This window comes from Budorcas taxicolor, chromosome 12 (genome assembly GCF_023091745.1).
Source record: "Budorcas taxicolor isolate Tak-1 chromosome 12, Takin1.1, whole genome shotgun sequence".
NCBI lineage: Eukaryota > Metazoa > Chordata > Mammalia > Artiodactyla > Bovidae > Budorcas > Budorcas taxicolor.
The window spans coordinates 11,136,435-11,208,264 of NC_068921.1; the positions used below are offsets into that span (position 1 = coordinate 11,136,435).

Below are 71,830 nucleotides of genomic sequence, written 5' to 3' on the forward strand. Positions count from 1 at the left end.
CATGTGTAATTGGAGTCCCATAAAGAGAAGAAGGGCTTCCCAGGTGGCACCAGTAATAAGGAACCCACCTGCCAGTGCCAGAGATGCAAAAGACGCAGGTTCGATCTCTGGGTCAGGAAGATCCCCTGGAGTAGGAAACGGCAACCCACTCCAGTCTTTTTGCCTGGAAAATCCCATGGACCAAGGAGACTGGTGGGCTACAGTTCATGGGGTTGCAAAGAGTCGGACACGACTGAGCAACTAAACACGAAGGTGATGGTGGAACTGGAAGGTCGTCTGAGGAACTGTCAGAGTGCGGCTGAACTGGGAGAGAGAGAGCTGGGTTGTCAGGTGTCGGAGAAGCAGATTAAAGCAATGAGCCCGAAAATGAGAGAGTTAAGCCTTTAATCACTTACTATGATGGTATAAGCAGGAAGTGAAATCTGGAGCAAGGAGAAACTCTCCTTTATTTTTCTCCATGAAATGGTATAGCAGTCAGGGGTCAGGTGGGTCAGAGCAGACACGGAGATCGTCTCACTGTGGAGAGAGGCTCCAACACAAGCCTGCAATTTTCTGGGCCTTGGGGTCACGTGGGAGGGAGACGGGGAAAAGCGAGGACTAGAAAAATACTGGGCAGCGGGTCAGAATGGGAAAAATGTCTCCAAGGTGTTTTTTTGTTTTTTTTTAAATCTTGGCTTCACGTGGAGAGTTCAGCAGGCGCAAGGCCTCAGATAAACAGATCCAAGAGTGAGGGTAGGGCGGGGGCACAAATATTGAAAGAGCATGACTGGCCAGGGAGCGTGGGTCCTGGGGTGCAACGCCCTCTAGGTTCCAGAATGCACTGCCCGCGCACCACGCACGTCTGGGCAGAGAAGGCAGCCTCTGCAGAAAAGCATTTATGATGGTCCAGGGTCAGCTCTGAAAAATCACACCCAGGTTTTTAACCATAAGTTGGACTCCTCAGAAATAATAGCTGAAATTTTTCCACGTTTGCTTAAAAGTGTCAGCTTGAGGATCCAGGAAACTCAACCAGCCACAGCAAGATTAAAGACCGAGAATACCACGCCTAGACACAGGCGTACTTTGTTTTATTTCAGTTCGTTTTACTGAGCTTTGCACGTATTGCGTTTGGTCACAAATTGGACGTATGTGGCAGCCCTGTGTCTAGCCCATCAGTCAGCACCACCTTTCCAACAGCATTGGCTCATTTCATGTCTCTGTGCCACAACTTGGTAATTCTTGAAATAGTTCAAACTCTGCATTATTAGCTTTGTTGTGGTGATCTGTCATCAGCAATCTTTGCTGTCACCGTCGTAACTGTTTGGGTGTGCGACAAACAACACCCATACCAGTTGGTGACCTTAAGTGTGTGTGTTCTGACTGCTTCATCGTTCTTCCCCCATCTCTCTCCTTCTCCTTCGGCCTCCCTAGTCCCTGGACCACAGCAATATTGAAATTAGGTCAATTAGTAACTCTACAATGGCCTCTTCCTTTTAGAAGAGTCACACTTCTCTCACTTTAAATCAAAAGCTAAAAATGATTAAGCTTAGTGAGGAAGCCATGTCAAAAGCCAGGAGAGAGGAAAATTAGGCCTCTTCTGCTAAAGAGCCAACTTGTGAAAACAAAGGAAAACATTGTTTGAAGGAAATGAAAAGTGCCACCCCAGTGAACACACAAGGGATATGAAAGCAAAACAGACTTATCGCTGATATGGTGAAAGTTCGAATGGTCTAGAGAAAAAATCCAATCAGCCACAACACTCCCTTAAGCCCAGTCCTAAACCAGAGCAAGGCCCTAACTCTCTTCAATTTTAGGACTGCTGCAGGAGGCAAGGAAGCCACAGAAAAGTTTGAGATTTGCAGGGGTTGGTTCCTGAGGTCAAAGAGAAGAAGCCATGTCCTTAACTAAGGTAAAGCAGCAAGTGCTAACGCAGAAGCAGCAGCGAGTTATCCAGAGGGACTAGTAAAATAACGAAGGTGATTGTACTAAACAATAGAGTTTCTATGGAGACGAAGCAGCCTTCTCATAGAAGAAGATGCCATGTACCCAGGGCTTTTATAGTTAGAAAGGAAAAGCCGATGCCCATCTTCAAAGGATAAGCTAACTCACTGGAGGCCAACGCAGCAGTTGAGATTAAGTTGAAACCAGTACTCATTTACCATATTGAAAATCCTAGGGTCTTTTTTAAGAATTATGCTAAATCTACTCTGCCAGTGCTCTTCAAGTGGAACAACAAAGCCTGGAGGATGGTGCATTGATTGACAACGTGATAGACATTTTAAGCCCATTGCCACTCAGAGAAAAAGATTCCTCTGAAAATAATGAATATTACTGCTGACTGACAATGCATCTGGTCATTGAAGAACTTTGATAGAAAAGTACAATGAAATTAATGTTTTCAGTCCCGCTAACGCAATATCCATTCTGCAGCCAAGGAGTCATTTGGACTTTCAAGTCTTACTATTTAAGAAATACATTTTATAAAACTATTGTTCAGTCGCCAAGTTATGTCTGACCGTTCATGACCCCATGGACTGCAGCACGCCAGGCGCCTCTGTCCACGGGATTCTCCGGACAAGAATACTGGAGTGGGTTGCCATTTCGTTCTCCAGGGGATCTTCCTGACCCAGGGATCAAACCTGGGTCTCCTGCATTGCAGGTGGATTCTTACTGTCTCAGCCACCAGGAAAACCCTTATAGGACTATAGCTGCCAGAGATGGTGGTTCTTCTGACGAATCTGGAAAAAGTAAATTGAAAATCTTCTGGAAAGGATTCACCACCCTAAATGCCACTGAGAACATTTGTGATTCATGGGAAGAGATCAAAATAGCAACATTTACAGGAGTTTGGAAGAAGGTGATCCTAACTCCCATGGATGACTTTGAGGGGTTTGAGATTTCAGTGGAGGAATAACTACAGATGTGGTGAAAGGAATAGGAGGTCTAGAATCAAAGTGAATCCTGAAGATGTCAGTGATCTTGCTGCAATCTCATGATAAAACTTCAGTGGCTGAGGAGTGGGTTATTATGGATGAACAAAGAAAGCGGTTTCTTAAGATGGAAACTATTCCTGGTGACAATGCTGCGAAGATTATTGAAACGACAGCACAGGATTTATCTTAGTTCATAAAAATAGCTGATGAAGTAGCAGCAAGTTCTGAGAGGACTGACTCCAATTTTGAGAGAATTTCTACTATGGGTAAAATGGTATCAAAAGGCATTGCATGCTACAGAGAAACCATTTATGAAAGGAAGAGTCAACTGATGCAGCCAACTTCACTATTGTCTTAGTTTTTTAAATTGCCACAGCCACCCCAGCCTCCAGCAACCACCACCCTGGTTACTCAGCAGCCAGCTGAGGCAAGACCTTCCATCAGCAAAAAGATCATGACTCACTGAAGGTTCAGGTGATGGTTAGCAATTTTTAGCAACAAAGTATTTTTAATTTAGGCATGTACATTGCACACTTAATAGACTATAATACACCATAAACATAGCTATTGTATGCACTGGGAAACCAAAAAACTCAAGTGACTGTCTTTATTGTGATATTCAGTTTACTGCAATGTACTGACTGCAGAGCTCAAGAGAAGAGTAAGGAGAGATAAGAAGGCCTTCTTAAATGAACAGTGCAAAGAAATAGAAGAAAACAATAGAGGGGGAAAGACTAGAAATCTCTTCAAGAAAATTGGAGATATCCCGGGAATATCTAATGCAAGGATGGACACAATAAAGGACAGAAATGGAAAGGACCTAACAGAGGCAGAAGAGATTAAGAAGAGGTGGCAAGAATGCACAGAAGAACTGTACTAGAAAGGTATTAATGACCCCGATGAGCACCATGGTGTCGTCATTCAGCTAGAGCTGGACATCCTAGAATGTGAAGTCAGCAGGCCTTAGAAAGCATTACTGCAAACAAAGCTAGTACAGGTGATGGAATTCCAGCTGCGCTACTTAAAATCCTAAAAGACAGTGTTGTTAAAAGGCTGCACTCGGTATGTTTTCCCTGCCAGCTCAGTCAGTAAAGAATCTGTCAGCAATGTGAGAGACCTGGGTTCAGTTCTTGGGTCGGGAAGATCCTCTGGAGAAGGGAATACTTGTATACTCCAGTATAACTTGCCTGGATAATTCCATGGACAGAGGAGCCTGGCAGGCTACAGTCCATGGAATCACAAAGAGTCAGACACGACTGAGCAACTAACACACACACACACACACTCAGTATGTCAGAAAATTTGGAAAACTCAGCAGTGCTCACAGGACTGGAAAAGATCAGCTTTTATTATAATTCTGAAGAATGGCAATACCAAAGAATGTTCAAACTATTGTAATTTCGCATGCTAGCAAGGTAATGCTCAAAATCCTTCAAGCTAGGCTTCAGCAGTATGTGAATCAAGAACTTCCAGATGGACAAGCTGGGTTTCTAAGAGGCAGAAGAACCAGAGGTCAAATTGCCAAAATTCACTGGATCATGGAGAAAGCAGGGGAATTCTGAAAAACATCTACTTCTGCTTCATTAACCATTCTAAAGGCTTTGATGGTGTGGATCACAACAAACTGTGGAAGATTCTTAAAGACATAAGGGGTCCCAGACCACATTACCTGTCTCCTGAGAAACCTGTGTATGAGTCAGTAACCAATGGTTAGAACCTTACATGGAACAGTTGACCAGCTCCAAATTGTGAAAGGAGTACAAGGCTGTATACTGTTGCCCTGCTTATTTAACTTCAACACAGAGCACATCATATGACATGCCGGGCTGGATGCATCACAAGCTGGAATCAAGATTGCCAAGTGAAATAACAACAACCTCAGATATGCAGATGACACCACCCTTATGGCAGCAAGTGAAGAGGAACTGAGAGCCTCGTGATAACAGTGAAAGAAGAGAGTGAAAAAGCTGGCTTGAAACTCAACATTAAAAAACTTAATCATAGAAAACTTAAACATAGAAAGAGAAAAAGTGGAAGTAGTGACAGATTTTATTTTCCTGGGCTCCAAAATCACTGCAGGCTGTGACTACAGCCATGAAATTAAAAGACATTTGGAAGAAAAGCTATGACAAACCTAGACAGCATATTAAAAAACAAAGATATCACTTTGCTGACAAAGGTCCACATAGTCAAAGCAATGGTTTTTCCAGTAGTCATTTACTGATGTGAGAGTTGGTCCTTAAAGAAGGCTGAACACTGAAGAATTAATGCTTTCAAATTGTGGTGCTGGAGAAGACTCTTGAGAGTCCCTTGGACTGCAAGGAGATCAAACCAGTCCATCCTAAAGGAAATCAGTCCTGAATACTCTTAGGAAGGACTGATGATGAAGCTGAAGCTTCAATACTTTGGCCACCTGATGTGAAGAGCCAACTTACTAGAAAAGACCCTGATGCTGGGAAAGAATGAAGGCAGGAGGAGAAGGTGACGACAGAGGATGAGATGGTTGGATGGCATCACTGACTCAATGGACATGAGTTTGAGCAAGCTCCAGGAGATGGTGAAGGACAGGGAAGCCTGGCATGCTGCAATCCATGGGGTTGCAAAGAGCCAGACACGACTGAGTGGCTGAACAACAATGTATAATACATAAGTATAAATATTTCTTTTATGTTTTGTTAAAATGTGTTATTATAATGCACACGGTATGATATGTTACCTTCTAATCTACTGTATGGTGCTTCCTTGATAACTCAGTGGTAAAGAATCCACCTGCCAATTGCCAATGCAAGAGACGAAGGTTTGATCCCTGGGTCAGGAAAATCCCAGGAAGAAGGAAATTGCAACCTACTCCAGTATTCTTGCCTGAGAAATCCCATGGACAGAGGAGTCTGGCAGGCTACAGTCCATGGGGGTGCAGAGTCGAACATGACTTAGCAACTAACGAACAGTAACAATTTGCTGTATATTATTGATCAACTATCGTAAATCACAGAATTTCTACCATGGGCTTGGGGAAAAACAGGCTTGTGACAGACAGTGAGAATTCCCAGCAGTCAACGCAGCAGAAAAGGACACAGAGGCTCTTCACCAGTTCTTAGACGCTAAGCCCTGGAACTGGTTAGTGTAACCTGGGAGGAATAACGGGATCATGATGACTAAACATTAACTCAAAACTTGAAGCAAAAACAAAGAACTTGCTGGTCAAACACACAGAAGCAGAGAGTAGAAAGGCGGTTTCCAGGGTCTGGGGGAGGAAGTAAAGAGAGATGTTGGCCTAAGGGTACCGATTTCAGTTGTCCAGTATGAATAAGTTCTGGAAATCTGCTGTACAGCACAAGGCCTGTGACCAACAACACTTAAAAATTCGCTGAAGGGATAAATCTTATGATACTACAAAAGGGAAACAGCAAAAATCCTACAACAACAAATAGATGAGGGGAAACTACAGGAGGTGACAGAAATTTACGGTCCAGATCCTGGTGATGGTCTCACAGGAGCGTGGTGGTGGTGTAGGCGCTCAGTCGTGTCCGACTCTTGTGACCCCATGGACTCTAGCCAGCCAGGCTCCTCTGTCCAAGGGATTCTCCAGGCAAGAATACTGGAGTGGGTTGCCATTTCCTTCCCCAGGGGATCTTCCCAATCCAGGCCTCAAACCCTGGTCTCCTGTACTGCAGGAGGATTCTTTACCAATTGAAGTACTAGAGAAGCCTCACAGGTGTATGCTTCCCCACAGACACATGAAGTTGTACACATTACACATGTACAGCTTTTGTATGTCAATCATTCCCCAAAAATAGGGCTGTGACTGTGCTGGCGAGAAGTTGCTGTGGAGCACAGGGAGCCCGCTCTGGCAGTCTGTGATGACCTAGAGGGATGGGGCGGGGGAGGGAAGGGAGGCTACCGAGGGAGGGGATGTATGTAGAACTACAGCTGATTTGCGTCGCTGTATGGCAGAAACAACACAATATTGTAAACATCTTTTTAATGTATTTAAATTTAAAAATAGGAGAAAAGAAGTAATAGTAGGCAAGGAGAACTGAAGGAATAAGTGAAGGAAAGAAATAAAATACGATGTACAATGGCCAGTACCCATCGGTCAAGCGTATCCCGATGTACAATGGCCAGTACCCATCAGTCAAGCGTATCCCTTTTGTCTACCTGCTTCCTTCCCACCATCAACTTCACTAGTCTTCCCACACCCTTCTTCACTCTGTTCTCCACCTACTCACCAGTCTCTTTCTTGTCCATTTCGTGGTTTCCCCAGATCTCTGCTCTGAGCTCTCTATAAACCTTAACTCCATCCTCCCCTGGGGCCAGCCATTATTTCTCAGAGCCTTTCAGATCCAAGTTCATAATGTGACCCCTTCCCAAGAGACCATCCCATTCCACAAATATAAATCTGCCACCATGAAAGAAAGATTTAGGTTTTAATCTTTCCCTTTCACTCTCTGTTCCTGATGACTTTGTAATTGGAGGCTGGCGAATTCTCTTAACAGTGTGTCTGTGCCTTGATGTGTCTGTTGTTTTGATGACGGAGAGAACTCCAAACATTTTATGAATAGCCCACTTCATTTGGCCGGCTTTTGAATTCCCTAGATGTCAGGAAGCCAGTTAAAATAATTTCTGATGGCCTGAGCCTGTTATCACTTCAGGCCTCGAGCCCAGACCTTTGCAAATCAGTCAGCAGAGCAGGCAGCTTGCCGTTTCCACTTTCTAAGGTTTCTTCGGCTGATACAGTCTGACCGAATTTTCTTTTGCTAGAGAGGCGTGAGATCAGTGTTGAGACATCTGACAACGGCTTTTCTTCATCGTCCCCAGGTGTCTGGGGAATTGATGGGTGAACTCCGCCTGCACGTCTTCCCACTTCCTGGCTTTCTCTTGCTGCGTCTGCCTGCAGTCATTTCCAGGGCCAGAAAAGGGAGGGATGCGGAGGAGGGCGGGCATCATGTCCTTTCTAATCTCTACCTATTTTTATTTCTCTCCTGTGAAGTGTGCATCCACCCACTTCTAACTCATTTTTAGCTTTTGGTCAATAATTTCCTCAAATATTTACGGAGCATCTTCCAGGCACAGGCATTGGGCAGCAGCAAATCAGAGCATGCATCACACGAGGAGGAAGGGTGTTAAACAATGAGCGATTCCATTAACAACCGTGATTACAGTGGTGAGAAGGGTTAGATGGGAAAGATTCGATGAGTTCAGGTGAGCCCTGTCGGGAATTTCAGGGAGGGCTGCCATGAGGAAGTCACTCTGAGCAGAAATTAAGGAGCAGAGATGCTACTGGAGGAGACAGAGGGAATCAGAGGGGCAGGGCAAGAGGTGGGAAGGAATGCGGCCCTTGGAGGCCATGGAAGCAGGGTGGTAAGGGTGCAGAGAACAAGGGGAGGCTCACAGGACAATGGGGTGAAGCAGGCAAGGGGCCGGTTCTGCAGCATCCAGCCAGGTAGGCTAAATATCTGGGACTCTGTCTGAAGTAATGAAATTTGAAAGATTCCCAGTCATCCATGTCATCAATTTCAAAGTCAGCTCAGTAACCAAAGAAAACAAACCCACGGATGCTGAGACATTGCCCAGTTCCTAATGCCACTGACAGTTCATAGGGAACTCTAAATTCTGAAGCAGCTGCAGCTCCGAGACTCTGCTACCCTGCTCAGAATGTTCGAGGTTATCTCGTGCTAACTGAAACAGTGCAGTCGACTGCAGCCTGGCTGAGGAGGCTGAGTCTGGTCCCACCGTGGCTGGGAATAAGATCTGCCATCGAGCCAGCATCACCTCTCAGTAAGCCTCGCTCTCTAGTGCACAGCTGGACAAGTATAGTTAATGACACATTGTTCAATACTGGAAATTTGCTAAGAGAGGAATTTCCATTGCTTTTGCCAAAAAAAAAAAAAAGATAACTATATGGGATGATATGCAAATTGGCTTGACTGCAGTAATCATTTCTCCTCATATATGCTTATCAAATCATCATATTGGGACTTCCCTGGTGGTCCAGGGGTTAAGACTCCCGTGCTTCCACTGTAGGGAACATGAGTGTGATCCCTGGTTGGGGAACTGTGACCCCACATGCCCCGGGGTGATTTTTTTTTTTTAATCTGTCACTGTTTCTATGTTTTCCCCATCTTTTTGCCACAAAGTGGTTGGACCGGATGTCATGATCTTCGTTTTTTGAATGTTGAGCTTTAAGCCAACTTTTTCACTCTTTCACTTTCATCAAGAGACTCTAGTTCTTCTTCACTTTCTGTCAAAAGGATGGTGTCATCTGCACATCTGAGGTTATTGATATTTCTCCTGGCAATCTTGATTCCAGCTTGTGCTTCATCCAGCCCTGCGTTTCGGATGATGTAACTCTTCGTATATGTAACTCTTCACATACATTAAATAAGCAGGGTGGCAATATACAGCCTTCTATTAGAAGGCTTGACTATTCTATTACAGCCTTGACGTACTCCTTTACTGACGTACTCCTTTACCAATTTTGAACCCATCGGTTGTCCCATGTCCATTTCTAGCTGTTGCTTTCTTGTCCTGCATGCGGGCTTCTCCGGAGCCACCTTAGATATATGCAATGTGTACACCTTAGACATACACATTTCTTTTTTTAAGTTAATTTAAATTTTGAAAGGAGGTAAAAGTCATCCACCTCCCACCGTGGGCACAAATAGCTGCTCTGGTTGTCGTTTAACACCTGGTCGCTGGACAGCCCCGCTCCACAGCCGAGCATCACTCGGAAGGGAGCTGACTGCTGGCCGCGGGCGATCCTCCCTGGAGAGCAGCGGGAGCACCTCCGGCAGCCTGGCTTCTGAGCAGGCCACCTTGCTTCAGCTAAGAGCCCGTGGTCTCTCCGGCTTCTTTCCACGCCGGCCCACGTCCCCGGTGCCCTCCAGCCCTCGGTGTGTGTATCAGACGTCTTCCGTCCACTCCTCTGGATCCACTGTGCCCCCCTCAGCCCGTCTCTGCGGTGGGGAGCCCTTTCCCATGGAGACGAGACCGGCGAGACCCCTCGCCCTCTAGTTTCCAGCTGAAGTCAGCCCTCGGGAAGCCGCAGCAGGAAAGAAGAGAATGAGGCTGAGCATGCCCTTCCGCCCTGAGATGTGTGTCGCCCGGACTGACCGCACCCTCGGTCGAAACGGACTCTCCATACAGCTCCCACCCCTGCTCCGCGGGGACTGGGGACGGTGATGTTTCTGATGCCGCTAACCCCTTGAACACGGCACTGCCCTTCTTGCTCTCCCGACGCTCTACCCTCCTCATTTTTTTTAATATGACTTTATTTCTTTATTTGTTTGGGCCTTGTTGGCCTTTGTTGCTGCGTGGGCTTTCCTCTAGAGGCGGTGAGCGGCGGCTCCTCTCTGGTTGCAGTGCGCAGGCTTCTCATTGCGGTGGTTTCTCTCTTGCAGGGCACATGGCCTCAGGGGTTGGGGCTCCCGGGTTCTAGGGAACCACTTCAGCGGTTGTGGCGCCGGACTTTTTATTGCTCCCCGGTATGTGGGATTTTACTGGGCCGGGGATCAAACCCGCGTCTCCTGAACTGGCAGGTGGATTCCCCTTCATTGAGCCACCAGGGAAGCTCTACCCTCCTCTTTGTAAATAGTCCTGGGTGCTTGTGTGCTAAGTCGCTCCAGTCGTGTCCAGCTCTTTGCGGCCCTATGGACTGTAGCCCATAGACTCCTCTGTCTAACAGATTCTCCAGGCAAGAACACTGGAGAGGGTTGCCATGCCCTCCCCCAGGGGGAGCTTCCTGACCCGGGGAGCCAACCTGCGTCTCTTATGTCTCCTGCATTGGCAGACAGGTTTTTAAGGCTAGCGCCACCTGGGAAGCCCCTTTTGTAAATGGTACCTTTATGTAACTCCCCAGGCACCTAAGTGAAGGTGCCCTGCTTCCTTCTCTACCCTGACCCATTCAGCAACTGACCCAGAGCGCAGAAGTCTAAGAATTCCATCCCCATCTTCCGCCAGTGACTGCCTTTCTTTTCTTTTGGGGCAGAATTTGACTCAGATTCTCTGGTGACTGACCTGCGCAGACCCTCCAGCGGGCTGAAGGGATTTAGCAAATGTGGAATACAGAAAGACACGTGGATGACGCTCTGCCCCAGCCCTTCGTTCAGAGACCCCACCAAATCTCTGCGTGCCCCCTGCCCCTGCGGCCACACCGGTCCCAAACAGCAGGCACAACCCACCTTAGGCTTCACCATTCTTGTTCCCTCTGTCTGGAATATTCTTTCTCCAGAAATCCTTGTATCTAATTCCCTCATCGGCTTCTGATCTTTTCCTCCAATGTGACCTTTTCCACTAGACTTCCCCGCCATCCCTCCTGAAAGGAGTCCCCACCCCCAGCCTCTTCATCTCCTTCTCTGCTTTATGCATTCCATTTGTCACTTTCCAATACACTCTTTCAGTGTTTATTTTATTGATCGCATGTATACACCCTTGAACAAACCCTCTATGAAATGTTCCACGAAGGCACAAATTTTTGTCTGCTTTGCACAGTTATATCCCCAATTACCAGAACATAATCTCCTATGCTATTTTTTTGAACAAGTAAGATCCTGTTTCCAGAGGGAGATATAGATTCCAGAGGGAGATAGAGGGTAGAAGGGATTCCACCCCAGTGACCATTTTTGTCTCCAAACTTCTGATCAGTCTCCACAGGAAGCCGCTTCCTGCTAACTGCCATCTGCAGCTGAGTCCGCGCCTCACCTGCAACTTTCCACAGAACAGAGAATGAGAGCTGTGCTGAGCGGCATGTCCAGTCACATCCAGTTTGGCTGCACCCACGAGGAGCTGATGAGTCGCTCTTTCTTGTCTCCATTTCAGAAGCAGACGATGTGCCGGAACAATAAAGCCTCTCTTCATCTGGGACTATGACCCCACTGAGACTGGCGTGAAACATACGCTTTGAGCAGATAGAACCGTTCACACTCTAGTCATTTTGAAAGCTCCTACTACAGTCACGGCTTTGCGCCCGAAACTGAGGAAGCAAAGATGAATAAAATATGGTCCTTTCCCTCTGGGGGTTCTGACATACCATGCCAGACTTCTATGAGGTGAAAATATCAAAGCCTTTCTCTTCTGTAATGCAGAATCCACACACTCAGCTTAGCCACTAACAGGTGATGCAACATTACTAAATGCATGGAGAAATGTTCCATACCCAGAAGAGCCAAGCCTTGACCCTGACTCTCCAGGCTCTGAGAAATCAGAGATGAGGTCCATTCCAACATCAGAGACCCAGGGAGAGAAAGCCTGAAGTCGAGTGGGTTGTCACCACATTCTGGAATGCGCAAAGACTACAAATTCCTAGAGTTAGAACCAAAATCATTCCTTTGGCCCAGAAGGGGCAAAGTCACTGTCAAAGAGATATTTGTCAAGTGAGTGAATGAGTGAATAAATGAATGAATGAGAAAAAATAAAAGAGCTAAAGTTAGTGGCAGGGTAAACTCTCTGGTAAATCCAATAGTTTGTACGTTGTCCACCCTTTCTAAACTCTAACATCTGGGGTTGCCCATGTGACCAATGAAATTGGTGGACTGAAAGGCTGAGCCAAAGATGGGTTCAATATTAGGAGAGTAAGCTCAATGGTAAAGATGAGCAACAGAGAACAAATCAGTGAATTTAGTTCAGGATTAGTGTTTGGCCCCTCAGGTGTCAGCTGAACATGGATTATTCATTAGATAATACAATTGCTCTCAATAAAAGGCACAGCAGGAACGCTGGATGGCTTTCAATATCCTCGTTTGGCTATTTGGACCCTTTGGGCATGTGTGCTCTGTGAGAAACTAAATGTAATTTCTCAGAAAGTTTGCCCAGATACAGCTTTTTAGCATAGCTATCAAATTGGCCCAAATATATCAATCTTTTCGCATGCTTTCCATTCAGTTTCAGTAACTGTCTCCAAGAAGTTAGATTCCAAAAACCAGAATCAAGGATGCAGGCTCCTCAATGGCCAAGGAATGAGAGGCGGGTCACCAGGAGGCCTTGTGCAGTGAATTCATTCTCCAAATGCTGGGCCCAGCCCGCCGGAAGCCTGGGTCCCACTTCAGAACCTGCACAAGCCACTTCCCTACTGTTGTTGACTTGTCTCTGCTGTTTAGATGGGTCGATGAAGACTCTTAGTCCTCTGCATCTCAAAGTGGCACCAGGAGGACTTCCCTGGCGGTCACTGGATGGGAACCCACCTGCTGGTGCAGGGGGCACGGGCTCAATCCCTAGTCCAGGTAGATTCCACATATCGCAAAGCAACTAAGTGCGCCAAAACTACTGAGCCTGCTCTCTAGGGCCCGAGAGCCACGGATATGCAATCCAAGCACCACAACTACTGAACCCCTCAAGCCCTGGAGCCCGCAAGCTGCAACTCCTCGGCCCAGGTGCTGCAGCTTCTGACACCTAGGCACCTAGCACCCGTGCTCTGCAACAAGAGAAGCCACCGCAATAAGTCCATGCCCCACAACTGGAGAGTAGCCCCCAGCTGCCGCAACTAGAGAAAGCCTGCATGCAGCAACGAAGACCCAGCGCAACCAAAAAAAAAATTTTTTTTTTTTTAAGTAGCACCAAGAGGACTTCCCCAGGGGTCCAGTGGTTAAGACTCCATGCTTCCACTGCAGGGGGCACAAGTTCAATCCCTGGTCAGAGAACTAAGATACCAGCAGGGCCAAAAAAAAAAAAAAAACAGTAGCACTAGGAACCTGGTTATAAGGTAACTTATAAGGAAATGATCATTTCATGTGCAAGGCAGATGTGTGTGCTTCTGCCATGCCTTAGGCATATGCAAAATTTACAGAGTATCAACACCGCAAAGCCACTCTTTAAAACACAGTACCTGCTCTAATTCTGTTCAAATGTCCGAAATGATGGTTGGCACAGTCCTCCTGTAATTGATTCCAGAAAGCTCCTATCAACTCCTTTGCAGATGCTTTCAGTCCTGAGTATTTCCAGAAAGAATGGGACTTTTCTCTGAACAGCCTGCCAGCTGGTCTGAGCAGAGCAGCTGCAGATTTTTAAATGCCATATGTACTCGAGTACCCTCCCAGCTTCCCCGCCTCCCCTGCCACAATTTTGAGAAGGGAGTTGTTTTATATTTTCTTCTACACCAGTTTCGCCAAGACCGGTCTGGTCAAAAGCAAGTTACAAAAACAATGAAAAGTGTTAATGCTTTTAGTGATTTGAACATCAAAGTGGATTTTCACCATTTTCTGCCTGAACTGCTGTCTGTGTTCGAGGATCCATCTAACCCACGAAGACTCACCAAGGCTGTTTTGGTGAAGGTAAGAGGAAAGGTAATGTCTATTTCATGGGACAAGTAGCCTAAGAGGCTTGCCCGATGAATCAGCGGTAAAAAAAAAAATCTGCCTGCAGTGCAGGAGATGCAGGAGACTTGGATTCCGTGCCTGAATCAGGGAGATCCCCTGGAGGAGGACATGGCGACCCACTCCAGTATTCTTGCCTGGAGAGTCCCACAGACAGAGGAGCCTGGCAGGCTACAGTCCATGGAGACACCAAGAGTCGGACATGACTGAGCAACTGAACACAAACGGTAGGCTGAGAATGACCTTGTGTGTAATTGTCTGTGCCCTCCATTCTCCTCGGAATAACTGAGGCAGGGAGCTGGGTGGAATATTGCTTTGTGGTCTTGGCATCACCGCCTCCTACCAGCACATGAGATTTTTCCACTTTGTGCAAGAATGAAAATAAAATAGTGAGGTCCCAGCTATCTCTGATACAAGTCTAGAATAGCAACTAGAGGAATAAACAGCTCCAACGACTCATGCTTTGCTCTTTCAGGTAGAATCCTATTACATTTAAAAGTATCCTTTGAAATTCTGATTAGTTGGAAGCCGTTGAAAGTAGACACTTATGCAGCAGCTGAGCTAAAGCAGAATTCTTTTGCCATCCGACAGCTCCCCAGCCTTTTGACCCTATACTCTCTGGAAGCTTCTGGTCAGCCTCCTGTCTCCAGGACCAGGCATCTTGGAGCTCACTGAGGTCCAAGGCCCCTCCTGATGGACATAAGACCCTGAGGGCAAAGGGCAGAACTAGTCATGTTAGGAAAATCGTTATACAAATAGATCTGAGAGAACAGATAGTTCCAATCTAAACACAACCAAAGGGACCTTCACTTATTCATTCATCCTACAAATGTTCACTGAGCATCTACTACTCACCAAGTACCGAAAGGATATGATGTTGAGGAAACCAGATATGGCCCCTGCCCTCTAGAAACTTACAGTCTGGCGGGGGAGACAGGTATTAAGCAGGGGATCCCATAAACCATGAATAACAGCTGCCGAGGCTAGAGTGACAAAGCGGGGTCCATGGGGTCCTAAAGGAAATCAGTCCTGAATATTCACTGGAAGGACTGATGCTGAAGCTGAAACTCCAATATTTTGGCCACCTCATTTGAAAAGACCCTGATGCTGGGAAAGATTGAAGGCAGGAGGAGAAGGGGATGACAGAGGATGAGATGGTGGATGGTATCACCGACTCGATGGACATGAGTTTGAGCAAAATGCAGGAGTTGGTGATGGACAGAGAGGCCTGGCGTGCTGCAGTCCATGGGGTAGCAGAGAGTTGGACACCACTGAGCAACTGAACTGAACTGATGAGGTCCTGAGTGTACATGCTGAGGGTTTTAACTGAGCCAGGGAAGCCAGGGAAGGCTTCCAGAGAAGGCTCTGACCTGAGATCCAGAAGACGAAGACAGGAAGGAAGGAAACGAGAAGGGGGAAGGCTTTCACAGTGGAAGATGTCAAGGTCCTGGGCACCATCCAGCCTGCACAGACGCCAGATGCTGACAAAGCTTCCTCCCTTAGGCTGACAGTCTGAACTGCCTGGGGCTGACGGCATCTCAGCTGTTTTTCCTCATATTTTATAAGTATCTGCTCTGGGTAAGACACTTTATGCACATTATTACATCCATTCCTTACAGCATCCCTGGCATCTCAGCAGTATTCACATATGCCAGCCAAAACAGGTGGAGGATTGGATTTGGCTTGTAGGTCATAGTTTGCAGGATCGTGGCATGGGATACATGTGTAGTGGCTGGAGTGAGAGCAGCCATCTCCGACCATGAGGTAAAAGTATCTACCAAGGGTGTTAGAGAAATAAGCTAGAAGGAACCCGATTCCCTGGTTCTTACAGGGCTACCCTGTGAGCCAGGGAATGAAGGTGTAGAGAGGTTGAACAGCATACCTGAAGCCAACCAGCAAGTGAGAGGCTGAGCCAGGACGTGCATCTGGGCCTATGTGACTTTGTAGTCTGTGCTAAAATATGGGCAACAGTTTATCCACAACTGTCTTATTAAGTACTACACACACACACATGTATACACACACACACACACACACACACACACACCCTTGAATCCTAGAAGACTGTATGGCCACATCAACACTCCACCTTCTCCTCTCCAGGAATAACAGCCCCACGCCTCCAAGAAAGCACCCCAGCCTGCACCCTGGAACAGCCACACCATTGCCTGAAGCACAAGAGTGGGCGAAGCTCCTAGCAAGGGACCAGCTGCAACTGCCGGGCAGGAAGCATTCTTGAAACCACAGTCAAGTTGCAGGGTTTTCTCACAGCTCTTTAATTTTCAATTACTGTGTTTCTTCCAATTTGACTCCCAAATTTTACAAGCTGGGCTTACGGATTTACCCAAGGAATTCAGCAGTCAGTCCCTCGGACAGAAGACATGGAGTCCTGGGAAGAGTTATTAATACTAAAGGGCGGGAGAGGCTCACCCAATACGACTGATTTCAGGGACAACGTCTGATTGAGACCTAAACCCTACCCCATTCCCCCAAAAAAGTGCTAAAACTCAGAGCACCTGCATTCACACTTTGTAAAACTCATTAGCGTCTGTCTGTGCTGAGTTCCTGTGTGTCTAGCTGGCAGAGAGGTGGGACACTGCGTCCTGCCATGCCCAGAGCTTGTCAGTGACACTGACTTTCACTACAAGCCCCTCACCGCCTGGTGGGTCACACAAAGGTCAACCAAACTTTTAGTTGTGCCCTCAATTGATCGAGATGGGTAGAAAATTTAGAGGTATATAGAGTATACTCACGGAAAATGCATGCTTCATTCCTAGTTAGATCTCTGATCTTATATTCTTCAATAGTCTCCTGAGCTGGTGAGTTGGACTTAACCACAAGTGAACAGTGTATTCGTCAGGATTAAACTTATTTGCAACTGACATTGACTTAAGCAACATAGAACTTTATTTCCCTCACATAAATGGAAACAAGAGGGCTCACAGGGTGGCTCTGTGAAAACCAGGCACTCAGGCTCCTTCAAGCTTATTTCTCTGCCATCCTCAGCACATGGCTTCTACCTCATGGCCCAATATGGCAGCTCTCCCTCCAGCCACCAGATATGCATCCCAGACCAGGGATGGGCAACCAATCACCCCCAAGTTAAATCCAACCCCCCTCAACCTTTTTTAGTAAATAAGATCTTCCTGGAACTCAGCCATACCCATTTGTTGACATATAGTCTGTAGCTATTTTCAAAGTTCAACACCAAAATTAGGTGTTTGCAACAGAGGTCATAAGGCCCACAGAACTGGAAATACAATCTGCTCTTTTACAGAAAAAGTTTTCTAACTCCTAGTCTAGACAGAAAAAGAAAGAAAGACAAACCAGTTCATAAAAGCTATCCAGGTCATTTCCACAAAATCACACAGGACACTTATTCTCATATGCCAATGCCAGAACTTAGTCTTATAGCCATATCTAGCTACAGGAACAGCTGAGAAATTCTAGATGGCCGTGCACCCAGCTAAGACTTAATGTTAGTTGCTCAGTCCTGTCAAACTTTTTGCAACCCCATGGACTGTGGCCCACTAGGCTCCTCTGTCCACAGAGTTCTCCAGGCAAGAATATTGGAGTGGGTTGCCATTCCCTTCTCCAGGGGATCTTCCTGATCCAGGGATCAAACTCGGGGCTCCTGCATTGCAGACGGATTCTTTACCATCTGAGCTATCAGGGAAGCCCAGCTAAGGTTTAAGGGTTGTGTTACTGAGGCAGAAGGGGTGAAGGGATGTGAGACTTTGATTTGCCAACTCACCCTTCAGGGATATTGTTTGTGCCTCAACTCAGGATCTGAACAAAGAGAGGCTGATCAGCCTTCTTGGCCCCCATCCCTGGTCCACGGACTGATTCTGGCCCCAAGGTGTTTGCTCTGAGACAGGGCAGAAGGCATGGGAAGAGGTCTGCATGAAGTCAAGCCCCTGCCAGAGCTGCCCAGCTGGCTTCTGAGCCACTGCTGGTTTCGTCTGGACTTTACAGAGAGGGTCCCCTCTTGTGGCAGGTGACCAGGATCCAGACTCTCACATCAGTCACATGGGAGGAACAACTTTAAAAAGGAGAGGATCTGGGAGGTGCAGGCAGAGATAGCTAGAGATGCAAGAGAGAGGCCTGGAGACAGCTTTAAGGTGGGTGTAAAACTCTGTACACAAATACAGGTGTAAAAGATCTCTTCTGTTTTCTCCTTTAAATTCAGCTCTAAAACACCGTCCTCCTGAACTGGTCAGGAGCTCCCTGAGGTCAGAATTGGGTGTCCTCGGCAGTTCAAGCAGAGGTCTCTCTGGCTTCTGCAGGCATCGCTCACATCAGTGAGTCACATCAGTTTCAGCAGGACATCAGACACTGGGACATCAGCTAGTCCCTTCCTTCTGGTGAGGCTGGCAGACCCAGAGAGCCAGCCTCTCCTTGCCCCCCACGGCGTGATCCCCTCCCAAGGGCCTGGCCGCCTGTTTGTTCGCTATCAGAGCAACAACACCAAAGGCACCCCTCATCCACACCCCCAAACCTACCCCTCTCTTTCCTCTCTGGTTCTTCAAGCAGCTTCTATTTTCTGCCCAGGTTTGCACCTCACAATCAAGGAAATACCACGATCTTGACCACTTGTTTAAACAGAAAGTAGTAAGAAAAAGTGTGAGTGTGTGTTCCTTGCCATCAGTAGTGTCTGACTCTTTGGGACCCCGAGGAAAAAGAGTAAAACTTGGTTTGTAGAGAGATTGATGGCCAGGTTTAACATCTGTGTTTTAGTATCTCCCCTAGGCCGGATGTGCTTCCCCGGTGGCTCAGAGGTTAAAGCGTCTGCCTCCAAAGCTGGAGACCCGGGTTCAGTCCCTGGGTTGGGAAGATTCCCTGGAGAAGGAAATGGCACTCCACTCCAGTACTCTTGCCTGGAGAATCCCATGGATGGAGGAGCCTGGTAGGCTACAGTCCGCGGGGTAGCAAAGAGTCAGACACGACTGAGCAACTTCACTTTCACTTTAGGCCGTATGTGGACCATTTGCATGTCGTTGTGGGTCTCCTTCGGAGAAGGCACTGGCACCCCACTCCAGTACTCTTGCCTGGAAAATCCCGTGGACAGAGGAGCCTGGTAGGCTGCAGTCCATGGGGTTCACTAAGAGTTGAACACGACTGAGCGACTTCACTTTCACTTTTCACTTTCATGCATTGGAGAAGGAAATGGCAACCCACTCCAGGGTTCTTGCCTGGAGAATCCCAGGGACGGGGGAGCCTGGTGGGCTGCCGTCTATGGGGTCGCACAGAGTCGGACACGACTGAAGTGACTTAGCAGCGGCAACAGTGGATCTCGTTAGGTCTTCACCCAGGCTGGATGTCCTCCTGCGGGTGTGTGACTGTGTGAGGTGGAATGACGGAGGTCCAGGGGAGCGGCGGACAGCTCGAGCGCCCCCTGGAGGCATGTCTGCAACCAGCCCGGACTTGCTGGGATTGGTGGGGGCGGGGAGAGGGGGTGCGAGTGTGAGTGTGTCTGTGCGTGCGCGCGCGCTCCGTCACTCAGTTAAATTTCAGCCTATCCTAAAACAGTCATTTGTATTTCAAGTCCTTGTTGTCAACAGAAATTGATGACTGCTAAGTGGTAAATATCCAGGCACCACTGATAGATGGGGCTGGCTCTCAGCCTGTGGCCTAGCATGAGCAGAGTTCATATTCAGCCGGTGCACAGCAAGAAAAGCCATGCCAGCTGTTAGAAGACTGAAATCCACTACACGATGGGTAAACATCCACTGCTGCGGACTTCCGAGGGCCACCCTAGCCTCTTCCCAGGGACCCCATGGTTAGCAGTTAAAGAATCCTTGTCTGCTCAGCCAGAAGCCTGTGGATCCTGCTCCCAGGCTGAGGCCAGGGCCCATTCTGATAGGTCAGTTGCCAAATATTTTTAAATAGCCCTAGATGAGAATGTTTTGAAGAGGGAGAAACTTGAGGGGAGGAGAAGGATCATTTCTGGGGTCACCATGCACAGTTGTGCAGGCTGTTCACTGTACAAGTTCTCCTGACTGAGGTAGCCAACTGTGAACTGAATTAAAGCCTGTGCTCTGCTTGCCAAACCGTGTGCCCTAACATGGGCCTGCATTCATCCAAAGAAAGGAGAGCCTTTTTCTCATCTGCACAAAGGTGCTGTGTGTTCTAGCAGCTGGCTCACTTCAGAAGCTACTATGTTTCAATCATCTAGGCCTGAGTGGAAGAGGCCTAGCCTAGGGGGTGCTATAGATCCGGGAGTCAGAAGGAGACAGAAGAGAATTTTGGAGCAGAACAAAACCCTTCAAAAAGATGATGGTTGCGGAGAATGAAGGAGCGCGAACATATGCAAACCTGATTCCTACCTGGGGACTGAAAGACAGTTTGTTTACAACAGAGAGAATGATGGCGGAGGGGGGGGGGGGGGGGGGAGAACCAGCTGGAGAAGTGACAGGATAGCTTTGTTTCCTCCTGCTCTAGGAGATCATAGCTGGGTCTCCAAACAAGATGCCCAACTAAAAGACACAGAGGAATGCTCAGGAGACGGGCCGGGGCTGGCGACGGAGAAGCTGAGGTCTTCACATGTGAAAACCTCAAAGAGCCCCCGGGAGGACAAAGGGACCAAAGGAGCAGATGTTTCTGGAGAGCGAGATGATGGTCAAGTTGGGGTGTAACTCCATATACTAGAAAGTGCACCTTTAGAACTGAATTTCACTGTTTCTCTTCCCATGAACCAGCTGGGAGCCCTTGCAGACATTATTTAATTTCTCTGAGCCTCAGTTTCTTTGAAATTTGTCATAATAATATCTGCTTTATAGAGCAGTTGAATTAAATTAAGTATGTGAACGGCCTAGCACAATATGTGGCACGAATCAAGTGTTCCGCACTGTAACCATTATTAGAAATATGACTGCTATTATTATCGAGGGCTGCATTCTAAGTCTTGGGAATACCTGCAGAGCAGAACAGGATACACGGTGAGCCAGCCAGGACATATACAAAAGGATGCGCAATAAGGGACAAACATTCCAAGACGCGTGCCGGCCTGGGTCCCATTCTCCGAGAGACGAGATTTAATGTATGACGGTGATCTTGATAAATGGCATGTAATATGAGCTTATCTAGGAATGAACTAGAATCACATCTAAGCCAGGTTTGGCATCAAGAGACCTGAGAACAGGGAAGTGGTGACACCAGAGAAAACCTGATGAAGAAGACAGACGCCGATGACCAAGCCCAGATCCTGGAACTGCCTTGAAGATCCCGGAACTGCCTTGAAGATCCCGGAGCTGCCAAGGGATGAATGGGAGGCAGCCAGCCCTGCCCCAGGGAGCTGGAATCCATCTGCACGTTCTCAGGGAAGAGGGGTGAAACGTTTCCCAGGATGGAACCCAGAGCAGGTAGAAGGAGCAGGCCATCCTTCCAGTCTGGAACTGAGGCATTGCATAGGTGGCATCCCAACTTCCTGGGAGTGCTGTCCAAGGCCCAGCCGCCTCTTGTCCTGGCCTGAGCAGACTTGAGATGTCATGGTTGGGTTGAACCTCAGACCCCGGGTCTGCCCTGACCACCTCTCCCAATCCACACTTAATTGAATTAACCAGGAGTCTTCGGTATATGTGTGGGAGTAGGGCAATGAAGGACATCTGTTTCATTTATTCATTCCAACACAGATTTATTGGTGACCTCTTTATGCCAGAGTCTGAGGATAAAGCAGCGAGCAACCCCCTCTCTGATGCCTGTCTGGCCTCTAGCTCCTCCATCCCCAGCTGAGCAGATCTGTGCCTGCCTTCCTTTACCTGCCCCCTACCTCTTGGAGCAGAGGCACTGAAAACCTTCCTGTGGACTTCAGCTCTAACCTCTCTCTTGCCTTTCAGCAGCTGTCCAACTATTTCCCTGCCTTCATCATCTCCTGCTCACTACATCTGTCTGAAAAACCAGCCCAGCGTCCCTTTAGTTTAAGCCTCCCCATCAGCGTAAACTGGACTTAATGTGCACAATGCTTTACTATTGGTGAAGGGCTTCTGTGTTCCTTATATTGCAGAACCCTCACCTCAACTCTGAGATCGGTGGGAATTACCCTCTTCATTTAACAAATTCAGAAACAAAATGCCTAGACCAGGATACCAGCATCCTGGCTCCTCAAATTCTCTACATTCTAACTTAAAATAATGTAGCGCTTCCCAGGTGGCGCTAGTGGTAAAGAACCCTCCTGCCAATGCAGAAGACGTAAGAGAGTCAGGTTCGATCCCTGGGTCAGGAAGATCCCCTGGAGGAGAAAATGGCAACCAGTATTTCCAGTATTCTTGCCTGGGAAATCCCATGGACAAGGGAGGCTGGCAGGCCCCAGACCATGGGGTTGCAAAGAGTCAGACATGACTGAAGCAACTTAGCACGCATGCATACCTCACCTACTTCCAAAAAAGATGTGACTATTATATTATTCATCTTGAATAGGAGATATTTTATTTTCTGGGTCTTTTAGATATTGACAAGTAGAGTTTGGGAAGTACACAGTGGCAGTTATCCCTACCCTATGCTTATTCCCAAGTCCCAAGTCTGGCCTAAAATGACCCCTCTTTCTCACAAGGAGCTCCCTGAGCCAACGCCTCACTTTTTCCCTCATGTTTGCTTATTTATTTGGCTGTGCCAGGCCTTAGTTGCAGCATGTGCAATCTAGTTCCCTGACCAGGGATCGAACCTGGGCCCACTGCTTTGGGAGCGCACAGTCTTAGCCACTGAATCACCAGGGCAGTCCCTCATCCCCTTTCTTAACTGAGCTCCTAGACCTGATCTTCTTTCCTGGGCATTTGGCTCTATTATCATCATATTTCATCATGCTATCATTTTATTATCACTATTTATTACTAACCCATCACACTGAAAGTGTGTAATAGCACAGCTGTCCTCCCCACTCACCATTAACATCTCTTATACCCCAGGGCCTCCCACTAGAGACAGCACCACAATAATGACCTAAATACTCCTGGTTCAGTTCTTCCTAAAAATCACTCATGATCCCCTCTTTATTGACAATCCTGCAAGATAAAAAATCATTCATTCTCCAAAGTTTCCCGTAGTGCCCACACCCACATTCATATTGTGCTCTGTATTTCTTTGCCTGTCCTGACCACATGATCATAACCCCCAAAAGGCAAATGGTTTAACCCAACTGCAAAGCCCGCAGCAGAGCATACTTCCACACTCTGAAAGTTGCTTAGTAAAATGTTTTTGATCCTGGTAGTCAGTTGACGGTGGTAAAAGTAAAAGCCATTAGGACTGTGATTAATGAAGATACCTATATGCAAGTTTCCCCAAGCACCAGTGAGAGGACGTGTAATTCCATTACCAATACTCAATCTTTCACTCTTGGGGGATTTCCTCACTAATTAGTCTGAAGCTGTAATTTAGCCTATACTTTAAGGAATGTGTCACATGGGGACACTTCTAATTTATTTCTGACCTTCCTTGAATTTAGAGGCACATATGCCTTTGACCGGCATTTCTCCCAACTGCTATTTTCTTGCTACAAAAAATAAGTAATAATTGTCCAATACTTGAGAAAGGGAGACCAGCTCAGACTATGCACCCTGGCACTCAGCCTGTCTAAAGGTTTTGTCCAGCCCTCTTGCTGTTCCTTCAAGCCTGCCATCTAATAACCATGCAGAATGAGATCTGTACTAGATTACAGGGTCTTTGAAATGAAAGAGGAAATGTAAGCAGAAGTGAAGTGTGGCACACCAATGCACAATTTGCTGTATTCCTTCTTCTTTCTGCCGTGTCAAGGAGAAAGTTCCAGATGGCGGCTTCTCCATCAGTCTGGGTCCCCAAGGAAAGACAACAAATCCCCCAGCCTTACTGAGATGGATATGCAGAGTAAGCAAGAAACATACCTGTGGTTTTAAGTCACTAAGATTTGGGGGGCTGCTTGTTGCTGAAGCATAACCTAGCCCATCCTGACTGCTACAATTATCCCAAATTAAGGAACTCCCATCACAGACTTCAACAAGTTATATTTTGCTATTGCCCCCTGAATTTCCTCCTGGAAGCCTAGTTCTTCACTTGACCTCAGTGAGCAACCTTTCTCATCCCTATAGATTCTACAGCTCCTTAGCACCATAATCCCCCTCCAAAAATGTTCTACTCCTGATAGTCCACTCCTGGAAAAAGCCACTCCAGTCCTCCTCTTCCAAAAGTCCAGCAAAAGCCTCCACAGGGTTAGATGGAAAGGTGTATAATCCATCACATACCCTACATTGTTCCTTCCCCCTAGCTCCCAGCCCTGGAGGGTCCAGGGCCCGGCAGGGCCCCCCCGCCACACAGGGAACAGGAGTCACCCAGTCGCCATGTCCTGACAGCTTGTCACATTATTTTGCTCTGTGGGAGCTCTGATCCCTCCATCCAATCCCTCCATAGACCACGGGCCATACAAGTCCCTTCAGGGAAAGCAAAGCAAGATTGATGCCCTGCAAACGGCCAGCCATGCCCAGGAGGGCTCTGGGTTCAATGCACGGAGCGGCCCATTCTTCCCCACCTCAGGTTCCCACACTGGAGGCCAAAGCCGGAGCTCAGAGCCAGGATAGCAAGAATTCAACCTTTATTTATCTTGGAACACAAATAAGCCACCACACTCCCCTAACCACTCTAGCCCTCTCCCCTCCCCTCCTCAAGGTCACTCTGAAGGCCCTGGGCCTTCTTGAACTAACCAGTGAGTCACAGTGCCCTTTGCGCAGAGGAGCGGGATCAAGAGAGGATTCTGAAAGGTTGGAGAAGAAATATACTCATTTCCACACTGGCTGCAGAGCCGCCCATCTCTTAACCCACTCCCACCAGTGTTCTTCTTTCTCCTCTGTGCTCAGTCGTGTCTGACTCTGAGACCCCGTAGACTGCAGCCCGCCAGGCTCCTCTGCCCACGGGATTCTCCAGGCAAGAATACTGGAGTGGGTTGCCATGCCCTCCTCCAGGGGATCTTCCCAACCCGGGGATCCAACCTCTATCTCCTTTCTTGCCTCCCCTGCATTGCAGGTGGATTCTTTACGGCTGAGTTATGGGCGAAGCCCTTCTTTCCCCACTACTCCCTGTTAAAGCAAATTGTGTATGAGCCCTGAGGCTGAGTTAGGCTGATAAAGAACCACAAATCAGCATTAATGCCCCTGGTCATATGCATCCCAGTTCCTGCAGTTAAAAGCCGCCAGTGGGTTTAAACCTAAGAGCAGAGTGCTGGGGACCGTCAAGCAGTACATATAAGAATGACTTCATCTAAATTCCCTGAGAGATTTCATAGACCAAAGCACCTCTGAAGGACAAAAAGACAACTGTAAAATTACCTGAAAATAAATGCTTCTAAAGTGTTCAAAAAGAATCCAGGGTGAGGAGGACAAGGAGGCCGATAACTAATCCATCAGCTCATTTTTTTTTTTTTTGATCCCACCTCTAGACTTTTTTTTTCCAAGGCCTCAGCCTGTCACCATGCAGTTTATCAGCTGTCACTCCATCTCGATTCTGGGTGACATGAGATCAATGGCCTAAAACTGCTGTCAGATCTGCAGAGAAATTTATAACACCAGGTTCTGCCGTATCCTGCCTGGGCCCGGGTCCCAGGGCTCTGAGGGAGAGGCCGACTTCATTTCCATTTCAAAAGTGGATTGTGACCCACTTGGAACCGGAGAGTTCAAGCCATCAGATGCAAGGGAAGGCCTGGGTCAGAAGTCTTGCACACTTACACTCACCAAACAATGACTTTGAGGAATGGAAAAAAAAAAAAAGACTAGTCAATGATTAAAATTCTCTCTGCCTGGATGAGGCTCTAGCTTCCTGCTTAATTTCTTTGGGGATTTATTAATACCAAAAGCTAAAATTTGCAGCAACATGTTTTAGACTCCGAAAGCAATTAGTTCATCCCATTTATCTAACTGCAGAATTCTTGTGCATGATTTGAGCAGAGATTTATGGGGGTTTTGCTTCTCATGGAAGGTTCCTTTGGTTTTCTATAACCTCTCTTTTCCATCATAAACTCTGTAATTGGTTTTAATTTGGTCTCAAAGTGGCCAGGCTTTCCTGGTGTCTCAGATGATAAAGAATCCATCTGCAATGCAAGATACCTGAGTTGGGAAGATCCCCTGGAGAAAGAAATGGCAACCCACTCCAGTATTCTTGCCTGGAGAATCCCATGGGCAGAGGAGCCTGGCGGGCTACAGTCCGTGGGGTCGCAAAGAGTCAGACACGACTGAGCGACCAACACTTTCACTTTACAAAGTGCCCATGAACCAGAAACAAGATCCCAGGAGCCCAAGTCATATCCCATACCCCGCACTTTCTAACCAAAGGGTTCCAGAGAAAAAAATTTTTTTTTATCTTGGCCACTCCAAGTGATGTGCAGGACCTTAGTTCCCCAACCTACGGGTGTGATCAAACCCATGGCCCCAACTTTGGGAGCTCTGGCTCAGAGTTAACCACTGGACCTTCAGGGAAGTCCCTCCATGGAAATTCCAAATGCCCCCCTGCCATAGGAAATCCTGGGGTGATAAGGGGGAGGCCAGCTCTCTTCCCTCAACCTCACCCCAAGATGTGGCCAGCTATGGAACCGCTCCATGCCCACCACCATTTGGCTGGACAGATGCCCAACAGAAGGCTCGCTGAGGGGACTCCGGACTTACCCCTGGCTAAACCCAGAGAAACCTCAGCTTTCTGAGCAAAAAGAAAACCCTCCCTCTCACTGCTGTCCACCCACCTTCTGCTTGCAACCAGATATCCAAGAGGAGGTCCCTGGAGGAACTGTATTCTGCAGAGGACCAGTCATGGCTGGAGCTTCACCAACCAGCTCCTCCCACACCGCTGGCCTTGGCAACCTCTGACTCACAGAGAAGGCAGCTCTGAACCATCAGGAATCACAGTCCTCTGGCTGAATGCACACAGCAGGCACCATCTCAGCCCACAGCTCCCTGTGCTGAGTCTCATGGGAATCCGCTGGAATGCTGACCCTCAGTCCACAAGGGCACCTTGAGACAGTAGCCCTTCACCTTCCTCCCAGACCAAAGTCCACCAGTTTAGGCTTATTGCTCCCTTCCCCGCCTCTCCTTCCCTCTCCCTCTACTCTAGTGACCCCGCTGATCTCAGGGGTGACATCTTTCAACAGCCCCCCATTGCCTTAAGAATAAAAGTGACATTCCTTAACGTGGCGTGGGAAGTGCCTGCACACCCGTCCTGGCTTTCTTCATCCTTCTGCGGTACCCCAGCCCCTCATGCCCCCCTGCACTCCAGCCCTCCGACCCTTGTGCCTCTGAGTTTGTTGTTCCTTCAGCAAGAAGTCTCATTCACCTCCACTCTTCTTCCTCCCTTTCTACCCTTTAGCTAATTTCTACTTATCCTTCAAAACTCAGCTTAAATGTCACCTCCTCCAGGAAGCTTTCCCTGAGTGCCTCCAGTTCCCAGTGCAGTAAGCCCCGCCCCCTTCCCCTGGGCTCCCCCGGCAGGAAGTGGGCCCCTGCACAGTGACCATGTATTCCACCCTGAAAGGACTGTGCACAGTACCTGGGGTCAGCAGCTGCACTTCTCACTCCCGTTCTGTCTCCTCCCTCTTGTCTCTCCCCTTCCTCTGGACTGGGGAGCAGTTTCTATCATTTCTTTTCTTCTTTTTCTAAATAACCTTTATATTAAAACCATTTCAATTTACAGGAAAATGGTTATGATAGCACAGAGAGTTCCCCTCAACTCCACACCCAGTTTCCGCTGCTATTAACATCTTACACTGGTATGGTACAATGGTCACAATTCATGAGCCATGCTGATACATTGTTGTCATCTGAAGCCCATTCTTTATTGAGGTTTCCTTGGTCTTTCCCTGGTGTCCTTTGGTCGTTGTTGTTGTTCTGGGATGCTCCATTGCACTCAGTTGTCATGCCTCCTGCCCTGTTTCTCTTAAGAGGGACAGCTTCTCAGACTTCCCCTGTTTTGATGACCTTGTCAGTTTCGAGGAGTCCTGGTAAGGTATTTTGTAGGATATCCTTCAGTTTGTGTTTGCCTGATGTTTTTCTTATAATTAGACCAGGATTCTGTGCTCTGGAGGTGAAGCGCCATTTTCATCGCATCTTATCAATGGTGCATACTACACACATGATCTGTCAGCGCTGATGCTGACCCTGATCTTGTGGAGGAGGTGATGTTCTTCCACTTTCTGCGTGTAAAGTCCCTCGTTCTCCCTCCTTTCCACACTGTCCTCTTAGGAGGGACGTGCACAGCCCACAGCTGAGGACGGGGGCTTCTTCTCAGCCTCCTAGAAGGGAGAGTAGCTACATAAACTACATGAAAGATTGGTCTCTTCTCTCCCATTCATTGATATCACTGTGGATTGTTTGTTTCCTTTTTTAAGTCCCTGGTCCCATGACACATACCCGAGTCTGGTACTGAGTGAGTTCTCCATAGGGTTTGTTGAGAGAATGAGGGTATATGAAGCCAGTGATCTGTGTCCCTTCAAAATTCTTATGTTGAAACCCTAGGTTCTAATACCACAGAATGTGGTGATATTTGGAGCCTGGGCCCTTACAGAGGTTTTTCAGATCAAATGAGGTCATAAGGGTGGGTCCTAATCCAATATAACAGGTGTCCCCTGTAAGAAGAGGAAGAGATACCAAGCAAGTGCACACAGAGAAAAGACCAGGTGAGGCTCCACAAGCGAGGAGAGAGGCCTCAGGAGGAAGCATTCCCACCTGCACCTTGATCTTGGCCTTCCAGCTTCCGGAACTGTTAGGAAATAAATCTCTGTTGTTTAAGCCGTGCAATCTATGACATCTGTTAGGGCGACCCTAGGAGGCTAACAGAAGGGACCCACAGGATCAGACATCGTATCAGCTCCACGTAAATCATAGGAGGTCACCATGCTTCTGGGCATCCTAGGAGGGGCAGTCCTTTGGAATATTCTTTCCCCCCTCCCCGAATTATGGGTCACTGTCCATTAAATATTTGTTCCTGTAAGTGGTTTCAGTGATGATACAAGGTTTCTGTGGAAATCTGTGGTGAAAAGTTTACAGAAAACTCCTTTCTTGCCACCATCTGATCTCTTAAATCAGAGATTAAGGTACCAAAATATTTTTAAATGACATGAGGGCTCAAAAGTTACTTGAAGCCTCAATGACCATCTTTTTCCTTCTGGGGGATCCGTACACCTACTACTATCTGTACACCTAACACTATCTACTATTAGTCCCAGAAAGGGGTCCAGGGTCGGGGACAGGAAACCAAGGCAATGTAAATAGGAAATGGGAGAGGTTTTATTTTTCTCTATTTTCTGAACAAATACTTCACCTATAAGAGACTTAAGATTATATGGCCTATGATTTTTCTTCCCCTTTGCTTTAAAAAGAGATAATAACTACCATCATCAGGGTTTCCTAAGTACCTGATACGATATTATCTTACATAGTCCCTAAGACAGTCTTGAACGTGAAAGTGAAATTGCTCAGTCGTGTCCGACTCTTTGCGACCCGGTGGACTGTAGCCCGCCAGGCTCCTCTGTCCATGGGATTCTTCAGGCAAGAATACAGTGGGTTGCCATTTGCTTCTCCAGGGGATCTTCCCAACCCAGAAATCGAATCCAGGTCTCCTGCATTGCACGCAGATGCTTTATCCTCTGAGCCACCAGGGAAGCCCTAAGTCTTACAAGATACTGTTATTATCCCCATTTTGCAGATGAAGCAACTAAGATACAGAAAGATCAACTAACTTGCCCAGAGCCACACAGCAAATCAATAGTAACGTTCATATTCGAACCTAAGCAGGATGATTGCAGAACCTGCAGTCAACAGCCATGTTTTGTTTCTTTTCAGGTTAAGTGGGTATCCCAGAGCATCCTGACACACAAAAGGATGAGTGGCCCAGGACCTGGAAATGGTCTAGGGTTTGTGAGCATCTGGCACTGGGATCAATCCAAAATCAGAGTTTAAACACCACTTACCTTCACCCCCACACTGTCTCATTATCTGACTGCTGAGTTTCAATCAGCATGCTGAAGAGTGTGTTGCTCTGTGGTTTGGTATAAATGTTTAAATTCACTATGCCAGTTTTGACAGGCCAACAAATGTGGTTGGATCGGGGTGTGGATCTTTCTTTAAAATACAAAGTAAGCAGTCGAAGGAAAGAGCTTGGTTGCATTTCTAGAGACCAAACCCCAGTAAAACCCAGCGACTGAGTAATTCTAAGAGATGTCTGCAAAGTGTGCTTTAGTTACAAGAATGAATTGGATGCCTCTGAAGAGCTGCCTCTGTTCTCTGTTTGGACAAACACTTTCTGCCAACTTCCCTGGAAGCTTTATCTGATAGAGTGAGCCTGTTGGAAAAGAAACGGTGGGCTCTAGCTTTTTTCTTTTTCTTTTAAGTTAAAAGGCTAAAAAATAACCCCTGTCTCCATCCATCCTTAGAATTACACTTTCCTGCAAAGTTCTTTTCCTGGTAGATATAATCCTAATTAAAAATAAATTACATGCTGTATAGAATTTGAAAGGGAAAAGATAATCCTATTACGTATGAGAGTATATCCCGATTTTCCTTCCCGCTAAACTGTGGGAGATATCAGATCTGGCTGCACCCCCCATTGTCGCGGCTTTGAAAACTTTCCTGGAGCCCTAATCCGTCACGTGACGCCCGTGTCAATCTCGGGGACTGCACGCGAGTTTCACAAAGCGGGCATTAGGCTGGGTCCCGGGGGCGCAGCTCGGGGGGGCCCGCAACATTTGCATGCCGAGAAAATGCCGGCCATTGTGGGGTCGCATTTGTTCTCAAGATTGCGAGAGACAGTTGCCGGCTAAGTTGCTAAAAGCAGGGGCTCCTTTCAGCCAGTACCGGCCTTTGGTATGAAAACAAGCGGATTGGAGAGGCTTTGTGGGCCGGTCGGCGCCCGGGGAAGGCGAGCGGCCGCCCCTCCGCCTCCAGCCCCACCTCCCAGGACATTTTGCTTCCCGGGGGAGGTGCGGTAGGCACTGATGCGCCGTTTTAAATCGTATTTCCATAATCTGGAGGCTGCCGGCGGAGGGTCTCATTCTGCTCGCGTGCCTTCACACCCCCACGGCCGGCTCGGAAAGGCCTCCGCGCGCCCGCCGCGGCAGCTGCTCGCCGCCCTGCTCCCGGGCTCCCGACTCCCGGCTCCGCTCTCCCCGGAGTCGTGGCGATCGAGCCGCGAAGGAACCGGCCGTGGATGAGATGCTTTTGGCTCCTATCGTCTCCATACCACTCCTCCCGTCCCTTGGTCTTTCCCTCTTCTCCCTCGTCCCCGACCCCACCACCTGCACGCCCTTGTTTATTTCAGTCTTCAGAAGGAACATGATGACGTGCAAGCGCTTTGACTGAAAATATTGGGGAGTTCCCATTCTCCAGCCAAGCCCCAAACCCAAATTTAAACAGCGCGCCCTGGGCTCCCACGGTTCAGCCCTGTACCGAGAGGTGCGGGGGGCGCAGGGGGGCGCGGGCGTAGGGTGCGGCTCCCAGCCACTGGGCAAGTGTCTACTCACGGGAACCGCTGGAGAGATCTTTTCTCCGCGACTCGGACCCCGATGCCCTTTCCATTCGCCCCCTAACCCCCTCCCCTGTTCTTGGCTCTGCCGCCCCGCAGCACCCCGGGGCGGGTCGGAACTCTCTGGGTTACGCCGGGAGAGGCCGCTGTCCTGACGCCGAGTTCTGAATCTGCTCGCTTGGCGTCCGTGCCGGCCGGGAAGGGGACGAGGAGCGAGCGCGAGATCCCGGGAGTGCCAGAGGTCACCAGCAGGCCCCCAGGCCGGGGTGGGAGCCCTGCTCGGGGAGAAGCCGGGAAGGGGTTTTAATGTGCATCCTCTCCGAGAAATCTCTCCCGGGCCGGAGCAGAGAGAGCGAGAGAGCGAGCAAGCTACGAACTGGCGGTGGGAAGGGGGAAAGTGCAAGAGAAAGCTGGAAATCGGGCTCCGGTAGGGGGCGTCGCGCTTTCCGCGTTCCTGCGCGGCTGCGTCTCCGATGCATGCTAAAACCTCGTCGCTTTTGGCGCTCCTAGGGCAGCAGGACGGGGCAGTTGGGGAAGGGAATCGAGAGGCACGATCGCGCTGCACGGTCCACCGCACAGGGCACCCCCACCTAAGTCTCAAGAGCTTTTACGAGGCCTAGGGCGGCATCTTTTGCTCTCTGGCAACTCCAGAGCCCCCGTTGCCCTCACTGCCCAGCGAGCTCCTCGGTCTCCCTGCTCTGGGAAGACTCCTGTATCTCTTCCGAAAAGACCCCAGATACACCCCCTCGGGTTTAGGGGGAAGGAAAACACAGATAGGATGTCAGCCGGACTATAATCAGGATTCAGAAGAACGTCTACAAACTCCAGTCTGCTTATCAAGTCTTTCGCCGTGGAAAAAATAAAGAAAACTCCCTGTGGGTGACTTTTGTTTTTAACCTCTTGTCCTTCGTGTATATTTGCACACCCTGCTCAATAAATCTCTTCAATAAGCATCAGTAAGAATCTGTCTTGTGGGTGACTGGAGGCCCATCTCCCAGATCTTCGGGGATGCTGGGGGTGGGGGGATACCTGTGGGTGCAGCGTACGCCTGGGGCCAGCCGGGCGCGGGGGCGGGGGGTGGGGGCCGCCCAGCTCAGAGCTGGCAAAGCCAAAGCTCCACACTTTCGCAGGCAGATGGTTAAGTTTCCCCCCAGGTTCGTGCCAGGTTTCAGCGTCCTGCTGTGATTTTGTTCTTCTGGAACGGGATGAGTATTGCTTCCCAGAGTGGCCCTATTAGAACAAAAAGAAAATCCTCTAAATAGGCGGAACAAGGCATCAGGAGGGAGAGTTCTCTAAATGCTCTTTAATACGAGCTGGGTATTGTGTGGAATTCAGCGCCCATCACCGTTTAGCAGGAGAGTTATGGCAGTGATTGGGGATGAATAGAGGAACATAATGGATACATGTGGCGTTTGCTCATTATATTCAAGTTAGCCCAACTCCGCTGTGGAAACTGTTCAACTTTCTCTCCCCTTAGCTTGTCACAGTTAAATAATACAGACATTGGGGCCTCCAATGGGATCGCCTGCCACGCCATTCTATTTCCACTACTAACGAGGGCTTCATAAGCCTTTGATACAGTCTGATCTTTGAAACCTTTCCAAATCTCCTCAAGCTTATGCTAAATCCTATTTGGAACTTTTTTTTTTTCCCCTTGCCTGCTAGCGCCCAGGGCTTAAGAAAGCCATTTGGACAGTGACATGCATACTAACACGTCTCAGAGCTCTTTTCTGAAAAGGAAGGGGCAGCTCCGATCACCGGGGCTCACACGAGCAAAACACAATTGCGTACACAAATTTGAATAAAATCAATTTCCCCTTATCCTTCGAGCTCCTCAATCTAGAGGCTATTTCCGAGCGCCGTGGGAAGTTGGGAAAGAAGGCGAACTGAGCCTCAGCCGGCAGAGCAAGTCTGAAGGGTGGGGGGGGGGGGGGGGAGGGCGCGAGCGATTTCAAAGCCTCTGGGGCGGAAAAAAAAAATACAGAGTGGGTGTGGGGTCTCAAGCCACGAGGGCGAAATCCCAGTGCGATTGCTCTCGATTCAAGCGGCCGATACAGGAAGGGCACAACTAACAGAACCATCCGCTCCTGTAACGCCGGTGACCTGTGCCAACTCCTCTGCACGCAGAGCGCTGACAGGAGATGAAAAAAGCCAGGGGAGTTAAAGAAACAAAGGAAAGATTCTCTATTTTCCCTTTCTTGTTTTCCCCTCTAAGCCCCTCCACCGTAAAGCGATCGTCAGGGGCTGGCGTAGCGGCAGCGCTAGAGCCAGGCCGCCATTGGCTGCCCAGCTCGGGTGATTTGCATTTCGGCGGCTATAAAAGCGGAGGCGGCTCACAGCCTAGCAGCTCCAGCCCGAAGAGCGAGGGGGAAGGTGCTGAGTGTGGGCGGGATCCACGCGTCCTCCGAGCCCGCCGGAGCTTCGGAGCTGCAGCCTGCAGACTTCTCCTGCACACGGCTCGCAAAAACAGCGGCACTCGGGAGCCTGGGACTCACGCCCGGACCTGCAAACCACAGAGGAAATCGCTCGCTCAGCATTTTGGAATAGCGCTTGGGGCTGGCGGCATGAGTCCAGCCAGGCGCGGGGGCAGCCCCTGCCTTTTCCCCTTGCAGCTCTTCAGCCTCTGCTGGGTGCTCTCGGTGGCCCAGAGCAAGACTGTGAGATACAGCACCTTCGAGGAGGATGCCCCCGGCACGGTCATCGGGACCCTGGCCGAAGACCTGCATATGAAAGTGTCCGGAGACACAAGCTTCCGCCTGATGAAGCAGTTCAACAGCTCGCTGATCCGAGTGCGCGAGGGCGACGGGCAGCTGACCGTCGGGGACGCGGGCCTGGACCGAGAGCGGCTGTGCGGCCAGGCCCCTCAGTGCGTGCTGGCCTTCGACGTGGTCAGCTTCTCCCAGGAGCAGTTCCGGCTGGTGCACGTGGAGGTGTCGGTGAGGGACATCAACGACCATGCGCCGCGCTTCCCCAGGGCCCAGATTCCCGTGGAGGTGTCCGAGGGCGCGGCGGTGGGCACGCGCATCCCCCTGGAGGTGCCCGTGGACGAGGACGTGGGCGCCAACGGGCTGCAAAGCGTGCGCCTAGCCGAGCCCCACAGCCCCTTCCGCGTGGAGCTGCAGACGCGCGCGGACGGTGCCCAGTGCGCCGACTTGGTGCTGCTGCAGGAGCTGGACCGCGAGAGCCAGGCCACCTACAGCCTGGGGCTGGTGGCCCAGGACGGCGGCCGACCGCCGCGCTCCGCCACGGCCGCCCTCAGCGTGCGAGTGCTGGACGCCAACGACCACAGCCCGGCCTTCCCGCAGGGCGCCGTGGCCGAGGTGGAGCTGGCTGAGGACGCGCCAGTGGGCTCGCTCCTGCTAGACCTGGACGCGGCGGACCCCGACGAGGGCCCCAACGGCGACGTGGTGTTCGCCTTCGGGGCCCGCACCCCGCCCGAGGCGCGCCGCCTCTTCCGCCTGGACCCGCGCTCCGGCCGCCTCACCCTGGCGGGGCCCGTGGACTACGAGCGCCAGGACACTTACGAACTGGACGTGCGGGCGCAGGACCGCGGCCCCGGGCCCCGCGCCGCCACCTGCAAGGTCATCGTGCGCCTCCGCGACGTCAATGACAACGCTCCGGACATCTCCATCACCCCACTGGCCGCCCCGGGCGCGCCTGCTGCCTCGCCCTTCCCCGCCGCCGCCGCCGCTCTTGGTGGGGCGGAGGCCACCTCGTCGACCCGGCCTGGGACGCCAGAGGCGGGCGCCGTCTCGCTGGTGCCGGAGGGGGCGGCGCGCGAGAGCCTGGTGGCGCTGGTCAGCACCTCGGACAGGGACTCGGGCGCCAACGGGCAGGTGCGCTGCGCCCTCTACGGGCACGAGCACTTCCGGCTGCAGCCGGCCTACGCGGGCAGCTACCTGGTGGTGACCGCCGCGTCCCTGGACCGCGAGCGCATCTCCGAGTACAACCTGACGCTGGTGGCCGAGGACCGCGGCGCGCCCCCGCTGCGCACAGTGCGGCCCTACACGGTGCGCGTGGGCGACGAGAACGACAACGCGCCGCTCTTCACGCGGCCGCTCTACGAGGTGTCAGTGCGCGAGAACAACCCGCCCGGGGCCTACTTGGCCACGGTGGCCGCCAGGGACCCGGACCTCGGCCGCAACGGCCAGGTCACCTACCGGCTGCTGGAGGCCGAGGTGGGCCGGGCTGGGGGCGCCGTGTCCACTTACGTCTCCGTGGACCCAGCGACAGGGGCCATCTACGCGCTGCGCAGCTTCGACTACGAGACGCTTCGCCAGCTCGACGTGCGCATCCAGGCGAGCGACGGGGGCTCCCCTCAGCTCTCCAGCAGTGCCCTGGTGCAAGTGCGGGTGCTGGACCAAAACGACCACGCCCCGATCCTGGTGCACCCGGCGCCAGCCAACGGCTCCCTGGAAGTGGTGGTCCCCGGGCGCACAGCGAAGGACACGGCGGTGGCGCGCGTGCAGGCCCGGGACGCAGACGAAGGTGCCAACGGGGAGCTGGCCTTCGACCTGCTGCAGCAGGAGCCGCGAGAAGCCTTCGCCATCGACCGCCGCACCGGGGAGATCGTGCTCACCGGCGACCTCTCGCAGGAGCCGCCCGGCCAAGTCTTCCGGGCGCTGCTGGTCATATCCGACGGCGGCCGCCCCCCTCTCTCCACCACCGCCACCGTCAGCTTCGTGGTGACGGCGGGCGGCGGACGCGGGCTGGCGTCGCCGGCAGGCGCGGGGAACCCGGAGCGCTCTCGCCCGCCCGGCTCGCGGCTCGCGACGTCGGGGCCGGCGCTGCAGTGGGACACGCCGCTGATCATCATCATCGTGCTGGCCGGGAGCTGCACGCTGCTGCTGGCCGCCATCATCGCCATCGCCACCACCTGCAACCGCCGCAAGAAGGAGGTGCGCAAAGGGGGGCCCCGCCGGGAAGAGCGGCCCGGGGCGGCGGGCGGCGGAGCCTCGGCTCCCGGCTCCCCGGAGGAGGCCGCCCGGGGAGCCGGGCCCAGGCCCAACATGTTCGACGTGCTCACCTTCCCTGGCAGCGGCAAAGCGCCCTTTGGCAGCCCCGCGGCCGACGCGCCCCCGCCCGCGGTCGCCGCCGCGGCCGAAGTGCCGGGCTCGGAGGGCGGCAGTGCCACCGGGGAAAGCGCCTGTCACTTCGAGGGGCAGCAGCGGCTCCGCGGCGCGCACGCCGAGGTGAGGCCTTCCTTCGGCCGGGCGCCGCGCTCGGTGCCCCGCGGACAGGCTGGGGGAAGGGACTGGAGGGGCCTGGGGGTGCGTGCGCGGGAGACGCCTAACCTGTCCACTTGTATTTTTTTGTTTTCTTTTGTTTTCTGTCCAACCCTCACCCCTGCTTGCTGCCCCCATTCCTGGCTGCAGCCCTACGGCGCCTCCCCCGGCTTCGGCAAGGAGCCGGCGCCCCCTGTGGCTGTCTGGAAGGGACATTCCTTCAACACTATCTCCGGCCGGGAAGCAGAGAAGTTCAGCGGCAAAGACAGCGGCAAAGGGGACAGTGACTTCAACGACAGCGATTCCGACATCAGCGGGGACGCTCTGAAGAAGGACCTCATCAACCACATGCAGAGCGGTGAGGGCTCCTCCTTCGCGCCGGTTCAGCGCGCCCTCCCCCACGCCCCACCCTTGCTTTCCCCCGGGGCCTCCCTTCTGCATCTCGGTTCCCAGACCCCCGCTCCCCCGTCCCCGCATTTTTCTGTCCTTGAGTTCCGGTTTCCAGGCTGCCTCAAACGGTGAATGCCAAAATGCCACGTTGAGACAGCGCCACCGCCTAAATAAACCCCCCATCCTGTTAAGTTATTAGCTGAGAAGGGGAATTCTTTTATTTATTTATTTATTGCTTCGTATTAAGGTGGCCTTACAGGAAACAGGGCTCATTTCAGATCTAGAACCAGGGCGTTCATCTTCTTACACGCTTCCCTTCTCAGCCGCCCTGCCCCTGACCGTTCGTGTAACCTCAGTAACCATCGTGCTTGTGTTTCTCCCTCGCGTTTCTCTTTTCTGTTAGGCTTGTGGGCGTGCACCGCGGAGTGTAAGCTCCTGGGCCACTCTGACCGCTGCTGGAGCCCCTCCTGCGCTGGAGGGCCCAGCACACACGCCTCGACTCACCCCCCAGCCCAGATGTCGACCTTCTGCAAGAGCACGTCGCTGCCCCGGGATCCTCTGCGCAGGGACAGCTACTACCAGGCCCAGCTGCCCAAGACCGTGGGGCTGCAGAGCGTGTACGAGAGGGTGCTGCACAGGGATTACGGCCGGACAGCCACTCTGCTCTCCCCGCCTCGGCCAGGGAGGCTCCCAGACCTGCAGGAGATCGGGGTGCCCTTGCATCAGGCCCCCCCTGGCAGGTACCTGCCCCCAAAGAAGGAAGCCAATGAAAACGTGTAAACCCATGCTGCATGTTGCCACTCATACACAGGTCACTCCAGAGACGCCCCTAAGTTATTGACCGGTTTCAGTGTTGTATATAGAAATATGCAAGACGTGCCTTAAAATGAAGTTGTTGGAAGCTATTTCCAATCACATTGGTACTGTTTGGTATTTGCAAACAAAAATGTAGTTAATGTAATTTTTATGAAATGTGTGCAGTATTTAATTTTTTCTTATCATGCTATTGACTTTCATTTCCCTTGCGGCTTGCCATTTTCTTAGTGTTTTTAACCTGTACATGGTGTAATGTAATGTTTGTATATAATGAAATTTTGTTATATTTTTATATAATAAAAGCTAAAGTGGAAGTTATTGCCAAAGGAACTGTCTGTTAGACAAAAAAAAAAAATATGTTGGGATTACTTAATGGAAATTTATCTTTCACCTGAAACAACCTAGTGTTTGAGAAGTTTTGCCTGGCCAAGTATAACTTGTATATCTTGAGTCTGTGATAGATTTCAATTGTTATTTAATTACATTTGGTTTTCTGTAAACCGTGTCACTTATAAGCACAGTAATAAAGGATTTGTCATGTGTTTGAAGAATCTGCTAATTGCTTTTCCTACAGTTGCCTACAGTCAGGCTTTCACAAATAATCTGAGTAGCAGAATTAAACTTTTTTTCAAGTGCTAATTATTTGGGCATTATTAGTGTTCACAGCAACTTTAAACCTGTGGGATTTCAAGTATTGGCATCTCAGTCAAGTATATTGGTTGCTTTTGTAAAACAAATGCTTCTCCGTATACATCAGGCATGCTATAAAATTCCTGCCCTCATTTATTGACTCAACAAATGTTTACGGAGCATCTACTAAAAAGTGGAGGAAAACTGAGTTTGGACTGTTCTTTCACTAATTAAGCAAACCTCTGTAAAGCTTTTACTAACTGGTATAGCTCCTAAGAACTGGGGTTCAAGATTAAGATGAGATAGTCCCAAGAAGCTCTTAGCTCAAAAATTAAGGATTTCAATACCAAAAAGAAACTCAAACTTATGGGTGAAATGATGCTTGGGATGTGTTTTACAATAGTCTGGAGGAAAGCACAAGGCTACATGACACAAGACTGAAAACATACTGGTCGTGGTCAGTGCTCGCATGGGATTATGTGTGCGTATTTGTGTTTGAAAATGTACGTAATGAAGGTTTTTAAACACAGACACTAAAGACTTACACCTGTCTTTTCCTCTGTGCATTCATTTTATTAGAAATTAATAATGAGAGCTAACATTGCCTGAATGAGCTTTTATATGAGTGGAGCTCCTTACAAAAATACTCTGCATCTCATTTAATCCTCAAACATCCCCCATGAGATGGGAACTATCATTATTTCCACTTTACGGATAAGGAAGCAGGGACACAATTTAGGTAAAACACCCAAAAGTCACGAAGCTATTAAGTGGCCAGGATAAGATTTAACCAAGATTATTCAAGGCAAGAAAATAAAATGAAATAATGAATTTCTTTTTCTTTTTAACTTGAAAGAAACAAAGAGTTAAGTAGAACAGTCCCAATGCACTGCCTTTACTGCCTGATGGTTGTTTAGCACTTTATATTTGTGACGTGCCTGTGTCCCTTTATTACTAATTATAGAGAGTGAGGCTCTGTAATGAATAGTGGAGCCCTCAAAGCTGCCTGTTGAAGTCCTAATTGAAACCAGTGGTGGCTCCAAGCTGAACAGCAGGGTGGGCGCACACAAGCGCCCTGCTCCTCATGGCCTGTGCAGAGTTCAGTGGTTTCTGCCAGCAGTTGAGCTGAAAATGCACCTGACAAGCTCAAACAGCCCAGACAGACCTAAGCTCCTGGAACAAAATGCTAGATGTGGCCAGACCCCAGCTAGACCTCCCATTCCAACATCCAAAGCTTTCTTCTTGAGCCAGTCTCTTCAAATGCAGAGCAGAAAAATGAATAATCCCTTATTAGCAGCCTAAAAGCGTCCAATCTCTGAATGCATTTGCCAGCTCTTCTCCTTCAAAAGCAAGATAGTGTCATTGTCGTCTTATTTCGTTATCTTATTTTGTGCTCTGCAAACTTGTTTCACTACCCCCTAGATTTCATTTTCAAAACCTCTTTGACTTTACTGTCCTGTCTTTCCCTAGAGGAATGACCATTACAAGACCTGATGTTGCTTGGAACTTAAAAAGAAAAAATTTAAAACAAAATTCAGCCCTTAAAATTGTCTAAATGAAAAAAAAAGAGAGAGAGAAGGGTACAAGGGTACTCCTCTAAGAGTCACGAAAGTAACTCTCAGAGAAACAAGAGCTAGAGGAAAGAAGCGCTCTGTTTTTCCCTGAGAAATGCTGATTCTCAAGCATATTTGTGAGGAAGTATATTGCTTTATTAAGTTAAATGAGATAATATACATGCAGAACACATAGGACCATGTCTGGCCTATAGTAAAACATCCTGTCTTCTTCCTTTCTTGCCTTCCTCTGGAGCCAGTCTCTACTATATTAGTGCAGCCCTATCTGCAATGCGGGAGACCTAGGTTCCATCCCTGGGTCAGGAAGATCCCCTGGAGAAGGGATTGGCTACCCACTCCAGGCTTCTTGCCTGGAGAATCCCATGGACAGAGGAGCCTGACAGTCTATGGTCGATGGGGCCACAAAGAGTCAGGCAGCACTGAGCGGCTAACACACACGTCCATCCACTCAGGAAGAGAAAACAGACTCGGGATGTTTGGTCTTGTTCAGAGACGGGTTTGCAATCTTTGTCTCTTCCAGTTTCACTGTGGAGACCAGAGCCTCATATGCAAGTATGGCTAAAGCAAGTATGGCTTTACAAGCAGCACTCTTCAAGCAAGCATAGCCCTCAGGTTTGTGATGGTTCCACAAATCCGTCTTTGGAGGTGGAGGCCTACAACCCTGGAGTCCCTCCACAGTGAACACTGGGATCTGGAAGGCTCTTGGGGACGTGGGAGGTCACCTTGATAGAGAAATAGAGCCAGACTTTACCTATTTCACTTTTTATGTCTGGCCCCATTGACTTGGATGTCCTACACTTCCTATAATAAAATCTCCATCAAAGAAACACTTCAGAAAATTAAAATGTAAGTGGTTTCCACATCTATTGAAAAATACATTCTTAAATGGAGCGAAAACAGGATGCATGTCTCTAGATACAAATACACATGTACATGGAGAGAAAGAAATATGCGTGTAAATAAAATCAGGACGAGTTCCGTGCCACAATTAGCTAAATATCTGGCTTATCGCACTTGGCAAATACAAGCTTTTATCATCTAAAACTTCTACTTTAGAAAATAAGCATATTCGCTTTAGTCCTGGATTCAGTAACCACAGGATAATTGGAACGCTGTTAAGTTTCGAAGGCAAACTGAAGCAAAGTAATATAGTACTTGACGGGGCACTGTGCTTTGCAACAATTCCAAAGGGCTTTGAAAATGCTGTCTAGTTTTCAACAGCTATGCAAGAACTCAAGAGAGTATTTTTCATTCCATTTCTTCAGAGGGAAATAATCTGCAGTGGAATTCACCAACAGGTTCAAAGTCACCTAATAGGAGAACAGCAAGCGGAAAGAAACAACAGGCTGGTTTAAAAGCCATCACGTAAGCCACCAGATTAAATGCGCTTCTGCGGCAGGGGCAGGGGAAATGGTCACTCATCAGCAGAATGCAAGGTTTGCTCCCACAAAACTTGTTTCAGAAAGTTCAACATATCAAAGTGAAGCCTGCATAGTTTAATGGGGAATTAGGAAAATTCCATTTGCCAATCCAGTATGACCCTTGGCTAGATCTCAGATACCTCGAACTCAACACGTCCAAATCAAAATCATTCTCCCTTCTCGGCCACCAAAAACTACCCCTCTGGCAACTGTTTTAAACTCTGCATTTTTCAGACCAAGCTAAATACTTGGTATTTAGACCAAATATTAAAGTCATTTTAAGTATTTAGACCAAACACTAAAGTCGTTTTAAGATGCCACCGAATTTCTTACTTCTGCTCACCAAGATCCAGTGATTCCATTTCCCAGCTATTGTTGAATTGTTCCTTCACTCCACCGCAGCAGGTAGGAAGCCCTGCTTACATCCCCGCGGCAGCCCTCTGTGTTCGCTCCAGCTTCTGCTTGCCATGTGAGTCTCCATCCAGACATTGGTCTCTGCAGCCTGAGACTTTGCTGAGAGCTTGGGGCCCCACCAGTGTTTGGGCCCACAGAAGTTTATTCAAACTGTGTACAGAGAAGTCTGGAAGCACCAGGGATTTAAGACCTACAGAGGCAACCCTCAGCTCATCAGGGACAGGCGTTGGTGGATAAATACCCCGGCCTTCCCACCCCTTGGAAGGACAACTCTGAGCTGTGTTCTGTACAGTGTCCCTGAGGGTCGCAAGAGAATCCAAACCCGGGTGGCAACTCTCTCACTGCCTGTCTCTTTCCCCACTCAGTCACTTGTGCTTCCTGGGATCAGCTCCCAAACAAACTTCCTGCACTCCAGTTTTTGTTTCAGTGCTTGCTTTTAGGGGGACTGTCCAAATCAGGATGGATGCAACAGAATAAGAGTAAGGACTCCAGTTTTTAGTGATCACTGTGTTTTACCCACTGCACCCAGCTCTTTACAGAAGTATTCTTGCCTGGGAATTCCCATGTACAGAGGAGCCTGGAGGGCCATAGTCATGGGGTCACAAGTCCGACACAACTTAGCGACTACGTCACCGGCTTACGTATGGGGAAAGTGAGATTTGAAGGAGTGCGGTAACTCGTCACAGGTCACACAGCTACTATTAGGAAGAGTTGAGATTTTTAAAAACTCTTTCTGGTCCGAAGTGAAGGCACACCACCTTAGTCACACTCTCGTCGCTTCTCTCCCGGGTTGCAGCGTGAGTCTCCAACCTGCTCACCCTGGATTCACTACCGGCTTCTGTTCATCCTCCGTGCTGGTCATGAAGACCCTTTCTAAAATCTGCTTTCATCACTCCTCTGATTACTGCCCTCCTGACTTCCCACAGCCTTTTGGATAAAGTCCACAGTGCTCCGTGGCATCCCAGACCCCCAGTCCTCTGGCCCTGCCTCTGGCCCCAAGCTGGACCCTGCCGCTGTCCCTTCCTGGTCCACCCCCTACTCCATCCCACCCCTACACCCCCCACTCTCACCCCAACGCCCACCCGGCGCTTTGGCCAGAAGAATCTGCTTGTGTTTCACCCTGCTCCCTGATCCCGCTGCCTGCAAAGACTTTCAGCTCCTCTTCCTCTGTCCCCACCCCACGCTTTCCCTCTTCTCCAGCCCTTTCTTCTTATCCATCAGAATTATTCACGGATCACGCCAGCCCCTCTCCCAGCCACCAGCTGCGGGCTTCCTCAACACTTACCAAACTGTCCCTCACCTATGCTGCCCCCTCCTCAGCCCCCACCAGCCCATGAAATCAAGGACTGTCTGCGCCTTTCATCTCTCCATCCCCAGTACCTAGTACATCGTCTGGTACATAATGAGGATTCAATGAAAGCACTTACTGAATAGCATGATTCACTGAGCCAAGCACAAAAGGTCGTGGTTACACTCCACAGCCAACAGACTCTGCATCTACAAGTTAACAGACTTTGCCACAGGGGGTCTGGGCTAAATATGCCTCCAGCATCAGAAGGGACCGAGAAATTCAGCATCCTATCCACCCAGCTAGTCAAGCGAGTGCTCAGAGAAGGCAGAAGTTGTCCCAGCCTGACCATGTGTAAAGTCTCCTTACCTTCTGAAGGCGAGGCCCTCCCCATCTTCCTGTCTCAGTCCCTAAGCAGCCAGCTCCCGTTTCCACACCAGGCAAAGTGGGTACCAAAAGACCCCCGACCAGGGACATGACTCCACCCCTCCCCGTAGGAATCTGTGAGCACCAGAAGTGTGTGAGCCCCCTACCTCTAGAGACTTGATGTGGTCCTAGTCCCCGCTGATACCCAAAGCCACGTGGCCGGAACACTCCAGAGAGCTGTCAAACCTCCACTTTGTTCCAGGCAAACACAGCAAACAGTGAAGCTGATGAAAGCATTGGATCGCTTATTACGCTACTAACTATGCCTTTCGGCTGCTAACATGTGATAGTAGCCTCTTATTTTATTGAATCTGTCTGCTTTGCCAAATGTTCTCCCTGCCATTCCTAGGAATGCATGAATGCGTGTGTGTTCAGTCGTGTCCGACTCTTTTGCCACCTCATGGACTATATATAGTCTGCTAGGCTCCTCTGTCCATTGGAATTTTCCAGACAAGAATACTAAAGTGGGTTGCCGTTTCCTACTCCAGGGAAACCTCCCGACCCAGGGATTGAACCTGTGTCTCCTGAGTCTCCTGAATTGGCAAGCGGATTCTTTACCAGTGCACCATCTGTGAAGAAGCCCTTATTTTATTAAGCCTGTTTTACCAAACTTTCTCACTATCAATTCCAGGAAAGTAGTGTTGAGGTGCTGCTAAAGAATGTCACTAGAACCTCAGAGGAAAGGCTGAGCTGGTGGTAATGGTGAGTAAGGGAGTGAGAATGGAATCTCAATTTTATTCAGCAGCTGACTCTCTGCCAGCACTTAACCTCCTGTGATTCGTTCTGCTTATCTACCAAAAGCCCTTTATCACCAGCCTCACTGGAGGGTGAGAACAAGCCCATGAAGTCCAGCAAGAAGGCTGAGCCCTGGGTCAGCCATCTTCCTGCACCAAAGAAATTCAGGGTCACCACTCCGTCCATGGAGCTCCTCCCTGTGCATCCGGCGGAGCATCTCTCAGGCCATGTCGGCATGCAAAAGCTAGTAAAAAGCACATTCTCCTAATTATCTAGATAAGTTTAGGTCCCCATACGGGACTCTTAAACATCTTCATAAATCCTTGGATTCTTCCCTTTACTTGGGTGATGGTCTTAACTCACATGGGTGATTGAGTCAAGTTGCTGAGCAGCACAGCTTGTGATGGGGGTTCTCGTGAAAATCATTTATTGAGAAAATGCTCTCAGAGGAGGAGAGAAGCCAGCAGGAGACTGCAGAGAAAGGGAGCTTCAGCACAGTGGTGGTCTGTTTCAGCCTGGTCTCATGGGAGCTTGGGAGCACAGATTGGGCCTCTCTGGAGACAACAAGCCAGCCTTTCCTACCTTGTATCAGTCATTGATTTCTGGACAGAAAAGGGGGTACGTTGCACTACCTTCCATAACAAGCAGGCTTCTGTTAGGGTGCGGGTAATTCTCACGAGAAGAGACCCATTCTGGAGGCTTCGGCAGCCTTACGGTAGCTAGGAATGAGTACACAGGCTACACGTGGGTGGCTGGGTGGGGCAACAGCCTCCCCTCTATTTGTGGGTTTCAAATCAGAATCAGCAGGAGGGCTTGTTAAAATAGATTGCTGGGCCTGCAGCCCGGAAGTATCCGATACAACAGGATTGGAGTGAGGTCCTATATGTGGAGCCCTAGGTGGAGGTCAGGGGCAATATATCCAGAATTAGCCAAGCTCATGGTAACCATTGTCACGAGCCACCCTGTCCCTAACCAGCCAGCTCCCGTCTCCACTTTAGGCCAAGTGGGTACCAAAAGACCCCCCAGCCATGACTTCACGCCTCGCCTCCCCATTGGAATCTTCTTTGTCCCGAGACTATAAAAACTGGCTGCAAGCCCACAAAAGGGGTCCGCGCCCCCTGATCTGTCAGGAAGTCAGCCCACTGTCCACGCAGCGCCCCTCACTACCTCAGCCCTTCGTTTTCAATAAATTCTCTCTTTTCTAAAATACTCTGTGTCTGGAATTTCTTTTCCAGCCGCTGCTTGGACTGCCACAACACCATAGTTTGTGTTTCTAATGTGGTCCCAGTTCTAAGAAGGTCTAATGCTGCTGGTCCAAGGGCCGCCCTGCAGAGCCACTGCACTACAGAAACAGTGTGGGGCTGGGACATACCTCCTGACCTGCTGCGACCCTGTCAGCACCCACCCGGGAGAGTTTCAGGCTAGTATCATCAACCAGCATCTGCAGAATGTTCAACTCTGCAATGACCACAAACACAAAAACCAGGCCTACACCCCGCGTAGAGAGAAGGTAAAAGGGTGAGGGTGGAGGTGACAGCTTAACAGGCAGGGCCCTGTCTCACCTACCAAGCCGTCATCAACACCAGGTTCCCTGCCTCACCCTCCTTCTGAACAGCACACAGGTGAGGGTGGGACAAACGGGGGCGGGACCCAGGCTGCTGACACGTGGTTAGGCTCCCTCTAGAGCACTGAGTGATACACCTCACCAGGGACCCAGACCGCCAGTCATATCCAAAGAGGATGGCTTAGGAGACAGGTGGACTTACTGCAACAATGTTTCATGACAGAGAGTCCGTAAACAATCTATCAAGATGCAAGATACTCAAAGGAAGAAAGGCTACCTTCAGTTCAGTTCAGTTCAGTTCAGTCGCTCAGTTGTGTCCGACTCTTTGCGACCCCATGAATCGCAGCACGCCAGGCCTCCCTGTCCATCACCAACTACCGGAGTTCACCCAAACCCACGTCCATCAAGTTGGTGATGCCATCCAGCCATCTCATCCTCTGTCGTCCCTTTTCCCTCCTGCGCCCAATCCCTCCCAGCATCAGAGTCTTTACCAGTGAGTCAACTCTTCCCATGAGGTGGCCAAAGTTCTGGAGTTTCAGCTTTAGCATCATTCCCTCCAAAGAAATCCCAGAGCTGATCTCCTTCAGAATGGACTGGTTGGATCTCCTTGCAGTCCAAGGGACTCTCAATTGTCTTCTCCAACACCACAGTTCCAAAGCATCAATTCCTCGGCGCTCAGCTTTCTTCACAGTCCAACTCTCACATCCATACATGACCACTGGAAAAACCGTAGCCTTGACTAGACGGACCTTTGTTGGCAAAGTAATGTCTCTGCTTTTGAATATACTATCTAGGTTGGTCATAACTTTCCTTCCAAGGAGTAAGCATCTTTTAATTTCATGGCTGCAGTCACCATCTGCAGTGATTTTGGAGCCCCCCAAAATAAAGTCTGACACTGTTCCCACTGTTTCCCCATCTATTTCCCATGAAGTGACGGGAGCAGATGCCATGATCTTCGTTTTCCTTGAGAGGTGGAAACTCCTTGTCACTGGAAGCTTTCAAGCAAAGACATGACAATCGGCTGATGGAATGAGTGGGGTAGACGATCTGGATTGGGATTGGATCCAGCAGCCTTTAAATGTCCTTCTAAGCCTATTATTAGTTTATGCAAATTCCTGCCCTTTCTTCCACTCTGAAGATGTCCTTAGAATTCTCTCCTTCTCTACCTGATCCTCAAATGATAGAACGTTGAGCCTGCTAGCTTTTATTCCAGTTGGCTCGTAAGAGCCCCTATATCCTTTCCCGTTTTCTGAGAAGAGTCGGAGTCATTCCTGCATCCCTGGTTGGAAGTTTAGTTGGAGACTAGGTCTGCTATTTCCTCTTTGCATGGTATAAAGCCCAATGCTTGATGCCGTGAAGTTGCCTTTAATTTGTTGTAAGATCCCCTGGAGAAGGGAATGGCTATCCATTCCAGTACTCTTGCCTGGAAAATTCCACGGACAGAGAAGCCTGACTTGTGGGCTTCCCAGGTGGTGCTAAAGAACCCCCCTGCCAATGCAGGAGATGTAAGAGACGCAGGTTTGATCCCTGGGTCGGCAAGATCTCCTGGAGGAGAACATAGCAACCCACTCCAGTATTCTTGCCTGGAGAATTCCACAGGCAAGGCGCCTGGCAGGCTACAGTCCATGGGGTCCCAAAGAGCCGGATACAACTAAGCAACTTAGCAAGAGCAGCCAGCCACTTTCTAAATTACATGGCTCACAGTGACAGCCTCCTGAGAGCAGATTATGACGAGTGGCTTCATTTTACAGTGAGGGAATCTGAGCAAAAGGTCACCAGGACCAGGTGTCTTCCCAGCCCCTTCCCTAGCCCTACCACCTCACCCCTCTCCTTATTGCCTGTTAAATGGTGATATTTATTCACAATAAGTCCCCAGGCTTATGTTGATTTTAAATCATTTAAGAATTGAGTCACCGGTGCTGTGTTTTGACCGACCTCCGGCATTCACTCATCCTAGACCCATGTTCTAGAATACAAAGGTCCGGTGATTCATTTCTGCTCTTCAGCTTCACTAATCAGAGACACCCATTGCTCTTGCCATGCGCTGAGTGATATAATGGAAATTTCTAGGCTGAGGGCATTAGATTCAGATGCAGCAGGAAAAAAAAATTGTCAGGCAGCTTGATTTACTGTAGCTGGAGAGATTGGGAAGAAAAAAAGAGCAAGACTGGCTTGTTTGTGCTCTCTCTTACTCCTGACTACAGACTCAGACAACTGCCAATTTGCTTGACCAAGTCATCCGCGTGGGCATTGCTAAGGCCCCATAACTCCAGCCAGCAAAAGGAGAATGAACAGGCATGGGCAGTGCACAGAAACTCAGTTTATAAGGAGCATCAAAATCCCCATGAAATGCAACTAGATCTGGAAAATCATAGTTTCCAATTTGCTCTTGTTTAGTTGCTAAGTCATGTCCGACTCTTTCGAGACCCCATGAACTGTAGCCCACCCAGCTCCTCTGTCCTCCACCATTTCCTGGAGTTTGCTCAGATTTATGTCCATTGAATCAGTGATGCCATCTAGCCATCTCATCCTCTGTTGCCCCCTTCTTCTTTTGCCTTCAATCTTTCCCAGCATCAGGGTCTTTTCCAGTGAGTCAGTTTTTCACACCAGGTAGCCAAAGGGTTGGAGCTTCAGCTTCAGCATCAATCTCTCTAGTGAATATTCAGGGGGTTTTGACTGATTTGATCTCCTGACTGTACTAGCCTCTCTTACACACAATTGTGAAAGAGAGAGATGGACAGATCGAAGTATGCCTTCTCTACTGCCTTTAAATTCTTCCAGCCTTCCCCCACCACTGCACCACCCACTTGGCCCACTTCTCTTTCCCCAAGAGTGCTACCCCTACCCTGCCCCTCACCTTGTGCCCCTGCCATTCTTCCCCACCCCACCCAGGAAGCCGTCAGAGCCACAGTGGCCTCTGGAACCCCTGCACCAGTTTCCAGCTCTCCTTTAAAAAGAGTCATGCATGCAATTGGCATATTGGGATGTGGAGTGGTTCTGGAGTGGACTGAGGAAAGATCAGCTGCTAAACTGCCTTCTAAGGAGCACTTATGCACTCACTGTGCTTTCTGTTTGCTGAATGGGACAGTCAAGTCTGGGGAGAGCTGAACGGCTGGGAGGAGGAGAGAGTAACCGTCCTTCCCTGCCCTTCCCTCACTGTGAAATGAATTCTTAAAGGACATAGCTTAGAGAGACTTCAGTCTTGTTTGTGATGTCCTATTTCATTTATTTAAGTAGATCTACAATGAATACGACAGAAGATTAACATTTGTCAATTCTGGTTGGTGAGGCACATGCATATTTATTCTTTTTTTTTTTTCTTTGACTACAGCAAAATAATATGGCTTTGAAGAATCACTCTATATATCGACTTGCCTTGGGCTTTTGTGTGTCTTGATCCCACAAGATTACCACTGCCACCATCCCTAGCTTGTACTTCTTGTTCCCAACTGAACACTGCTGTGGGCAGGATTGCTGTTTTTTAGACACTAAGTTGTGTCCAACTTTTTGAGACTGCATGGACTGTAGCCTGCCAGGCTCCTCTGTCCACGGGATTTCCCAGGCAGGAATCCTGGGGTGGGTTGCCATTTCCTCTTCCAAGGGATCTTCCTGACCCAGAGATTGAACCTGTCTCTCCTTCACTGGCAAGCAGATTCTTTACCACCGAGCCGACAGGGAAGCCCTGTGGGCAAGATAAAGATCGACATGTGAGTGGTGACTACAGTCACAGACGTACGAACGTATGGACTCCGTGGACAAAGAGAAGCATATAAGGGTCTGAGATGCATGGATAATGCCTCGAGCAACTCACCTCTCTAGAAGGGACCAACTCACAGTCACCAACATATCTGACAACCAGCTAGAGGAGAGGGGACCCCCCTTATTAGGCAGTGTTCGCGCTGCAGCGGGCTTGGGATCAGGCCAAGATCTCTGTGGCCAGTAAGAGCTCTGGCAACACGGGCTAGGGTGTTATCTTAATAAATTTTGAATAGTCTTTAAAAATCTTAATCAATTTTGAGAGCATAAAGAGGTTGAGACCAAAAACTTTGACAACCACTGGATTAGGGCATTACGTGAAGATTGAGTTAATACACATGAAGTGTGTGACTATGAAAAGTGCTCAGTTATAATACTAGTTGTCTGCACATATTTAGACATTGTTAGAAGTGTTTGCTTAATCCTCACACGCCTCTATAAGTAGCACTATTGTCTAAAATGAGGCACAGAGAGGTTAAGTAACCTGCCCAAGGTTGAACAGTGAATAGTGGGTCTGGAATTGGAACCCAGGTAGTCTGACTCCAAAATCTGGGCTTTTGGTCCCTGTGTGATACTGTTGATGTCGGTAGTGGTAACTTAGATTCTTTGGTTTCAGGTTACTAACTGTAATTATTTTCCCCAAGCCTTTTACGAGGTCTTATTTAATATTCCAGATTATTCTCAAAGGTACTATGGGACTGGAATAAAGGGATGATATCAATAGAGAGATCAGCACCCTCCCACTCCTGAGACAGAAGCAGTATGCATTCACAGAGCTCAGAAGAATCAACTGAAAAGTCCAGCTGTCCCTCCTTATGGAGAGATATCCCCTCCGCAGTCAACCTGAAGGACCCATATTGCATTTGTTAAGTAACATGGTACTCGGTCTCTCTACGTGGACCAAAGCCCTCAAAGAAATGACAATCTAATTGAAGGGGATAAAACAAATATATGAAGTAACAGCTAGAACAGATGACAGTACCTAATTAAGTGCTAAATTACAAGAAACCAGATTGAACTTTTTTTAGAAAACTTCTCTTAGATGATTCAGAAAATACTTTAGGATCTACAGTGCCTCCGGGTCATAATTATGAACAGTAATTATTACTGTACTTCTGATGTCACACAACTCTGAATTAAAATTTTCTCACATTTCAGTTTGGCGAGCTTTTCCCCTCAACTACAGATCCTGGCTCTGATTTTCAGTCTCCCCCATGCCCACAATAAAATGCTATTTTCTGGGACATATTACATCAGCCACCAGCCCTGCACTCAGGGGAGCTTTTTCTGTACTCCTTTGGAATATTGCTGAGGACTTTCATTATAACACACAAAGCTATTTTTATAGGTGATGCCTGTTAGGCACTGGCACCAACAAGGGCTGGACTTCTCTGGGCTATTTTTCTTTCATGCATATTGTGGATTCTGTGTCTGACCTGATCTCCTCTGTTTTAACAAACATATCTTCAGAGCCAAGTTTGTGGTTTGCAGTCTTCTTGGTATATGTTTCTGTTTTGACTTCATTCCCAGGTCTTCTTAAGCTATTTGCTTTCTGTTTTTGCTCTTTATCGTCATTTTGCTATCTTGTGCTTTAGTTAACCTTGTAAACTAAGTCGCTTGCAGGAATAAGGTGGGTTATAAGAAATAAGGTAGATAACCTCTTTTGCCTTTCTCTGGTGGCTCAAGATGGTAAAGAATCCACCTGCAATGTGGGACAGCTGGGTTTGATCCCTGGGTTGGGAAGATCCCCTGGAGGAGGGCATGGCAACCCACTCCAGTATTCTTGCTGGAGAATCCCATGGACAGAGGAGCCGGGTGGGCTACAGTCCACGGGGTCATAAGATTGGACATGACTGAGTGACTAAGCACAGTACGTCTGTTCTGCCACCCGCTAGCAACATGGCCTGAGCAAGACCTCCAGCTCTGGGCTTCTGTCTGTAAAATGCTCACCTCCAAGGGGCCTTCTAGTTCCATTTATGACTCTTAGTAGTGGACAATGGAGAATTAGGGCAACCAAGATGTTTCAGGGCCAGGGTTACAGACTGAAAGGTTCACTAAGGAAGAACTTGCTGGGTGTCACGGGAGTCCAAGCGTGGGCTGGAAAAGACTTTCCGGACACAGAGTATTGGAGGAAGGAGCGAATTTGTTAAGAACAAAGAGCGGAGATAAAGAGGGCGGTGCCAGCACCATGGGCCAGCCTCCTGACAGGCTGAAGAGGGCCGACTATTAGGACAGCTGGCCGGCTCAAGGGGGAGCCGATGCTTTTCCTGGGTTAGTAGCCAATTTTCACAGCCTTGAGACAAAGGAAATCCCTGTTGGAAGGGTGGCATTGGGTGCTTGGTTAGGGCATTATGCCAGGGTGGGTATTTTTTCATAATATGGGGTCAGCAAGCTGGCTGGTAAGGATCAGGGTGGCTTTTGGCAATGGGGCTCAGTCAGTTCCAAAGATGACTTTGGTTCTGGGCTCTGCTCTCTGTGATCTTGGTGTACAGCTCCACACCAGCGTCCTTCTCAGATATTACCAACCAACAAGTATCATCTGGTTGTTTGTTTTAGTCGCTAATTCGTGTCTGACTCTTTTCTGACCCCATAGACTGTGGCCCGCCAGGCTCCTCTGTCCATGGGATTTCCCAGGTGAGAATACTGGAGTGGGTTGCCATTTCCTTCTCCAGGGGATCTTCCTGAACCAGGGATCAAACCTGTCTCCTGCACTGGCAGACAGGTTCTTTATCACTGAGCCACCAAACGGTTTTCTAGACAAGGATGCAGAGAGCAGAAGGTGGAAACGTTACTGCCACAATCCTTCCCTCTTGTCCTGACCTGTGCCAAGGACATTTTTGCTTATTGAGCACCTACTTTGTTCAAGGCAGGATGCTAAGAGCAGAGAGAGGAAACAAAGGAGGATCTGGTCCCTGCATTTGAGAAGCTTGGCAAGTAGCCTGGCCTTGTGTAGCCTATCCCTTCTCCAGGGGCATCTTCCCGACCCGGGAATCCAACCAGGGTCTCCTGCATTGCAGGTGGATTCTTTGCCAACTGAGCTATCAGGCAAGCTATCAGGCTCCCTTCGGCAAGTAAGGGAGACCAGCTCTTGGGAAGAGAACCCAAGGAGGGTTGATGTCGGGAAGAAGTGTCAGGTGAGGACTGCTTAAAGGGCCAGAGCTGCTCTAGCGCGGCCAGCCCTGACTCCCCAGACTGGGAGAGCGGTGCTGGGTGGGGGAGAGGGCCCTGCTTGGCTGCCCTGAGGCCACAGCAGCAGAGGAGCCCCTTGGGGGAAGGAGGCTTCTCACCTGGCTGCAGGTGTCGCGCCTCCGCTCATGCGAATCCACAATAATCGTAACTTCACATGCGAGTTAACTTCTCTTCCCGGGCTCTGCCAAGCTTCTGTGCCAGATGGTGCTTGCCTCTCGCATCTGATTTACTGTGGGGCAGAGCAGCTGTGCCTCTGCCCAGGGCAGGCCCACATCTGGCGAACAGTTGGTAAAAGTCTCTGCAGATGACTCTCTCCCTCACAGCCTATTCCTCAGGGCAAGTCTCTGTCACGGATTTTTATATACTTTCCTCTCTGGGCTTATTTCTAGGACTGAGTTGAGGATCCGTCAGCCACAGATCTGCGTAAGCACCTTCATGCTGAGGAAAGGCTCTTGCTGCGATATATACACGTAAGGCTACTACCGTATTCTGTAGGAAAAACACTCATGGAGAAAGTGCAGAGACAGACGTGTTGACTTCCTACCCAAGAGCCATCCCTCCCTTTTTCCCTGTGTTTGTGGGACCCTGATTTTATTTCAGGAGGAAGTTTGCTCCATTCAGAAAGGACCTCAGCCCCCAGCTTCAAAGGATGAGAACTGACTGCTTCAAAGTGACCCCATCCCTCTTTCCAGTAATTGGATTGGGGGGTGTGAAGATGAAGCATGTGTAGCCAGTGCTACATAAGTGAAAATCTGCTGGGAGGCTTTTGCGAATAATTTCACTCCATCTCTAAAAGAGAGAGAGAGAGAGAGAGATGCCAAGATAAATAAAAACATATGTGCACACAAATACTAGTACCTGAGTGTTCATAGCAACTCTATTCCTAATAGCCAAAAACTTAAAACAACCCAAAAATCTACCAGAAAGTGAATGAATATACAACTCATAGTATATTCAGACGGGCTTCCCTGATGGCTTAGCAGGTAAAGAATCCACCTGCAATGGAGGTAGACGTGGGTTCAATCCCTGGATCAGGAAGATCCTCTGGAGGAGGAAATGGCAACTTTAGCATTCTTGCCTGAAACATCTCATGGACAGAGGAGCCTGGCAAGCTTCAGTCCATGGAGTCACAAGAGTCAACACGACTAAGCACGTTTATTCAATGGAATTAATTAATCAGTAACAAAAAGGAGTGAACTAACTGATGTATGCAAAACACTGATGAATCTCAATGTCTTTACGCAGGATGAAGAGTCCCTACTCTGTATTCTATTTCCATGACGATCTAGAAAATATAATTTAATCTATAGTGGTAAAAAGCAGAAAATAGTTACTGGCCCTTGGTGGGGGGGTTGACTGGGAAGAGACTCAAAGAAACTTTTAGGGATGATGTTCTATGTCTTGATTGCAGCGATGATTATACAGATGTACATATTTGTCAAAACTCCTCTGACCATACACTCAAAGTAGGTGCAATTTATAGGATGAAATTATATCGCAATATATTTGAAATCAAAAAAGAAAGAAACAGCACTCACTTCAGCAGCGTCGATTATAAGGGGGAAAAAGTCAAACAAAAAAAGAGAAAGAATAATCTACATGTTCCTCAGGAACCCTTTGAGTTTCATTTCTGTGTATTTGTATGCAAATAGCTGTAGTTGGTATGTGTGAAGTAAAAGTTGCTCAGTTGTGTCTGACTCTTGTGAAGTCCATGAAATTCTCCAGGCCAGAATACTGGAGTGCGTAGCCCTTCCCTTCTCCAGGGGATCTTCTCAACTCAGGGATCGAACCCAGATCTCCCATATGGCAGGGGGATTCTTTAGCAGATGAGCCACCAGGAAGGCCCAAGAATACTGGCGTGGGTAGCCTATCCCTTCTCTAGAAGATCTTCCTGACCCAGGAATCGAACTGGGATCTCCTGCATTGCAGGTGGATTCTTTACCAACTGAGCTATAAGGGAAGCCCCAGTTAGCATGTGTGTTTCTAAAATAAATGCAGCAGCTTGTAACCTGATTCTTTTCATTTATACTCCCTTGGAGAGCAGGGACTGACTGAAAAAAAGCCAAATGGTATACAAAAGGGCAAGTCAGCACACCATAGACACAATAAAATTTTTTTTAATTTTTAATAATTTTGCTCTCTTTCTCTGCTCCAATTTTTGCTCCTGTTTTTTGCTCTCTAATATCTTAGGGACTTTTTGGAAAACTACTGCTATATATTGCATTGTGTGAGTATATTATTCCATTGCTGACGGATATTCAAAGGATATCCAGTTTGTAAGATAAGCATCATTTTGGTAAATATCCTCATAAATAGCTTTCACACAAGGTGCCATTAATTCTGGAGCAATGATGCCTGGGAGTGATGATTCCAAAAATGTGTGTCATTTTTATGTTTTGAAAAATACCAGGACTTCCCCGGTGGTCCAGTCATTAGAATCTGCCTTCCAAGGCAGGAAACGAGGATCCAATCCCTGGTCAGGGAACTAAGATCCCACGTGCTGCTGGGCAGCTAAGCCTGCGGGCCACAACTACAGAGCCTGCATGCTCTGGAACCCACATGCCATGTGAGAAGGCCACGTGTCACTACTAAGACCCAACACAGACAAATAAATAAATGTTTTTTAAAAAAGAAAAATATCAAATAACAGTACCAACTTTCTCTCCCATCCACATGAGAATACCAGTTTCCCATGTGCTTGTTAGGAACGTTACACTGATCAGCTTCTCAGATGAAGAGGATAAATCCAAGCAAGTCCCCTCCTGAGATGGATTTACGGCTGGGTAGGGGACCCAGTTCTGGGCTAATGAAACACAAAGACAAGTCTGCCCAAGGAAATGTCGGGGAAGATTTCCTCGTACCTCAAAGGGTCACAGAAAGATTCCCTCTTCCTCTGAAATTGATCAGGACTGACTGTGCTACCTGGAATTGCCTCACCCTTCTTGCCACTAAGGGGAGCAACCTTAGGAAAAATAACTTAGGCAGAGCAAAGAGAAGGAACCCGGGTTCCTGATGTTATGACAAACCAGCAAAGTTACCATTCCCGGAGCTGGCTCTCGCTCTAGACTTTTGGTTATGATAAATGACAAATTTCACCAACTCCTCAAGGCAGTTTAGGTCATTTTGTTGTTATTTAGTTGCTACATCCTGTCCAACTGTTTTGTGACCCCATAAACTGTAGCCAGGCTCCTCTGCCCATGGGATTTCCTAGCAAGACTACTGGAGTAGGTTGCCATTCCTCCTCCAGGGGAATTTTCAGTCATGCCTTTGTACTATTACTTCCAGCCAAAAGTCTCCATGGGCCCTTATAGAAAGGTTTTCACTGTTTAAAACTTTTTTCAATCTTATTATGGGTATAAATATATATCACAGTCTGATTTTAATTTGCATCTTCCTTTTATTAATAATGTTGAGTATTTTTTGCATGCATAGTGACCTTTTCTATTTCTTGTATTGTGAATTGCCTATTCATATCCCTTCCTCATTTTTCTGTGGAATTTTCTGTTGATTTATGAGTTAAGTATTATGTACATTAAACTTTTGTGTATTTATATCTTACAAACTTTTCCTTCACAGAGAAGTAAGGTTGTTTTTTAATGTAGTTAGATCCAGCAATGTTTTCTGATTTGTTGGTCTGTGTCTTATATAAGAAGGCCTTCTTATATAAACTTTTATGATTTATATTTTAAATATATTCATATAAATTATATTTTATGATTTTAGATTTTAGATTTAGATTTTATGATTAGCTTTTTAATTCATCACTAATTTACTTTTGTGATGGCAGAAGATTGAATTCTAACTTTCTTTTCCTGGATGAATAGTTTATTGTCCCAATGCTTTTGAGCATCATTTCCCCACTGACTGTATGACATTTTTATCATAAAGTCCTATAAATTGATTCATCTGTTCCCAGATCTCATATTCTGTATTAGTGATATATTTGTCAGTTTTTGCATCAATACCACACTGTTTTAATTTTTAACTTTGGGAGCATATTTTCATATCTGGTGTGGCGAGCCATTCTTCCTTTACTTAAAGTATTTCTCACACTTAAAGGGTTCTCCTGTTTTTTTTCCTCCCATAATAATTTTAGAATAAGTTTAGCAAAATCCTGGGATTTTTATTTGGGTTGTACTGACTTTGCAGGCTGACTGGGGAGAACTGTCAGTTTTACAATGTAGAGTTCTTCCCCTTAGGAAGTATGAGTCTCTTTTCTTTTAGGGTTTGTTTATTTTGGTTTTACAATGTTCTCGGTTTTGTCTTATATTTCGTCTCTCATTACCAGCCTGGCCTGTTTCTGGTTAAGATTACTATGTCAGTATTCTTGGAGAAATACTTGTCAGTATTTTCTGAAGTTTGTTGCTACTGTGAATGTTACTTGAATCTTTCATCCTTTTAATCTTCTAATTGGTTATTATTTCAAGCATATTAAAGAAGCTATTAATTTGTGCAGGTTAATTTTGTATCTTGTCCCCTTACTGACTGCCCTCATCGGTTCAGTTGATTTGCTTGTGCTTCCCAGCTGAAAGGTCATGTAAAATATTGCTTTTGATTCACTTTAACTCATTTGGCCTTGAATTTTTTTTATCTGATACTAATATTACCATACTTGCCCTTTGTGTCAGTCTTTCCCTGGGAAATATTTTCCCATCCTATTATTTTCAGTCCTAGTGAATGTGCGTGTGGTGTGTGCAGATTGTTTGATTTAGCTCTAGGTTTTCAACAGAATTTTTTAAAAATGATCTTAGAATATAAGTCCATTCATTCATTCAACAAATATTTATTGAGAGACGAGGCACCAAGCAAAAAACCAAGGAAGATCTCTCCTTCCTGGCAGCCACGCTGCAGCCTGTAACCTACTCACCCGAGCGTCATGGTTTTTCCTTGTTTTATTACTATCTGTTTTTTTTCCCTCTTTAATGATCTGGAAATCACACTTCTTATTTCTGTTTTTCTAGTGGTTGCCATTAAATTTTGACGAATCATCAAATTTTTCTATCAATGCCTAGATTTAGTATCTGTGCTACTGCTACTGCTAAGTTGCTTCAGTCGTGTCCGTGTCCGACTCTGCGTGACCCCATAGACGGCAGCCCACCAGGCTCCCCCGTCCCTGGGAATCTCCAGGCAAGAACACTGGAGTGGGTTGCCATTTCCTTCTCCAATGCATGAAAGTGAAAAGTGAAAGTGAAGTCGCTCAGTCGTGTCCGACTCTTTGCAACCCCATGGACTGCAGCCCACCAGGCTCTTCCGTCCATGGGATTTTCCAGGCAAAAGTACTGGAGTGGGCTGCCATTGCCTTCCTAATAATGTAAGAATCTGAGTACCCAACAGCAGCTCCCTGTATGACATAGTTATTCAGACTCTTCGTTGCAGGCTCTTGCAGATATTTTTGTATTATGCATCAGTATATATTCAGATTAATTATAACCCTTGCTAATGAGTTTGTGCAATATTCTTTTCTGTATTCTACCTTTCTACTCCTTGAATTTATTTTTTCTTTTTGCTATTATACCTCCCTGAGGAATTCTTTCAGAGAAGTTCTGCGAATAGAAAACTTTCTGAGTCATTCCATGTCCTAAATATCTATTTTGTCCTTACCCTGGAATGCCAGTTTAAATCTACCGTCTAGGTTCAAAGTTACTTTTCCCTCATTAAAAACTGAATAAAAAAGAAAACTTAAAATAATTTTTAAACTCCTAAGAAACATTATTTCCCCTCAGAATTTTGAATGTTTTTCTGCATCTGCAGCGTTTATCTTCTAGCATCTGTGTAACTAGTAAGAAACCGGGGGTCTTCCCTGGTGGTCCAGTGGCTAAGACTTCACCTCCCAATGTGGGGGGTGTGGGGTCAATCCCCAGTTGGGGGGCTAAGATCCCACATGCTCTGCAGCCCCAAAAAACAAAGCATAAAACAGAAGTAATACTGTAACAAGTTAAATAAAGACCTTAAAAATGGTCCACATTAAAAAGATAATTTAAAAAAACAGAAGTGGAATATTTTTTATTTTCATTCCTTTGCAGGTATACATTACAGAAACTGAACTCAAACTAGCTTCGACTAAGTAGGGATTGAGAGATTCAAACTTGGGGAGTCGGAGGTGGAGCCAGCCTCAAACATGGCTGAAAACACTGGTCCAAACCACATCACTGGGGCTCTTTGCCTTGTCTTGTGCCTCCATTTGTCTGTTCCTTTCTGTAAATTGGGCTCATACTGTACTCCTGTGACAAGGGGCAGCCAACACCTCTGCAGCCACAGAACGCAGAAGAAAGGGACCAGTCCTCCATTAACACAAGCAGGAAAGCCTGGAGGGAACTCTAAGCAGCCTTCTGAGTCACCCGCCATCCTGAGCTGCTCACACTGGCCAGGAAATGAGATTCTTTAATCAATCGAGTCAGAGTCCCTGGGTCCCAGGGTCTGAGTTTAGCTGGGGCGATGCTGTAAATTGTAGTCCCTGAGTGGCGTGGAGAGAGAAAGAAAGAAAGAGAAAAAGGAAGGAAGAAAAGAAAAGTAGGGAGGTATGGTGCTCTTCCCAGGAGGAAGAAGGAAAAGCAAACGAGAAAGGCAAAAGTATACCTACCATTGTCCGCTATAGTACATAAAAGGCCTTTTCTCACTGAAAGTTTTTCATACTCTTCTTTTATCCCTGGGTTCTGTTAATTTCATCAGGATTTGTTGGTATGGATTTTTTTTTTTTTTTTAACAGTAGTTCCACTGGCTTTCACTGGCTCCTTTGAAACAGATGGGTTGTTTGTTCATTTGTTTATTTCCACATAAAAAGCTCATTAGGACCTTGTTTGAAGTCACCTCTCTCTATTTAAAGACTCAGGTGAGAGGCTGAGAATGAAAAGCATAAAGAGGTCCTTTGTCTTTTTTTTTTTTAAGTCAAATGTGTCTGTGTTTTATTTATATTCTAATATAAGAGATAGATACACTGTTTAAAATAGACATTTATTGTTGAAGTTTGGGGAAATCTAAACAAGGGACAAAGTAGAATAAGATCGTCCGCAGTTCTGTTACTAGAGATGACTGCTTTTAACATTTTCTGTACAAAAAAAGATGATTCTTCTCCTTCTTTAGCTTGAAACATTTCCTGCATTATTTCCTTCTTTCCCATGTATCTGTTCTCTGGAATTCCAGTTCAACTGGTGTTTGCGGGCTTCCTTAGCCATCTTTGTCCATAAACTTTTCCCTGTATTTCCATCTCTGTGTGTGTTTGCTCTAAATTCTAGTCAATTTCCCAAGCCTAATCTTCCAGATCACTAGTTTGGCCTATTCTTTGCTGAGTTCCTTCACGGCATTTTCCACTTCATTTTCTTTAAAAATTTTATTGAGGCATAGTTGCTGTTCCATCTCATATTTTTAACTTTCTAGAACTATTTCTTGCTCTCTGGGTCTTGCTTTTCAGAGCAGCCTATTTTTGTTATTGTTTTAGCAAGTGCACGTCCCTCACAGTGTTTTTTAAAATTTCTCTTCTGTTTCCTGAATTGCCCCCTTTTCCTCCTAGATCAGCACTTCTTGTTAATCTTGGTACTTCTTTTTCACGCTATTGGTTTTCCACAAATAGCTGATACTTATTCTTTGCCCCTTCACATTTTGATGACTATGGTAGCTGGCAAGTGTTTCTTCTATGATTGTGTTTGATTGGTTTCCCCAAAAGGCCTCTCCCCTGAAAAGGTTCTCTGTGAAGAGGACACCCCAGCAAGGAAGTCTGGGAGGCAGACAGGCTGGGGACCCCTCCCCAGCTGCCTAAATGAAGAGGACTCTACTCTCTCAGTGAAGAACTTCATGAATCCCCTCCTGGGAAGGGTGTCTTTCCTTCTTCTCTCTTCTTTGTGCATGGATTCTGGAACTTTCTTGAGATCGTCTTGGTTATTTCACTCCCAGGCCCTCCAATCACCTGAGAAATCCCCCTCTCACACACACGCGCGCACACACACACACACACACAGTACTTTACTTTCCTGTGGTTTTGGTATAAACTCTTTCAATATTTTATTTAGACAATATTAAAAGTTACTGCAAGATAATGACTCTTCTCTGTGCTATATATCATATTCTTGCTGCTTATTTATTGTGTATGAAATTGTTTGTATCTGTTAACCCCATTTCCCTAATTTTCCCACCTCGCTCCCCTCTTTCCTTTGGGAACCACTAGTTTGTTCTCTATGCCCGGGGTCTGCTTCTGTTTGTTTTCATGTATATTTGTTTGTATATTTTTTAGATTCCACAATTAGAGTTATCATTCTCTATTTGTCTTTCATTCTCTATTTGTCTTTCTCTGTCTGACCTATTTCACCAAGCATAATATTCTCTAGGTCCATCCATGTTGTTGCAAATGGCAAGATTTTGTTCTTTTTTATGGGTTATATATATGTATATGTGTGTGTGTGTGCGCGTATTAGTTGCTCAGTCGTGTCCGACTCTTCGCAATCCCATGGACTAAAGCCCACCATGCTCGTCTTCCATAGGATTTCCCAGGCAAGAACACTGGAGTGGGTTGCCATTTCCTTTTCCAAATATATATGTATACACATACATTTTGGAGAAGGAAATGGCAACCCACTCCAGTGTTCTTGCCTGGAGAATCCTGTGGACAGAGGAGCCTGGTAGGCTGCTGTCCATAGGGTCAAGCAGAGTCGGACACGACTGAAGCAACTTAGCATGCGTGCATGCATTGGAGAGGAAAATGGCAACCCACTCTAATATTCTTGCCTGGAGAATCCCGGGACAAAGGAGCCTGGTGGGCTGCCGTCTATGGGGTCACACAGAGTCGGACACGACTGAAGCGACTTAGTAGCAGGAGCATCACATACATTTTATATACATATACACATATACATATATTTCCCCCTCAGTCAGTGTCTCCCATCAGGAAGCTTCCATAAGCCTCTTATCCTTATCCGTCAGAGGGCAGACAGAAAGAAAACCATAATCACAGAAAACTAACCAAACTGATCAGATGGACCACAGCCTTGTCTAACTCAGTGAAACTAGGAGCCATGCCGTGTAGGGCCACCCAAGATAGATGGGTCATGGTGGAGAGTTGTGACAAAACGTGGTCCACTGGAGAAGGGAATGGCAAACCACTTCAGTATTCTTGCCTTGAGAACCCCATGAACAGCATGAAAAAGCAAAAAGATAGCACACCAAAAGATGACCTCCCCAGGTCGGTAGGTGTCTGATATACTACAGGAGATCAGTGAGGACAGGAATGAAGAGATGAAGCCAAAGCAAAACGACACCCAGTTGTGGATGTGACTGGTAATGGAAGTAAGGTCCAATGCTGTAAAGAGCAATATTGCATAGGCGCCTGGAATATTAGGTCCATGAATTAAGGCAAATTGGAAGTGGTCAAACGGGAGATGGCATGAGTCTCCCCTAGAGTCTCGATGTTTTAGGAATCAGCGAACTAAAATGGACTGGAATGGAGAATGCACTGGTCATAGCAAACACCCTCTTCCAACACCACAAGAGAAGACTCTACACATGGACATCACCAGATGGTCAACACCGAAATCAGATTGATTATATTCTATGCAGCCAAAGATGGAGAAGCTCTACACAGTCAGCAAAAACATGAACTCCTTACTGCCAAATTCAGACTTAAATTGAAGAAAGCAGAGGAAACCACTAGACCATTCAGATATGACCTAAATCAAATCCCTTACGATCATACAGTGGAAGTGGCAAACAGATTTAGGGGATTCGATCTGATAGACAGTGTGCCTGAAGAACTATAGATGGAGGTTCGTGACATTGCACAGGAGGCAGTGATCATGAAAATCTCCAAAAAGAGAAATGCAAAAACGCAAAATGGTTGTCTGAGGAGGCCTTACAAATAGCTGAGAAAAGGAGAGAAGCTAAGGCAAAGAAGAAAAGGAAAGATATAAGCATCTGAATGCAGAGTTCCAAAGAATAGCAAGGAGAGATAAGAAAGCCTTCCTCAGTGATCAACGCAAAGAAATAGAGGAAAACAACAGAATGGAAAAGACTAGAGATCTCTTCAAGAAAATTAGAGATACCAAGGGAACATTTCATGCAAAGATGGGCTCAATAAAGGACAGAAATGGTATGCACCTAACAAAAGCAGAGATATTAAGAGGTGGCAAGAATACACAGGAGAACTATACAAAAGAGATCTTCAGCACCCAGATAACCACAATGGTGTGATCACTCACCTAGAGTCAGACATCCTGGTATGTGAAGTCCAGTGGGCCTTACGAAGCATCACTATGAACAAAGCCAGTGGAGGTGATAGATTTCCAGTTGGCCTAGTTCAAATCCTAAAAGATGATGCTGTGAAAGTGCTGCACTCAATATGCCAGCAAATTTGGAAAACTCGGCAGTGGCCACAGGACTGGAAAAGGTCAGTTTTCATTCCAATCCCAAAGAAAGGCAATGCCAAAGAACGTTCAAACTAAATCACAATTGCACTCATCTCACACACTACTAAAGTAAAGCTCAAAATTCTCCAAGCCAGGCTTCAACAGCACACGAAACGTGAACTTCCAGATATTCAAGCTGGATTTAGAAAAGGCAGAGGAACCAGAGATCAAATTGCCAACATCTGTTGCATCATCAAAAAAGCAAGAGAGTTCCAGAAAAAAACATCTACTTCTGCTCTATTGACTACACCAAATCCTTTGACTGTGTGGATCAAAACAAACTGTGGAAAATTCTGAAAGAGATGGGAATACCAGACCACCTGACCTGCCTCCTGAGAAATCTGCATGCAGTTCAAGAAGCAACAGTTAGAACTGGACATGGACCAATAGACTGGTTCCAAATCTGGAAAGGAATACGTCAAGGCTGTATATTGTCACCCTGTTTATTTAACTTATATGCAGAGTACATCATGCAAAATGCCAGGATGGATGAAGCACAGGCTGGAATCAAGATTGCTGGGAGAAATATCAATCACCTCAGATATGCAGATGACACCACCCTAATGGCAGAAAGCGAAGAACTAAAAGTGAAAGAGGAAAGTGAAAAAGTCAGCTTAAAATTCAACATTCAGAAAACTAACATCATGGCATCCAGTCCCATCACTCCATGGCAAATAGATGGGGAAACAATGAAACAGTGACAGACTTTATTTTTGGGGGCTCCAAAATCACTGCAGATGGTGACAGCAGCCATGAAATTAAAAGATGCTTACTCCTTGGAAGGAAAGTTGTGACCAACCTAGATAGCACATTTAAAAGCAGAGACATTACTGTGCCAACAAACATTCCTCTAGTCAAAGCTATGGTTTTTCTAGTAGTCATGTATGGATGTGAGAGTTGGACTGTGAAGAAAGCTGAATGCTGAAGGATTGATGCCTTTGGACTGTGGTGTTGGAGAAGGCTCTTGAGAGTCCCTTGGACTGCCAGGAGATCCAACCAGTCCATCCTAAAGGAAATCAGTACTGAATATTCATTGGAAGGACTGATGCTGAAGCTGAAACTCCAATACTTTGGCTGCCTGATGTGAAGAAGTGACTCACTGAAAAAGACCCTGATGCTGGGAAAGATTGAAGGCAGGAGGAGAAGGGGATGACAAAGGTTGAGATGGCTGGATGGCATCACCGACTCGATGGACATGAGTTTCAGTAAGCTCTGGTAGTTGGCAATGGACAGGGAGGCCTGGTGTACTGCAGTCCATGGGGTCACAAAGAGTTGGATACAACTGAGCAACTGAACTGAACTGATATATATATATATATATATATATATATATATATATATATATATGTATATATCACATCTTTATGCATTTGTCTATTGAAAGACTCTTGAGCTGCTTCCATGCCTTTGCTATTATAAATAGTGCTGCTATGAGCACTGGGGCACACAGATCCTTTCATAGTGATGTTTTCATTTTTTCTGAATATACACCCAGGAGTAGAATTGTTGGACCCTATGGCAGTTCTATTTTTATATAACCCCCATACTGTTTTTCACTGTGGATGCACCAGTTTACCTTCCCATCAACAGTCTACAAGTGTCCCTTGTCGGTCATACCATCTGCATCCCCTCCTGCATTCTTTAGCCAAACTTGCTGCTTGGCAAGAGGATGGAGAAAACTGCAACTATCTTTCCTGGTCTGAAAGCAGTTCTAAATTCAGCTCCTAATGATGCCTCCAGAACTCTCTTCCTGCTCATTGCACCTGCTGAAGCTGAGCCCAGAGTTTTCCTCGTTCAGCCCTAACTTAGTAGTTTTCCATGAGGTGGCTTTGGACTACGGTTTTCTTGGCTCTTCCCAATCCCATCCATTTGAGGAACTCCTCTCAGTTCCTGGTGTGAACCTCCTTTCACTGCATTCAGAAAGAGAAGTAGCCTCCCATGCTCTGACCCACTCCTCTGTGTGTTCCAAAGTATCCATTACATAACTATTTTATGCCTGAACTCCCCAGGAAACATTGAAAAGAAACCAGCTTGCAAGGATTTGATTTGTATACACAGGAGATATGAACAAACTCTTTTTTTGCTGTTGTTGCTTTCAATATGCAGGGAGTGTCAAATGTCATGCTAGTCATTTTATATGTATTTCCCCATTTAATGTAATTCTCATTTTAAAAATCTATGTAAACCAGAGATGAAGGCTGAGACGGGGAAGATGAAGAAACCAATGATATACAGAGCAGTTGTGTAACTTGCCCACAGTTACACAACTAGTAAGTCACAAAGACAAACTCCAAACCCAGATCACTCCAGTGAATACCAAATTCTATATATACTATCTCTAAACACATGGCCAGATTTTTTTCCAAGGGGGGAGCAGACTTACATGATAATGTAATGTTACCATCTGAATGTTGAATTCAAAGAATTACTCACTGAATTAAGTGAGTTAGAAATTAAAAGACGCTTACTCCTTGGAAGAAAAGTTATGACCAACCTAGATAGCATATTGAAAAGCAGAGACATTACTTTGCCAGCAAAGGTCCATCTGGTCAAGGCTATGGTTTTTCCAGTGGTCGTGTATGGATGTGAGAATTGGACTGTGAAGAAAGCTGAGCACCTTAGAATTGATGCTTTTGAACTGAGGTGTTGGAGAAGACTCTTGAGAGTCCCTTGGACTGCAAGGAGATCCAACCAGTCCATTCTGAAGGAGATCAGCCCTGGGATTTCTTTGGAAGGAATGATGCTCAAGCTGAAACTGCAGTACTTTGGCCACCTCATGCGAAGAGCTGACTCATTGGAAAAGACTCTGATGCTGGGAGGGATTGGGGGCAGGAGGAGAAGGGGACGACCGAGGATGAGATGGCTGGATGGCATCACCAACTCGATGGACATGAGTCTGAGTGAACTCCAGGCGATGGTGATGGACAGGGAGGCCTGGCGTGCTGCGATTCATGGGGTCGCAGGGAGTCGGACACAACTGAGCGACTGAACTGAACTGAACTGAACTGAGTGTACATGTGTCTGCTATGGAATTTAATTTTTTGCAATAGCGCTTAATGGAGTCTGCAAAAGAAGGCCTTCCAGTTCTCAATTGTCTGACATGTAGGAGAGTTGGAACATGCAGAGTGTTGGGAATTAAAAGCAAATTAAGTTATTTTCTTCCTCGGGCACTTTTGCATCTTTGAGTGCAAGTCATCCTCTCTCTCACTCTTGCCTGGAAAACCCCATGGATGGAGGGGCCTGGTGGGCTGCAGTCCATGGGGTCTCGAAGAGTCGGACACGACTGAGCGACTTCACTTTCACGTTTCACTTTCATGCATTGGAGAAGGAAATGGCAACCCACTCCAGTGTTCTTGCCTGGAGAATCCCAGGGACGGGGGAGCCTGGTGGGCTGCTGTCTATGGGGTTGCACAGAGTCGAACACGTCTGAAGCAACTTAGCAGCAGCAGCAGCATCCTCTCTCTGCTTAAAATACTTTTTAGCACATCCTTCCCACCACTTTTTCATGGTTGTTTCCCTCAACCTCCACTAAGGAGTCAACTTCTGGGAGCAGTCTTGCTGTGCATGGGCACTTAATCACTCAGTCGTGTCCAACTCTTTGCAACCTCATAGACTGTAGCCCACCAGGCTCCTCTGTCCATGGGATTTTCCAGGCAAGAGTCCTGGAGTGGGCAGCCATTCCCTTCTCCAGGGGATCTTCCCTGCCCAGGGATCAAACCTGGGTCTCCCACATCCACAGACAGGTTCTTACCGCTGAGCCATTGGAGAGGCCCTGTCCTGTAACTGCACCTAAGATGGGCTCCCCTCCTCCTCAAAGCATCTCTTCTAACTCAACACAGTGTTTCCTCTCTTAACACAACTTGTAATTATTTTGTTTACTTGTTTTAGTTTTTTTGTTGTATGTGTCTGTACAGGGTTTGTTTTTTTCTTAATCTGTCTTTCCCACTAATTTGTAGGTTCCAGGAGAGAAAACTACATTTCTTACATCAGAACCTGTTAAACTATTGGTTTAAACCACAGTTGTTATTAAGAAATAAAGTGAAATGTTTTTTTCCCAAACCAACAGGCAGTGGTATGGTTAAGGTTAAGAAAAGAAGAGAGATGTAACAGCAAAGAACCTGGAAATTTTGCAAAAATCATTTCAGAAAGGGTCAAGAGTTAAATGTTGAACCAGAGATGTACCATTTCTCTACCCTCTGGGCATTCTCTTTCTGAGAATCTGGTCCCCAGCTCCCTCTGAGACCCAGCCAAAGATGATTAGTCCGAAAGGGGTTGCCATGGGACTTCCTTGGTGGTCTGGCGATTACGAAACCACCTTGCATTGTAGGGAATGTGGGTTTGATCCCTGATCAAGGAACTAAGACCCCATACACCACAGGCAACCAAAATGCCATGTCCCCATGTGCTGCACCTAGAAAGAAGCCTGCGTGTCATCATTAAGATCTGATGCAGCCAAAAATTAATCAATAAATATTTTAAAGTAAAATAACATTGGTCACCTGACTGGACCATGCTGGTTGGACCAATTTGGTTATCATCTTTGGGCCAATCTAAAGGTCAGTCAGCAATGGCACCCCACTCCAGTACTCTTGCCTGGAAAATCCCATGGATGGAGGAGCCTGGTAGGCTGCAGTCCATGGGGTCGCTAAGCCGGACATGACTGAGCGACTTCACTTTCACCTTTTGCTTTCATGCATTGGAGAAGGAAATGGCAACCCACTCCAGTGTTCTTGCCTGGAGAATCCCAGGGACGGGGGAGCCCGGTGGGCTGCCGTCTATGGGGTCGCACAGAGTCAGACACGACTGAAGTGACTTAGCAATAGCAAAGGTCAGTCAGAGCCACTGATCTGGGGAATTTGGCCTTGGAACCCTGTGCTAGACCAGGAAAGGGGCAGGTACGCTTGGTACACGTGTGAGCGAAGGAAAGCAGCCGCCAGAGGAGAAAAGTGAGTCAGGCCGACAGAGGGAAGCCGAGACCCTGCCCTGAGCAGCAGAACGGACGTGAGTTCCTCGACTCAGCCCCCCAACCCCAGCCTGGGAGCCCCACTGCCATCCCTGCTTCTGGACTCTGTGAGACAAATTCTCCTCTTTGCCTGAGCCAGCTTGAACAGACAGAGCAAATGGTCCCTAATGAAGACAAATGTAAAGTGATTGTTATTCCTCACCTCCTTCCTCTGTGCGTGTGTGTGTTGAGCGAGGGACTATTCAACCTCACTCCAGAGGCCTCCCTATTCACCAGATGGAGATGACGAGATGTTTTCCTGCAATCAAATGCTGTCTTATGCACAAGCAATGTAAGCCATACGCTATGAGTGCTGAGATCCCAAAGATCTTTTGCCCTCTCCCAAACTCCTCCCAATACAAAAATGGCACCATTATAAACGAGATCCTACTGGAGAGGACAGGGAACTTATTCAGTACAGTGATAAACCATAATGGAAAAGAATATGAAAAAGTATACACACATATGTATAACTGAATCTCTTTGCTGTATGCCAGAAATTAACACAACATTGTAAATCAACTCTACCTCAATACAATTTTAATTTTTTTAAAAAAGCTGCACCATTGCCGGTTAATCCTTGAGCTTAAGCCCTACTTTCCTGAAAAATGGTAGCACACCCAAAATACAGTGGCTTTCTGACAAGCAGAGACTGCTGCTGCTGCTGCTGAGTCGCTTCAGTCGTGTCCGATTCTGTGCAACCCCGTGGACTGCAGCCCACGTGGCCCCATTCATATTTAAGTCTTCACTGTATATAGGACGGCACAGGGGTAGAGCCTGGCACACTCCTGCTGGAATAAATGAATCAAGTGGGGAAATGTGGGCAGAAGGGAAAGGGGGCAGCAACAAACCGAGATGTCTTCAGCTTACCATTTTGAGCAGGGTTAGTTCCAATCATAGAGGAGCTGTCAGACGACGGTTACAAAGAATTGAAAAACCCTGAACTACATGACAGACTCCACAGTCATCTGTGTGGTTTCCATTTACTTTTTACAAGCATTAATGCCACCTGGCCAGATTCATTTCAACCAAGAGGAACAGAAAGGTTTACATGTTCTGGGAGATTGAAAGGCAGAGAGGGGAAATAAAAGAGAATTGCCAGGCAGAAAGGCGGAGTTGTCAGAATCTTCCCCTCCTGCTTTCTCCTTTCCTATCCTGGCTCTATTCTGTAAGTTTCATTGCTGTCCTGACATTATCCAAATTATGATTGGAAATGCACTCAAGCAGATGAGTTCGTGGTTGTATTTGTAAAATTTGAAAAAGCAAATTTAATTTCTTTCTTAAGAAAAAAAAAAAACTGCAGTGTTATAAATACAACTAAGGGACTTTTCTTGCGCACCCAGTGACTGGAACAAGCAGATACATGGTTTTAATATCCATTTTCATAAGCCTGGAGGTTAGCCTCCCAACAGTACTCAACAGGATTCCATGCCATCTTCTCAAAGCGCTTCCATAATGAGCTGCCATCAGCTGTGCAAATAACCCTGTGAGAAGGAGGGAAACTGCAGCAGTTCCGTTTACAAATGAGAAGCTTGAGATCTGGGGAAAGGAGCTGAGTTTTCCCAACTGCACAGCCAACTCATGGTGAGTCTCAAAGCTCTGCGATCCCCTGAGCCAGCTTCCTACTCGAAATGAAACTCCCTCAGGCAATTAATTCTTAGATTCTAGCAAGGGGGAGGATGGACACAGAAATGCCACAGCTAGAGAGAGATTTAAAGCATGTGTTATACAGCATCCATGCACATATACACATTTAAACTATTTTTTTCACATGGTTCATGGATAGAGGTTTTAAGAAAAACCATGGCGGTCTCAGGAAACGCCTCCCTCCTAATGAACACAAACAAGACATTTTCCGCCTGTATGTAGGGCCCAACGAGCATTTCTGTGTGCTATTCTTGGTCTAGCACAGGATGTGAGTCTAATTGGAACTGTTTTGATCCACATCTCGAATTTTCCAATGAATAACCCATTGCTTAATTGGCCCCTTGAGTTAAGCAAGTGGTTGCTGTTTTGATGACTGAGTTTTCCCTGTCAGTAACAACATTTTACTCCATCCAGTTCCACATAATGTTTGTGGGCAAAGAACAATGCTGGCTGTTGGTCAAGGCAAGAAAGGAGAGAGGAGATGGGGAAGAAAGATAGATGGTCTGTTGCCTCCAGGAACACAAAGTCCATTTGTATACATAACTCACTTAGTTATAAAGCAAATGGAATTAGATGCTACCAAAGAGAGAAAGTTATCAGAAGGCGGGGGAAGAACCAAGGAGTGTTGTAACAGGATGGCAGTGGCAGGGAAGGCCAAGTATGAAGCTTCATCAAGGAGACAGCATTTGAGTTGGGGCGTGAAGAATGAACAGAGCATCAGTGGAGGAAGATGAAAAGGGGATTCCAGACAGAGGGGGCACCATAGCAAGGACAGAGCTGGAGTAGGAAGGCAAAGACTGGGTAAATCAGAACTGCAGGTTGGGGCCAGGTTGTAAAGGACCTTGAATTTAGTTGTGCAGGCAGTGGGGAGCTATCAAGGGTTTTAAAGGAAGGAGTCAAATGTTCGCCTGTCAGCCTGAAACAACTGGGTTACTTCTTTATTAAATTCATTTTAACACCAAAAACATTTTGTGTCAGGGTGTAGCCGATCAAAAATATTGTGGTAGTTTCAGATGCACAGCGAAGGAACTCAGCCATACCTATACATGTATCCATTCTCCCCCTAACCCTTCTCCCATCCAGGCTACCACATAACATTGAGTTCCACGTGCTATACAAGAGGTCTTTGTTGGTTATCCATTTTGGATATAGCAATGTGTACATGACCTTCAGCTGAGCTACCTCTCATGAAGAAATAAGCTATCTTATTTAAATCATGGTATCTGGGGTCCTCTTTGTTACAACAGCTTAGCTTTACTGTCCCTAACAAAAATGTCCTCATTTTACAAATGAGGAACCTGAAGCTTGGAGAAGACCAGCGCCTTAATTAGCATCATGTTACCAATCCGTGGCAGAAAGAGGACCAGATAAGAAATCTTAAGTTGGGAGAGCCCTCTGCTTCAAAACATGTGGTGACGGGGAAATTCCCTGCTGGTCCTGTGGTTGGGACTCCGTGCTTTCACTGCTGAGGGCTTGGGTTCAGTCCCTGGTCAGGGAACTACGATCCCACAAGCCTCGCAGGGTGTGACAAGGATGGTGCTGATGACGACGGTGGTGATGGCAAAGATAACAATTGTGAAGGTGACGGTGATGATGGAAATATGATGATGAAGATGGTGATTGTGACGGTGTTAGTGATGATGATGGTGGTAAAATATTGATGCAGACAGTGGTGGTTGTGGTGAGAGTC

The 71,830-nt window shown here is 47.6% G+C and overlaps 1 protein-coding gene across 1 annotated transcript; it reads left to right on the forward strand.

Annotated features, from left to right (window-relative positions):
• Nucleotides 1–34,239: 34,239 nt before the first annotated feature.
• PCDH8 (protocadherin 8) lies at nucleotides 34,240–38,070 on the forward strand. Its single transcript, XM_052650284.1, has 3 exons — nucleotides 34,240–36,867; nucleotides 37,051–37,258; nucleotides 37,694–38,070. Exons 1-3 carry the CDS (start codon nucleotides 34,240–34,242, stop codon nucleotides 38,068–38,070), a joined length of 3,213 nt encoding a protein of 1,070 aa, XP_052506244.1.
• The last annotated feature ends 33,760 nt before the right edge of the window (nucleotides 38,071–71,830 follow it).

Coding starts and splice junctions, on each gene's coding strand:
- PCDH8 (XM_052650284.1), top strand. CDS start 34,240: ATGAGTCCAGCCAGGCGCGGGGGCAGCCCCTGCCTTTTCCCCTTGCAG. Junction 36,868..37,050: donor TCCGCGGCGCGCACGCCGAG/GTGAGGCCTTCC, acceptor TCCTGGCTGCAG/CCCTACGGCGCCTCCCCCGG. Junction 37,259..37,693: donor CATCAACCACATGCAGAGCG/GTGAGGGCTCCT, acceptor CTTTTCTGTTAG/GCTTGTGGGCGTGCACCGCG.